Here is a 72,089-nt window from a genome sequence, read left to right as displayed (position 1 = left end):
CTCCGTAGCCTCTGGAAGATAAGTACAGACATCTTCGCACGGATCCTCCAGACTCTACTAAGTTTTCTCATCACTCGTGAGACTTAGGTTACCTAGTGCTCAGATACCAATTTGTCACGACTCGGAATTCCCACCCTCGGGATTGTGATGACGCCTAACATTTCACTTGCTAGGCAAGACAATGTTAGATATATCTATTAACCATTTTTAACGATTTCCAAATCAAATGACAATAATAAAGCTGAATAGTCTAAAATAGAGTAAATAAACTAATACACCACGATAATCAATACAAATCCCGGAACTGGTATCACGAATACATGAGCGTCTAGAATACTACATATAATTGTCTGAAATAAACATAACTTTCTGAATCAAAATAAACAACTAAAATGAAGTACAAGGGGACTTCAGGTCTGCGAACGTCGTGCAGCTATACCTCAAGTCTCCACTGATAGCTAGATCCGAGCAAGTCTACTAAACGCAACTGGGACCAACTCTGGTATCTACACAAGAAGTGCAGCATGTGGTAGGAGTACAACCGACCCCATGTACTCTGTAAGTGCCGAGCCTAACCTTGACAGAGTAGTGATGAGGGTAAGGCGGGTGACCTACAACCTGTATGCAATAATAATAATAATAGAAAAGATAGGAGCGGAAGTGAAACAATTACTCCATAACAACAAACTCAAAATCCAACTACTATAGAGCCCAGAAACGAGTCACATAAACTTATCTCAAATGCCAAGGCCAATCCAACAGTCATAAACAAATATAAGTTTAAACAATCTGTTGTGGCGTGCAACCCGATCCCACAATATCAACTTTCAATAATTTGTTATGGCGCGCAACCTAATCCCACCATATCATCATCCGTCAATATCTTAATCCGTCCTTATTCCATCATTTCAATTAATTACCTTTTAATTTCCGTTGCAGCGTGCAACCCGCTCCCCAAACAATTTCGATCAACAATATCAAGTCAACAACCAAAATTTACAAGAAATTCCACATCAATACAGTAAATGTTCGAAACCATGAAGAATGACATGCTAATAAAAGAATCTCGGGTATGATAATCATGTAGCAATTAAGGCATGTAACAAGATATGCTACGAAGTAACAAAACATGGAAGCAAGTAACACAAAGGTGCATATACACTTGTCACCTCGCATATACGCCGTTTCATACGTAATTCACATAATATGTAGTTCAAGGGTTCCTAATTCCCTCAAATCAAGGTTAGACCCAATACTTACCTCGATTCGCAACTCCAGCAATCAATCAATCACGGCCTTACCTTTTGAACAAGCCTCCAAACCAACTAAATCTAGCAAATTGTTAACCAAATGATTCAAAATAAGCTTTAGAAACTAGCCACAAATGAATGAGGTTCAATTTATGTCATTTTTGAATAAGTTAACAAATGTCAACCCCGGGCCCGCTTGGTCAAAATCGAGATTCGGACAAAAACCTTATTACCCATTCAGCCCGAGCCTAGTTATGTGATTTATCTCAAAATCCGACCCCAATTTGAGGTCTAAATCTTAATTTTACAAAAATCCCCAAATTCTACCCAAATCCCTAATTTCTACCATGGAAATCCTAAATTTGATGTTGAAATCTCATGAAATATAATGGGTAATTGAAAAGAAATGGATTAAAGTTATTTACCAATGAATTTAGGAAGAAAAGTCTCTTGGAAATCGCCTCTAGGGTGTTTAGGGTTGAGAGATTGTGAGAAATGAGCTAAGTCTTATTTTCCCCATTTTTTTTATCCAGATGCAGATATCGCAATTGCGAATATCGCAAATGCGAGACAAGGGTCGTAAATGAAAACCCTCTCTCAGAGCCACAGAGAGCCCTACTGAGGTCTGCTACTCAACAATCTAGGGCAATACCTCCTGATGTGACCTATGCCATCATACTCAAAGCACTCTCTCGACTACTGAGGATGCTGAAATGGAGATTGACCCTAACAACTTGAATAGCCGTTATAGTAAATCTGAAGTGGTGTTGCATTGATATGAGTTGAATGTGCAATGAATGTTGGTTGCTCAGGAGGAGACCCATAAGAACAACGGCTACCCGAAGCACCGTGGGCTACCTGAAGAGCTGAATGAATCGGACTAAGAGGATGGCCTCTACCAAAAGAACCCATGCCTCCAGATGAGGCACCACTGAAACCACCGAAATGACGAGGCCTTTTATCAGACACTGGCCCCCTCTCCTGACTACGAACCATCTCAATCCGTCTAGAAATATTTACGGCCCTCTAGAAAGAAATGTCATCCCCAGTCTCCTTGGCAATCTGTAGCTTGGTACCGAAGGTGAGTCCATCAATGAATCTTCTCACTCTCCCTCTTAGAAGGGAGTAAAACTATGGCATGGCGAGCTAGGTCCCCAAATCGAGTCTCATACTAGGTGACGGTCATGCTATCCTGCTGAAGATGCTCAAACTGCCTGCGGTAATCCTCTCTCAGAGTGAAAGGAATCAACTTCTCTAGAAATAGCTATGAGAACTCATCACAGGTAAGTGTAGGCGAACCAACTAGCTTGGCCAACATATAAACTCTCCACTATCTCTTGGCAAAACCGGTCATCTAGAACACTACAAAGCCGACCCCATTGGTCTCAACAATACCCATGTTGCGCAACACCTCGTGACAACGGTCCAAGTAATAATGTGGGTCCTTAGAAGTTGCACCACTGAAATGAACAGGAAAGAGCTTGGTTAACTTATCTAGCCCTAATAAGGCCTCAGAAGACATAGCGGGCCTAACCCCGGCCTATGCCGCAATAACTGGCTGAACTACCCCAACTAGCTGGGCTATTGGAGTCTGATATAAGGGAGCCACCTGCTCCGAGGTGTGAGTAGCGGGGGTCTGTGCTCCTCCCCCGGCTTGAGAGATGGTTGGTGCCACTAAAAATGTGTCGGTCTAGGCCACACTCTCCGTAAGGTCCACCAAGAGGACTAGACCACCCTGAAGCACTAGAGTGGCTATGAATCCCTCCGGAACCTAAGCTGGTCCGATGGGTACGGTCTGAGTCGGGGCCTCCTCCTCATGACCAATTTGAGGATCCACTGCGGGTGTTGCTTCTCGAGCTCTAGGCTGAGCTCTACCTCATCCTCCACCTCTAGCTTGACCTCAACCTCGACCTCTGCCCCTGATAGTAGTTGCCACAAGGAGCTCCGACTCCTATCCAGCTGCTGATGTTGTGCGTGTTCTTGCCATCTATGAGAGAACATGAATAGAATGGTTTAATCATCAATGATAGAATAAAACACACGATAGAGAAAGAAAGAAAACATATTTTCCCCTAAAACTCCATAGCCTCTAGAAGATAAGTACAGACATCTCTGTACCGATCCTCAAGACTGTACTAAGTTTGCTCATGACTCGTGAGACCTAGGAAACCTAGTGCTTTGATACCAATTTGTCACAACCCGTGATGGTGCCTAATATTTCACTTGCTAGGCAAGCCAATGTTAGATATATCTATTAACAATTTTTAACGATTTCTAAATTAAATGACAATAATAAAGCTGAATAGTCTGAAATAGAGTAAATAAACTAATACACCACGATAATCAATACAAATCCCGGAACTGGTGTCACAATTACATGAGCGTCTAGAATACTACAGATAATTGTCTGAAATAAACATAACTTTCTGAATCAAAATAAACAGCTAAAATGAAGTACAAGGGGACTTCAGGGCTGCAGACGTCGTGCAGCTATACCTCAAGTCTCCACTGATAGCTAGATCCGAGCAAGTCTACTGAACGCAGTTGGGACCAACTCTGATATCTACACAGGAAGTGCAGAGTGTAGTATGAGTACAACCAACCACATGTACTCTGTAAGTGCCAAGCCAAAACTCGATGAAGTAGTGATAAGGCTAAGGCGGGTTACCTACAATAACATGTGCGCGACAATAATAACAGCATAAAAGACATGAGCAGAAGTGAAACCGTTACTCCATAACAACAAACTCAAAATCCAACTACCAGAGAGCCGAGAATAACAAGTCACATAAACTCATCTCGAATACCAAGGTCAATCCAACAGTCACAAACAAATATAAGTTTAAACAATTAGTTGCGGCGTGATACCCGATCCCACAATATCAACTTTAAACAATTTGTTGTGGCATACAACTTGATGCCACCATATCATCATCCGTCAATATCATAATCCGTCCTTATTTCGCTATTTTAATTTATTACCTTTCAATTTCTGTTACGGCGTGCAACTCGCTCCCGAAACAATTTCGATCAACAATAGCAAGTCAACCACCAAAATTTATATGTAATTCTACATCAAGAGAGTAAATGTTCGAAACCATGGAGAATGACATGATAATAAAAGAATCTCGAACAATTCAAATGTCTCATCTTTACAAACTCCACGATATCTACCCATCTAAAAAATCATACTAATGAAACTACATAATTGTAGGCGATAAATATTACGAAATTATAAGACAAGCAAGACATAGTACAATTTAGATATGCAAGAAAAGCAATAAGAGATAAGTAGCAGATAAGCATGGAATTATAGAATGGACGAACAATTTAATACAAGAAGTAGCTAAATGACAAGTAACAATTATGGCATGGAAGTCAAACAAGCATGTAGAAATTAAGGTATGTAACAAGATATGCTACGAAACAACGAAAACATGGAAGAAAGTAACACAACGACACAGATATACTCGTCACCTCGCATATACTCTGTTTCACACATAATTCACATACCATGTAGTTCAAGGGTTCCTAATTCCCTCAAATCAAGGTTAGACCCAACACTTACCTCACTCTACAACTCAATCAATCAATCAATCACGACCTTGCCTTTTGACCAAGCCTCCAAACTAACCAAATCTAGCAAATTGTTAACGAAATGATTCAAAATAAACTTTAGAAACTATCTACAAATGAAAAAGGTTCAATTTAGGTCATTTTTGAAAAAATCAACAAAAGTTAACCCCGGGCCCACTTGGTCAAAATTAAGATTCGGATCAAAACCTGATTACCCATTCACCCTTAAACCATGTTATGTGATTTGTTTCGAAATTGAACCCCAATTCGAAGTCTAAATCATAATTTTGTAAAATTCCCAAATTCTACTTAAATCCCTAATTTCTACCATGGAAATCCTAAGTTCGATGTGAAAATCTCATGAAATGTAATGGGTAATTGAAAATAAATAGCTTAAAGTCACTTATCAATGAATTTAGGAAGAAAAGTCTCTTGGAAAATCACCTCTGGGGTGTTTAGGGTTGAGAGATTGTGAGAAATGAGATAAGTCTCGTTTTCCCCCTCTTTTACCCAGTTGCAGATATCACAATTGCGATGTTTTGTTAGCAATTGCGAACACTGCAAATGCGAGACAAAGGTCGCAAATGCGAACCCTATCTTAGAGCCAGAAAAATCGCAAATGCAAACTCCCAGCTTTTGCAAATGCGAACCAGTCCTTCGCAAATATGAAGGTTACCTAGGAACACACTGGAATCGCAAATGCGACTCTGTCTCGCAAAAGCGACCATTGTTTATTCGCAATTGCGAACATTTTTCTTGCAAATGCGAGGACACCCATTCCATCCCATGCTCGCAAATGCAAACACTTGTTCGCAAACGCAAGGCTCACTATTATGAGCCATGCCTTACAAATGTGAGATCTGCAGCAGAGCACCAACACCAGCTATTCCAACATTAACAAAACTCATCAGAAACGCGTTTGAAACTCACCTAAGTCCCTCAAGTAGAAGGGGACTTCAGGGTTACGGACGTCGTGCAGCTATACCTCAAGTCTCCACTGATAGCTAGATCCGATCAAGTCTACTCAACGCAACTGGGACCAACTCTGCTATCTGCACAAGAAATGCAACATGTAGTAGGAGCACAACCGTCCCCATGTACTCTGTAAGTGGCGAGCCTAGCCTTGACGGAGTAGTGATGAGGCTAAGGAGGGTCACCTACAATAACATATATGCAACAAAAATAATAACATAAAAGATAAGAGTGGAAGTGAAACAGTTACTCCATAACAACAAACTCAAAATCCAACTACTAGAGAGCCCAGAAACAAGTCACATAAACTCATCTCGAATACCAAGGTCAATCCAACAGTCACAAACAAATATAAGTTTAAACAATCCGTTACGACGTGCAACCCGATCCCCCAATATCAAATTTATACAATCCGTTGTGGCACGCAACCCAATCCCACCATATCATCATCTGTCACTATCTTAATCCGTCATTATTCTGCCATTTCAATTCATTACCTTTTAATTTTTGTTGCGGCGTGCAACCCGCTCCCCAAACAATTTTGATCAACAATATCAAGTCAACAACCAAAATTTACAAGAAATTCCACATCAAGACAGTAAATATTCGAAACCATGGAGAATGACATGTTAATAAAAGAATCTCGGATATGATACGCATGTAACAACTAAGGCATGTAGCAAGATATGCTACGAAGCAACGAAAACATGAAAGCAAGTAGCACAACGGTGCATATACATTTGTCACCTCGCATATTTTCTGTTTTACATGTAATTCACATAACATGTAGTTCAAGGGTTCCTAATTCCCTCAAATCAAGGTTAGACTCAACACTTACCTCACTCTACAACTCAAGCATTAAATCAATCATGGCCTTGCCTTTTGAACAAGCCTCCAAACCAACCAAATCTAGCAAATTGTTAACCAAATGATTCAAAATAAGCTTTAGAAACTACCCACAAATGAATGAGGTTCAATTTCGGTCATTTTTTAAAAAGTCAACAAAAGTTAACCCCGGGCCCTCTTGGTCAAAATCGAGATTCCAACCAAAACCCGATTACCCATTCACCCCCGAGCCCAGTTATGTGATTTGTTTCGAAATCCGACCCCAATTCGAGGTCTAAATCACAATTTTACATAAATCCCCAAATTCTACCCAAATCCCTAATTTCTACCATGTAAATCCTAAGTTTGATGTTGAAATCTCATGAATCATAATGGGTAATTGAAAAGAAATGGATTAAAGTCACTTACCAATGAATTTAGGAAGAAAAGTCTCTTGGAAAATCGCCTCTAGGGTGTTTAGGGTTGAGAGATTGTGAGAAATAAGCTATGTCTCGTTTCCCCCATCTTTTACCCAGCTGCAGATATCACAATTACGAACATCGCAAATGCGAGACAAGGGTCGTAAATGCGAACCCTGTCTCAGAGCCATATAAGTCGCAAATGCGAACTCCCAGCCTTTGCAAATGCGGACCAATCCTTCGCAAATGTGAAGGTTACCCTGCAACACACTGAGACAAAAATTCGAACACATGTTCCCAAAAGCGAGGCCCGTAATTGCGAGCCAGACCTCGCAAATGCGAGATCTGCAGCAGAGCACCAACACCAGCTATTCCAACCTTAACCAAACTCATCTGAAACACGTCTGAAACTCACCCGAGCCCCTCGGGATCCAAACCAAACACGCACACAAGTGTTATAGCATCATACGAACTTGCGCGCGCAATTAAATTACCAAAATAACATCCGAATCTACAAATCAATCCTCAAAAAGAATGAACTTTTAAAGTGAAACTCAAGAACACTAGAATCAAGTTTAAGCGTCCGAATCATGTCAAGTGAATTCCGAATTGAACCAAATTTTGCAGACAAGTGTCAAATAGCAATACAGAAATATTTCAAGTTTTAACATCAAAATTTGAACCCGTTAGCTAAGAAGTCAACTTACGGTCAAACTTAGTAATTCTTCAATTTTCAAAAAATGCTAGTTTTCGGCAAAATGAGTCAAAACAAGTTAGGGACTTCCGAAATAAATTCCGGGCATACGTCCAAGTCCCAAATCATGATACAGACCCACCGAAACCGTCAAAATACTGATCTGGGTCCGTTTACACAAAATGTTGACCTTAGTCAACTCAAGTCATTTTAAAGACAAAAATTCACATTTCTTCAATTTTGCACATAAAAATTTTGTGGAACAAAACACGAAATATGCACGCAAATCGAGGAACTCTAAACAAAGTAAATCGGGGTCTCAGAACATGGGAATAGAGGCTAAATCTCTAAATGACCTATCGGGTCATCACATTCTCCCCATATAAAACAAACGTTCATCCTCGAACAGACATAGAAAAGTACCTGAACTGGTGAAAAGGTGGGGGTGCATATTGGACTCGGAGTTCCACATAGCTTCCTCCATCGGCTGACCTCTCCACTGCACTCGAACTGAAGGATAAATTTTTGACATCAACTTCCGGACTTGCCAGGCTAGAATAGCCACCGGCGCCTCCTCATAAGTTAAATTCTTGTCTAATTGGATTGAGCTGAAATCTAACAAATGGGACGGATCGCCATGATACTTCAGGAGCATGGACACATGGAACACCGGATGGACTATGGATAAACAAGGTGGCAAGGCAAGCATGTAGGCCACCTCACCCACTCTCTCAAGAATTTGAAAAGGTCTGATGTACCTAGGGCTTAACTAACCCTTTTTCTGAACCTCATCACACCCTTCATGGGTGAAACCCAGAGCAATACCCTCTCTCCAACCATGAATGCAACATCACAAACTCTATGACTGGCATAACTCTTCTACCTAGACTGAGCTGTACGAAGTAGCTCCTGAATCATCTTGACCTTTTCCAAGGCATCTTAAACTAAATCGGTGCCCAACAACCGAGCCTCTCCCGACTCAAACCAACCAACTGGCGAATGACACTACCTCCCATATAATGCCTCATATGGAGATATTTGAATACTCGATTGGTAGCTGTTGTTGTAGGCAAACTCCGCAAGCGGCAAGAACTGATCTCAAGAACCCCCGAAGTCTATGACACAGGCACAAAGCATATCCTCCAATATCTGAATGTTGTGCTCGGACTGTACGTCCGTCTGGGGTTGAAATGTTTTACACAACTCAACCCATGTGCCTAACTTACGTTGTATGACCATCCAAAAGTGCGATGTGAACGGTGTGCCCCTATCAAAAATGATAGATATCGGCACACCATGTAGTCGAACAATCTCGCGGATATAGATTTTAGCCAACCGCTCTAAAGAATAGGTAACTACAGGAATGAAATGCGCCAACTTTGTCAACCTATCCACAATCACCCATGCAATATCGAATTTTTTCTGAGTCTGTGAGAGCCCAACAACAAAATCCATGGTAATACGCTCCCCACTTTCACTCAGGAATGTCCAGCCTCTGAAGCAAACCACCAGGCCTCTGATGCTCATACTATACCTGCTGGAAATTCAAACACCGAGCTACATATGCAACTATATCCTTTTCCATCCTTATCCACCAATAGTGCTGCATAAAATCCTGGTACATCTTAGCGGCACCCAGATGAATGGATTACCGCAAATTGTGGGCCTCCTCAAGAATCAACTCACAAAGCCCATCCACATTGGGCACACAAACCCGACCCTGTATTCGCAAATCCCTATCATCTCTGATGGTAACCTTCCTGGCATCGCCATGCCACACTGTGTCCTTAAGGACAAAAAAATATGGGTCATCATACTGACGCTCTCTGATGTGTTCATACAAGGAAGACTGAGAAACCGTGTAAGGAAGAACCCGACTAGGCTCTGAAATATCTAACCACACGAACTAGTTGGCCAAAGCTTGAACATCTGATGCTAGCGGCCTCTCACCAACAGGAATATACGCAAGCTACACATACTCACAGCCTTTATACTCAAGGCATCGACCACCAGATTGGCCTTCCCAAGATGATACAAAATGGTGATATTATAGTCTTTTAGCAACTCCAAACACCTCCGTACCCCGATGATCCATGAATACCTCACACGACACGTCGTAGAGGTAATGACTCTAAATCTTTAGTGCATGAACAATGGATGCTTACTCTAAGTCATGAACATGGTAACTCTTTTCATGAACCTTCAATTGTCGTGATACATATGCAATCACCATGTCGTCCTGCATCAATACTGCAACGATCCCGATACGTGATGCATCACAATACACCATGTAGGATCCTGATCTTGTAGGTAACACTAACACTGGCGTCATGATCAAAGCATTCTTGAGCTTCTGAAAGCTCATCTCACAAACATCCGACCACCTGAATGGAGCACCCTTCTAGGTCAAGCTAGTTAATAGGGCTGCTATGGATGAAAATTCCTCTACGAACCGGCAATAATAACCCGCCAAACCCAGGAAGCTCTGTAGCTAAAGTAGATTTAGGCCAGTTTTGAACTGCCTCAATCTTCTTAGGATCCACTTTAATGCCCTATGTAGATACAACATGCCCCAAAAAGGTGACTGAGTCCAACCAAAACTCACACTTTGAAAACTTGGCATATAACTGACTATCTTTTAGAGTATGAAGTACAACTCTAAGATGCTTCTCATGCTCCTCCCGACTGCAGGAGTAGATCAAGATATCATAAATGAATACGATCACAAAAGAATCCAAGTAGGGGCTGAATACCCGGTTCACCAAATCCATGAATGTTGATGGGGCATTTGTCAACCCAAATGACATCACTAGGAACTCATAATGCCCATACCGAGTCCAAAAAGCTGTCATAAGGACATCTGATGCCCTAATTCAACTAACGGTAGCCAGATCGCAAATCAATCTTTGCAAATACTTTGGCACCCTGAAGCTAATCAAATAAGTCATCAATCCTCGACAACGGATACATGTTCTTGATAGTGGCTTTGCTGATAATCTATACACATCCTCATCGAACAATCCTTCTTCTTCACGAAAAACACGGGCGCAACTTCTCCTCCTTCTAATAAATCCCTTATCAAGCAAATCCTGCAACTTCTCCTTCAGTTCCTTCAACTCAGATGGTACCATACAGTATGATGGAATAGAAATGGGCTGAGTGCCCAGGGCCAAATCAATACAGAAGTCAATATCCATGTCGATTGGCATCCCCGACAGATCTACGGGGAACACCTCCAGAAACTCACGCACAATAGGTACTGAATACATGGAAGGAACCTCTGCACTCGAATCATGAACATAGGCCAAATATGCTAGACACCTCTTCTCAACCATATGTCTAGCCTTCACATAAGAAATGACCTTGCTAGTAGAACGGCCATGAGTCCCCCTCTACTCTAATCGGGGCAATCCCGGCATGGACAAGGTCACCGTCTTGGCGTGACAGTCCAATATAGTATGGTAAGATGACAACCAATCCATACCCAAGATAACATCAAAGTCCACCATATCAAAAAGGAGGAGATCTAGACTAGTCTCAAGGCTCCCGATAAAAACCACACACGAGCGATAAACGCGATCTACAATAATAGAATCTCCCACAGACGTGGACACATATACATGAGCACTCAAAGAATCATGAGGCACAATCAAATATGAAGCAAAATAGGATGATGACAAGTAGGAATAAATAGAGCTCGGATAAAATAGAACTGAAGCATCTCTATGGAAAACTAGAACAATACCTATGATAATAGCGTCATATGACTAAACCTCAAGCCTAGTTGGGAATGCATAAAAATAGGGCTGGGCCCTACCACTCTGACCTCCACCCCTCGAGCAACCTCTAGCTGGCTGGCCTCCACCTCTAACGATCTGACCCCCGCCTCTAGCTGACTGTGCTGGCAGTGGAGCAACTGGTGCCGGCATGATGGCACGAGAACTTTGCTGAGGTCTGCTACTTGACAATCTAGGGCAATACCTCCTGATGTGACCTATGCCCCTACACTCAAAGCACTCTCTCGACTGGTGAGGCTGCTGAAATGGAGACTGACCCTAACAGACTGAATAGCCGATGTAGTAACTCGGAAGCGGTGGTGCATGGATAGGAGCTGAATGTGCATTGAATGTTGGTTGCTCAAGACGAGACCCATAAGAACCACGACCGTCAAATCATTGTGGGCTACTTGAAGAGCTGATTGAATCGGACTAAGAGGATAGCCTCTACCTAAAGAAACCATTCCTCCATATGAGGTACCACAGAAACCACCAAAATTACGAGGCCTCTTATCAGACACTGGCCCCCTCTCCTGACCACGAACCATCTCGATCTGTCTAGTAATATTTATGGCCCTCTAGAAAGAAATGTAGTCCCAAGTCTCTTTGGCCATCTGTAGCCTAATACTGAAGGTGATTCCATCAATGAATCTCCTCACTCTCCCTCTCAGTAGGGAGTAAAACAATGGCATGGCGAGCTAGGTCCACAAATCGAGTCTCATACTAGGTGACGGTCATGCTATCCTGCTGAAGACGCTCAAACTGCCTGTGGTAATTCTCTCTCATAGTGAAAGGAATGAACTTCTCTAGAAATAACTGTGAGAACTGATCCCAGGTAAGTGTAGGCGAATCAACTGGCTTGGCCAACATGTAAAATCTCTACTATCTCTTGGTAGAACCGGTAATCTGGAACACTACAAAGTCGACCCCATTAGTCTCAACAATACCCATGTTGTGCAACACCTCGTGACAACAGTCCAAGTAATAATGTGGGTCCTTAGAAGGTGCACCACTGAAATGAACAAGAAAGAGCTTGGTTAACTTATCCAACCTCAACAAGGCCTCAAAAGACATAGTGGCCCTAGCCCCGTCCTGTGCCACAACAACCGGCTGAACTACCCCAACTGGTTGGGATGTTGGAGTCTTATATAGGGGAGCCACCTGCTCCGGGGTGTGAGTAGCGAGAGTCTGTGCTCCTTCCCCAGCTTAAGAGATGATTGGTGCCACTGGAAGTGCGTCGGTCTGGGCCACACTCTCCATAAGGCCCACCAAGCGGACTAGACCACCTTGAAGCACTAGAGTGGCTATGAATATCTTCGGGACCTGAGCTGGTCCGATGGATACAGTCTAAGCCGGGGCCTCCTCCTTATGATAAATTTGAGGCTCCACTACGGGTGTTGCTTCTAGAGCTCTAGACTGAGCTCTACATCTGTCGCGACCTCTGGCTCGACCTCTGCCCCTGATAGTAGTTGCCACAAGGGGCTCCGGCCTCTATCCGGCTGCTGATGTTGTGTGTGTTCTCACCATCTCCGAGAGAACATGAATAGAATAGTTTAATCATCAATGATAGAATAAAATCGCAAAAATAAATTTTTCCCTAAAACTCCATAGCCTTTGGAAGATAAGTACATACATCTCTGTACCGATCCTCCAGACTCTATTAAGTTTGCTCATGACTCGTGAGACCTAGGAAACCTAGTGCTCTGATACCAATTTGTCACGACTCATAATTCCCACCCTCGGGAAGGTGATGGTGCCTAACATTTCACTTGCTAGCCAAGCCAATGTTAGATATATCTATTAACCATTTTTAACGATTTTCAAATTAAATAATAATAATAAAGCTGAATAGTCTGAAATACAGTAAATAAACTAATACACCGCGATATCCAATACAAATTCTGAAACTGGTGTCACGAATACATGAGCGTCTAGAACACTACAGATAATGGTATGAAATAAACATAACTGTCTAAATCAAAATAAACAACTAAAATAAAATAAAATGGGACTTCAGGACTGCGGACGTCGTGCATCTATACCTTCTCCACTGATAGTTAGATCTGAGCAAGTCTACTGAACGCAGTTGGGACCAACTCTGGTATCTACACAAGAAGTGCAGAGTGTAGTATGAGTACAACCGACCCCATGTACTATGTAAGTGACGAGCCTAACGTCGACGAAGTAGTGATAAAGCTAAGGCAGGTCACCTGCAATAACATGTACGCAACAATAATAACAAGAGAAAGACAGGAACAGAAGTGAAACAGTTACTCCATAACAACAAATTCAAAATCCAACTACCAAAGAGCTGAGAATAACAAGTCACATAAACTCATCTCAAATACCAAGGCCAATCCAACAATCACAAACAAATATAAGTTTAAAAAATTAATTGCGGCGTGCAACCCGGTCCTACAATTTTAACTTTAAACAATTTGTTGTGGCGCGCAACCCGATCCCACCATATCATCATTCGTCAATATCATAATCCGTCCTTATTCCGCCATTTTAATTTATTACCTTTCAATTTCTGTTATGGCGTGCAACTCGCTCCCGAAATAATTTCGATCAACAATAGCAAGTCAACAACCAAAATTTACAAGAAATTCTACATCAAGAGAGTAAATGTTCGAAACTATGGAGAATGACATGATAATCAAAGAATCTCGAACAACTCAAATGTCTCAACTTTACAAACTCCACGATATCTACCCATCTAACAAATCATACTAGTGAAACTACATAATTGGAGGCAATAAATATTATGAAATTACAAGACAAACAAGATATAGGACAATTTAGATAGGCAAGAAAAGCAATAAGAGACAAGTAGCAAATAAGCATGGAATTATAGAGCGGACGGACAATTTAATACAAGAATTAGCTAAATGACAAGTTATAATTATGGCATGGAATAAGCATGTCGTTTAACTCATAATAACATTGTCTTGTATATTGATTGTTAAAAATAATCGTTTAGTTGTAAAAATTATATATTTCTTGCTGGTAATTTTGGATGCTCCATTTTGTAAATACAAGACAGAAGTACAAGTAGCAGCAAATGTTGTTTTGATGCCTTTGTAATTTCAGGCACAAATCTTATGTAATATGTATCACTTCCCCCGTTTCAATTTATTAGGCCTTTAGATAATATTCAATCAAAGTCGGAAATAAATATTCTGTATTAAAGTTGGGAGTATAAAAAAATATTTGGAACATGTCAACAAAAATTTACTAAGAGAAATTAAAATACAGGACCCATCTCTCTCTCTCTCTCTCTCTCTCTCTCTCTTCCACCTAACGGAAATTAACGGATCAAATCGCAAGCTTCATTTTCTGATTATGATCTTCTTTGCATGTCTTCATCTTTAATCTTCATTGATGCTTTGTGTAATTGCATTCATTAACATGCATGACGTTTGATCCCTATCTATCCTTTTTTTTGGGATCAATAAGACTTACATTGTGCAAATCTTGTGCATAAGATGGGAATTCTTCGTTTAGATTCAACGTGAAATTCCATCATCAGTTGTGATTTTTACTGTTGCAAATTGTTTGACACATTCCATTTTATACAATTTTTACCAATTTCAAGAATTTAAATTCCTCATATTATTAAAAGATTTTAAACGTTAATGTGATATTTCAAGAATTTTTAGCCTTGCCTTTATGACTGAATTAACAAGATAATGCCAAATAGACCATTGAAAAAACATGTTATATAGAGATGGTGGAGAGTGATTTGAGTAAAGAGAATATTGAGGAGAGTAGTAGAAGTGACAACTTATGGAGTAAAGATTCAGCTTCAGGTTGTCATAGGGACCCTTCTTTTTCAGGTTGGTTTGATGAAAATGGCACTCTTCATTCAGCTCAATTAGTCAATAGACATAATCTTGGTGTAGAGGACTTTGATTTTGTATCTATAGGCACTGAGACAAACCAATGTAGTAGTAATTTTAAGCATAGAATGAGGGGTGGTGGTGATTTTGGTAGTAACTCTGTAGGGAGTGGAGAAGATAGGTATGTTCCATTTGAGGTAGAGAATGGTTCCTCGAGTCATCGAGGATCTGTCGATGATGTTGATGGTGATGATGGCGATGATGATGGCGATCACTCAGTGTTCTCGGATTACCATGATACGCCACAGTCAATTTCAAAGAATGCTGCTAGTTCAGAAGTTGATATGTTGAAGACATTTTTCTTCATACTTGTATGGTATAGTGTCAGTTTGTTCTTGACATTGTAAGTACTGAATTTCATTGTATTCTTGTATTTTTCCAATTGATGTGTATTCAAATGTCAAATATTTTAGTCATGTTTATATGTTTACTTTAGGTCCTATGCATTCTAGGAGTCTCTTAGTCCTATTAGAAATTCTTATGCCAGTAGGAAATATAGAGAACTTCTAGTACTTTTCATTTTTAGATGGGAAACATGGTCAGTGAGGATTCATATCGCCGACCCCAACTTTGTTTGGAAAGCATAGTTATTGTTGTCTTTGTGTATTGAAGCTTCAAGGATCAATACTAAAAATAACTGGAATTAGCTACGAACTCCGTCGCTAATATGTCACTAAATCGCTCTTAGCTAACAAATTTTTTTGATAATTCGTCGCTAAATAGGATTAGTGGCGGATGATATTGTTTAGCTACAGAATTTGTCGCTAATTTCTTTTGTTTTTAGTAGTGGATGTTTTTGTTCGTCTCATATATTGACCTGTGGGATAGGTACAATAAAACTCTTCTCGGCGATCATCTAGGGAAGTTCCCTGCTCCTTTACTGATGAACACTGTCCACTTTGCAATGCAAGCAATTTTGTCCAAGGCCATTACTGGCTTCTGGTCCCATAGATTTCAACCTACAGTAATGATGTCTTGGAGAGACTATTCTTTGAGAGGTAACTTTATGATAGCAATGCCCTTTTACTTTAAAGTATATTACCGCATGATTTGTTGAAGGAAGGCATTATATACATGTTATTCATTATCATGGATTCAGAGGCAGATCCAGAATTGAAATTTAATGAGTTCAACTTTTAAGATTTTCAGTATTGAACTCATTATACTGCTAAAATTATGGGTTCAGATTTATAGGTTCAAATGAACCCGTAGCCAGTAGGCTACCTTCGCCCCTTCATGGATTAGTATAGCCTTTTTAACATAACTGTTGCTGTGTAATACGATGTGGTTATAACTATCTGCTATTGTATGCAATGACTTTTCTGACACTGAATTCCTTTAGAACAAAATCAGAAGAGAGAAAGAAAAGGGAGAACAGGGTAGAGTGGAAGGGTTAAAGTATTTGAAAGGCGTATAATATAATAGAGCAGAAGATGTGTAAAATAGGTTTATATACTTTGCCAGTAGGGCTATTTATAAAATGTAACAAAGACGATAGTAGGATTCATTAATGGGCTAGAAATGATCCTTCCATAATTCTCTATGTCTAGTTTGTGCCTCTTTGAGTTTACAGCTTCAATAAGCTAAAAGCTAATTGGCTTGCCGCAACTTGTGACTTAGTTGATCCATATGTTACACTTACTATTTATAACTGATATATCGACAATGCTTTCTAATGAACTGATTCTGTATATAAAATGAGATGGTATGCCTTTCGCAGTTGTACCGACAGCTCTCACAACGGCAATGGATGTCAACCTCAGCAATGCATCCCTTGTTTTCATCTCTGTCACATTTGCCACTATGGTGTGTAACTCTTTCTCCTTAATTTGTTTTTCCCGATATTTTCTGTTAATAGTGATGAACTGCAAAAATTGAGCTCTCAGAAAGCATGGTAGTGAAACTCACAACCATAACATTCATTGAGATCTCTAGAAATTTGCATGTATGTACCTTGAAATTTTAATAATCCACTAAAGTAATTGTGTTTGTCAAGGACTTCAAGGGCCAGTGAAATAATTGTCTACTACCAATTAGGATAATTCTTTTCTTACTTTTGTTTCCTCCTTCCCTTACTCTGGTAAAATTTTCTGGACTCCTAAAGGCAATTTATGTCATTGCAGTGTAAATCTGCATCTCCCATCTTTCTCCTGTTCTTCGCGTTTGCTTTCAGGTACTAATTTTAATCACTGGTCTCTTTTTTTTTATGCTGCTTTTTATTTTTTATTTTGTTGGTGGGGGGAGGGGGGAAGCATCCGTGTTTCTGGTTGATTTTTTACATTGTGTTATAGATGTATATCCAAGGATGTTATTTGTCAATGAACAGAATTATTGATTTTTTTGGCATTTGAAGACTTTGCAATCTTTGGGCCGACCTTTTCGCATATAGGTAGAATAAGTGCCACAAATTGGGTGAGGAACAATATTCTGTAGTGATCTGAAATGATGAAATGAGGGGAAATCTAATCGCTTTCCATTTACTATTTTTTTCTTGAAGCATCATATTCATATGAGTAAGTCCTGTTTCAGGGTAGATACTATATACTTGCCTTTCATACAGATAAACATTTCATGCAGATCATATATTTGTGCTTTTTTGTCTCTCCAAAGAACTATATTTGATGAATATGATATATTTGACTGGCCTCCTATCTAACCTGTATGTCTGCATAGCGTCTAACCTCAACTTCTTGTGGAAGGTTGGAGTCTCTGAGTTTAAAGCTGCTGGGGATAATCTTGATCATTTCTGTTGGAATACTATTAACAGGTATGTCGACACTTACTTGCATGTAGTTATCTGGGTTTTTTTTCCCTTTTTGTAGTATCTATTCTCTTGACTGCATAAGTATTAAAGGTCTTCATCTTCATCCGTCATTCTTAAATCGCACCAATAACCTTCACTCAGTGGCGAAGCCACATGGTCATAAGAGCGTCGAAAAATTACACTGTGTACAAAGGTAAAATATTATATTTTAGAGGTATATAACACATATTGAACATCCTTTGTCAGGAATTTTGTTCACTTCTTTTAAATTTGAACACCCTTGGGGAAATTTCTAACTTTGCCACTGCCTTCACTTGTGAATAGGCAAAAAGGTTTACTTTTTAGTACGATATTTCTTGTTTCTAATCTTGTGATGAACATTATAATTGTTTATCTCCTAAGAGATTGACTAGCATGCTTTGTCTCTCCCATGAACTGTTAATTGTTTCAAAGACGATCTCAGAATTTTAGTCTATAATGATCAGATTTTTGGTTAAATTGTTGCTTTGTCTTAAAAAGAGTATGATGGGGCTCTGGAGACTCGAGAAAACTATTGGTCATTCTTATTATCTGTTTGGCTACTCTCATTTTTCCCTTTTCCTTCTTTCCGGGGTACATTTTATCAAAGTATGTCGACTCAAAAATAGTAGCTAACATAAGAAAGTTAAGATGGATACTTGATTTAAGAAGAAAGGACAAAGAAATATAAATAAAGGAACTGGAACTGATGCGGGTACCTCCTACAGAAGATAGGACGCAAGAGATGGATTAAGTAATTTTCCATTTTTTTCCAAACTGCCTCAAGTGTGCAGCCTATTGGAAGGAAAAATACTATACTCACTAGTACAAAGAGTAGACAGAACCATGACAAATGAGATTGAAAGAGGTTATTTTGAGAGATGTAGCAACTTAAGGTTTTAACCATGAGTAGTATCTACATCTAGAAAAAGTAGTAGTTTTAGTTGAACTCAACTGATTGCATAAGGTGTTGTTCTTTTGACAACTATCATTATCAATTTTAATCGACTTAGGTAATTTCCTTACGCGAGTGTTTCACTTTTTCTATCACCTTGTGGATAATGTGTTGTCTGTTAATTGGATCTGTTCGATAGACAAGTCTGACCTTTATATGTCTGACAATGCAGTTGCAAAGGAGACAGAATTTCAATTTTGGGGATTCGTCTTTGTTATGCTTGCTGCAGTTATGTCTGGGTTTCGCTGGACTATGACTCAGATTCTTCTGCAGGTAGGATTTTGTGACATCCGTTGCATTGTTATCAGTGATTTCTCTTTCATTATTTTCTCAATTGTATATCTGCTTACTTTCTCTATTTTGTGTTTGTTCTCCAAAATCCCATATCCAACTGGTCGTGCTGGCATAAAACTGGCATAAAGAAAGAAGTCTATGGTAAGGGCAATCAATAACTTCTACATATTGAAGTGTTTGACGATCTCATCTAAAATCTTAAGCTGTTAGAGAGAACACACGGTTATTTATTTAATTATATCTTCAACATGCTCCCTCACATGCGAGCTTGATTCTTTTTTATGAGCCAAGCACGTGAAAATTCTTTTTGTGATATCGGGTGGTGGTGAGACTCAAACCTAGGACCCCTGCATGCTCTGATAGCATGTTGAAGTGTGTGACTAATTCATCTAAAACTTAAGATATTAGAGAGAACACACTTTTATTTACTTAAGTATGTCTTCAACACTTTAGTATTCTGAATAAATTGATAGTTGTTAATTCAGTATTTGCTTTATAGTTTTTGAATAAATTGTGCATGACATACATGATTTCCAGGTTTAAAAAATCCGCTCACACTAATGAGCTATGTTACGCCAGTAATGGCTCTTTCAACTGCTGTGCTGTCCCTTATTTTTGATCCGTGGTATGAATTCGGAAGCACCAAATACTTTGACAGCTCATGGCATATAGCTAGAAGTTGTTTGTTGATGCTCTTTGGTGGAACTTTGGCTTTCTTTATGGTATGTATTTGTCTAAGGTGACCGGTGTCAGTTCAATTTACTGCGGATTTCCTGTTTGATTTTTAATCTTTTTTCTGGAGAGAATGATGCCTTCTAATAGGTTAGATGATTTAGAAGCGATTATCAATTCTTACAGAACTTGGATGTACACAGCGATAGCTATTTTTCATGCTTACCTGGCAATGTTTTGTTAACTGCAGGTGCTAACGGAATATATTCTTGTGTCTATCACAAGCGCAGTAACAGTAACAATAGCGGGAGTTGTAAAGGAGGCGGTCACTATCTTGGTATGAACTGTAAACCAAGTTATTTTAATGAATACAATTAATGTAACTGATTGACCTTTGAAAAAAGAGAATATAAGTAATGTACTGACGATGGAACTTACTTGTATTTTAAATACCTTATCTCGAGCAGATTGTACTGTTCGAATACATTAGACTGAGATACAATGTGGGTTGCTTCAATCATGAGTAGTTTTCAAAATTTGCAAAGTTTTTGTGGTTTTGGAGTCTGTGTTTTCTACGATTTCTGAAATAGCTGGTAATTATTATGTCCGCTGCCCGTTCAGGTTGCTGTCTTTTATTTCCACGATGAGTTTACTTGGATGAAAGGGCTAGGTCTCATGACGATAATGTTTGGTGTCAGTTTGTTTAACTGGTACAAGTAAGTGACTGAATCCTTCATATTTTAGCAATAAGATATTTTCGTGATTACTGGCTCTTTGCTGACGTTAAAATTAGATTAGTATTTAGTCCTTTCTTAGACTACCAAACACAGCATATATATGTGTACCTTTTGTTTAATATTGTCAATGCTTGATCCTCAGTTATTATATGTCTGCCGGTAACAATGACTCTTTCATTTCTGCAAGTTTCTCCCCTGTTTGATATTTTAAATGATATGATGCCGATAATTGTATGCCTTTGCTAAGCTAAGATACAGAGTCTGTTAGAAATTTTGGGGGAGCAAAACAATACAAAAGAACACTCAAAACTCAGAAATAAGAAAGTGGAGTAAATGATGATTTCTATTCAACTTGACTTGCTCTATATGACTAGGAATACATGGCTATTTATAGGAGAAATATTTTATGTATCTAGCCTATACTATATGTAAACATAATAATTAAGTCCACACCTCACATCTTTCAAGATACATGGATGACACTACTAGACATTGTATCTTCCGTAGTACATCAATATGTTCATACTCTAATACATGTACTAAATTAATATTCTAGTTCATGAACTAACGTAAACAAATGGAAAACAAGTTTTTTATTCACATTTCAACAGAGTCCACATTATGCCACACGCTGCATGTGTGCCAAAATTAGAAAACAAACAGAAAGCCTGTAACTTATATATAATGAAAACTGACACTCTGCTATGTGTGGTAATTTTAGATTATTTTTTTCCCTATCCATAGAAAGGTTTTAGGTAGTTTTCTGGATTGCAAGTCTAATTTTGTGTCATTTTAATGGCTTTGATCCTTCTTCCCTTGCTTAAATTCATTAGCTTTTTGTTTTTCATTGTCATTTGGGAACTAAAGTCTGACTGTGACGGGTTTGTAAATATTACATCCTTGCTCACCATTCATAATAATATTAATATTCTTATCTAGATGTAGATTTCATGCTAATTTAGTCATGAAGGTCACAAAAAGGATATAATAAAATTGCTGTAGTAATCTTTCTCTTTTGTACCTGCTGCATCTTCTTGATGCCATTAAAGAAACTACTTACAAAAACAAAATTGCTGAAGTAATATCTCTCTTTTCTTCTAATAGCCTTTAGGACTGCTTTTGACAATTCTAACACTTTAATCATTAATCATGTATACGGTCAAAATCGAGTTTGCACTTCATGTAATTAGTCAAGATTGGAACATCATGGACCGAGGGCCGTCATTATAATATCGAGATGAGATGTGAAGTTGGGTTACCGAGCTCAAGATTCAGGGACCGATCAATACCGAGCTCGAGTTAATATCGAGCTATAATGTGAAGTGGTGTTATCGAGCTCAAGATCCAGAGACCGATCAATACCGAGCTCGAGTCAATATCGAGCTCGAGACTCAGAGACCGACCAATACCAAGACCGACTAAGATCGAGCCAAGAGACAAAGAGCCGTTGTAGTCGTACTAGGGGAGAGAATCTCGGCGGGAATTAAGGAAAAGCTAATTAACTAATCTATCATAAGATCCTCACTATGTATTTTTAATTGTATCCAAAATAGGATTCTTCCACTCTATTAAGAGTGGCTATCATTTCTGTAAAGGAGGACATCCATACATTCATACACTCTCATATTTCAGAGATTATTGAGATTTACATAACATCTAGCTAATATTATCCTTTTCTGGGCTTTGGACATTGGTTCATCTTGTTCATTTATCAATCATTCTTTACTCAAATTTGGTTTCTATTCATTCCCTTTTTACAGTCAATATTCGATATAATTTTACTTATTTTTTCGATTTGTACCAATTTATAACACATATCCTTAGAACCGCTTATAAATTTAACTCTATCCGTTTTTCGGGTAAACAGTTTGGCTCTCACCATGGGGCTAAGGATAACAATGGTTATTTGATACGAATCTCTGCAAAACACACCATTTTACACTTTCTCTTGGAAGTGTCTTTGATTTCAGGTTAAAAACAACGAACTCTCAATTAATGGCCCTACCTATCGACAACGAAGCCGGCCTTCAAGATGAGAACAACAACCTGACGACCGGAAATGAAATGCCACTCGTCGATCCCGTTGGAACTCGGGCCGCAGATCCAATTGACGTTAATTCACATGTGGCCATCGAGGCGAACCAATTTCAACCCCGAAAACAACATTCATGGTGGAACTCGATCTGCAGTTCGAAATACCCAAAATGTTGGAAAAGACGGGATCAACCTGCGTATGATTTTTGAAATGTTTTAAGCTCAATAGGTAGCAATAGCTCAGTTGCAGAGCCAAACCCAGGCACCGAGCAGGGCCGAGCCCGGTCCACCCCGAGAAGTCACCCACGAAACGGGGCAAGTTGTAGTTAGATCAAATGAACAAGAATCGGGGACTAATTCCAAAATTATTAAGATGCTCAAGGAACTGACAAAACGAATTGAGTCAGGAGAAAAAAGGATTAAAGCAAACGACAAAAAAGTAGAAACATATAACTCTAGGGTCGATCAGATCTCGGGGGCACCACCGGTATTGAAGGGCTTGGATTCCAAAAAATTCATACAAAAGTCTTTCCCCCCGAGCGCGGCTCCCAAACCCATCCCCAAGAAGTTCTGCATGCCCGAAATTCCTAAATATAATGGGACGAACGACCCCAACGAATGTCCCCTCTTACACATGTGTCATTAAAGGGAACGATCTAGAAGACAACGAGATCGAATCCGTATTATTAAAGAAGTTCGAGGAAACTCTGTCAAAGGGGGCAATGGTATGGTATCATAATTTACCGCCTAACTCTATCGATTCTTTTACTATGCTTGCAGATTCTTTCGTAAAAGCACATGCCAGAGCCATAAAGGTCGAGACCAGGAAATCAGACCTTTTCAAGGTAAGGCAAAAGGATAACGAGATGCTAAGAGAGTTCGTATCTCGTTTCCAAATGGAACGAATGCATCTACCACCGGTCCCAGACGATTGGGTTGTTCAAGCTTTCACTCAAGGACTGAACGAACGAAGCTCGATGGCTTCACGACAGTTGAAGCAGAGCTTGATCGAATACCCTGCCACTACATGGGCCGATGTGCACAATCGGTATCAATCGAAAATTAGAGTCGAAGATGGTCTATTCGGAGTCCCTTCGGAGTCTATTTATCCAGCCAGGAACCTCGAAAGAATCAAGAGAGACACTGATCGCGGGCCAGGGTCAAGCAAGGATTGATATCAGCCATATAATGAAGATCGGAATAGCAGCAGACCCGATCGGAACCATGTGAGAAACGAGAGAAGAAATGATCAATGTTGAAATCATCAGGGGCTATGACCAAAAACGACTTCGACAGGCCTAAATAAGCACCGAGGCTATCGGGCCTAACAATTGGAATGTAACTCACCTAAAAGTGATACTACTGTTGAGGTATGACCCCCGTTCGTTTTTCTTTTTTATGCTTTAAAACTAACAATTGTAGGTAACTTAGAACAATTCAACAGTATTCGAGGCCTCTTTGCAATCAACCTCAAATACTGGGGGGCATTGCCCTCGAATATATCAAGTTCGATGCAAGGAAGTTACTTCATGGAAACAGGGTCTCGATAGGAAAAGTTTGTAAGGGCCAAATTGTCAAATGAACCATGCCTGCATGGTTTACTCGAGCCCTGGCATAAAACATGAACGCATGCATGTAATATGACTTATAAAGAAAAATTTCCTCTTTACCAATATCTCTTATCTCATAAAGATTCTTCTACTTCATGTTCCCTATCTATTGTGTAAATAGGCTTGAGGGCCGACCATGACCGGAGTTTGAATAATTACCCCATAAATTAGGGACTGCCATCCAAAATATCAACGAGCCTAAGGGCTACCTTACTTTGAGTTCGAGCAAATACTCACTCGACCATAAATCCTAAGGGCTACATTGCTTCGAATTCGAGCAAACCCTCACTTGACTACAAAGCCTAAGGGCTACCTTAACTCGAGTTTGAGCAAATACTCACTCGACCATAAAGCCTAAAGGCTGTTTTTTACTTCGAGTTTGAGCAAGTACTCACTCGATCACAAAGCCTAAGGGCTACCTTACTTCGAGTTCGAGCAAACCCTCACTCGACTACAAAGCCTAAAGGTTACCTTAACTCGAGTTCGAGCAAACACTCACTCGACCATAAAGCCTAAGGGCTATTTTTTACTTCTATTTCGAGTAAACACTCACTCGACCACAAAGTCTAAGGGTTACATTGCTTCGAGTTCGAGCAAACCCTCACTCGACTACAAAACCTAAGGGCTACCTTAACTCGAGTTCGAGCAAACACTCACTCGACCACAAATCCTAAGGGCTACATTGCTTTGAGTTCGAGGAAACACTCACTTGACTACAAAGCCTAAAGGCTGCCTTAACTCGAGTTCGAGTAAACACTCACTCGACCATAAAGCCTAAGGACTGTTTTTTACTTCGAGTTCGAGCAAGCACTCACTCGATCACAAAGCTTAAGGGCTACCTTACTTCGAGTTCGAGCAAATCCTCACTCGACTATAAAGCCTAAGGGCTATCTTAACTCGAGTTCGAGCAAACACTCACTCGACCACAAAGCCTAAGGGCTACATTGCTTCAAGTTCGAGCAAACCCTCACTCGACCATAAAAGCCTAAGGGTTGTTTTCATTTCGAGTTCGAGTAAACACTCACTCGGCCATTAAGCCTAAGGGCTACTCTTACTTCGAGTTCGAGAAAACACTCACTCGACCATAAAAGCCTAAGGGCTATTTTCATTTTGAGTTCGAGCAAACACTCACTCGACCATTAAGCCTAAGGGATACTCTTACTTCGAGCTCGAACAAACGCTCACTCGACCATAAATCCTAAAGGCTGTTTTTTTCTTCGATTTAGAGCAAACACTCACTCGATCATAAAAGCCTAAGGGCTGTTTTCATTTCAAGTTCGAGCAAACACTCGCTCGACTATGAAGTCTAAGGGCTACTCTTACTTCGAGTTCGAGAAAACGCTCGCTCGACCATAAAGCCTAAGGGTTATTTTTTACTTCGAGCTCGAGCAAACACTCACTCAACTGCAAAACCCAAGGGCTACATTGATTCAAGTTCGAACTATTGCCCCGAATCGGGGACTACGTATCAAGTTTAAAGGCTACTCTTCAAGTTTGAGCAAATTATTTCATTTGGAATCTATCTTGCCTAAAAGCCACCTCAGTTCGAGTTCGAACATTTACTCGGGGACCACCTATAAGAAATGGTCGAGTACAGTACCTGCTATCGGTCCTCACTATCTTAATCTCGGACCTTCAAATAATGATTCCATGCTAAGGAACTTTTGACCTTTGTGTAAATTAACAAAAAAAGTGAAAGAGAAGCTATAGAAGGAAGAAAGTTTTATATATATGTATCAAAAATCATTTATAAGGGCACCATGGCCCGATCAAATTTTTCCACAAAAGACCAAAACGGTCCTAAAAGAAAACACAAAAAATACTAAAGGACTTAGTCCTCTCCAGGAGAATCATCTTCACCCTCGAGGCCTCCTTCGCTTTAAGATCATGTCATACTCACGGTATCATCATCATTGGGAAAATCTAACACTCTAGTTTCATCTTCAAGCTCCTTAGCTTTCTCGATCTTGACTGTAAGATCGAAGCCACGAGCATGAATCTTTTCGAGAGTCTCCCTTCAAGAATGGCATTTATCATGCTTGGCAACCCAGTTTGCTCGAGCCTGAGCAGCCTCAGCAACTTCCTTTGCTCTAACCTGAGCAGTTTCGGCATTAGATCGATAAGCGGCCACCATTGCATCAGCATTAGCCATGGTTTTCTCGACCTCTGATTTGGTCGCTGCAAGTTCTGTGACTAGTCTCTCTCGATCAGAATTTGCTGAGCTCAACCGAGACTGGAACTCCTCGATTTTCTTGGCTTGCACCAAGGCTTTTTCTTTTAAGTTTCGGAGTTGGGCCTCAGTCGACGCCAGTTGAGCTCGGGCGGCCTCATTTTCTGAGGCAAGGCGATCCATGTTCTTTTTTCACTCTTCGGCCTCCGCCCTCACTACGTCCACTTCAACACAAAGTTGCCTAATCACATCAAACTTTTTCTCGACCTGCGGGACCGAACTGTTAGCCATCACTCCCGAGTCAATATCATTAAATTCAAAGATTTCTTTTTACCTGCTCGGCCAGCTCACCTTGTTCTTTCCGAGATGCTTCCAGCTCAGCCTAAAGTCCTTTTACTTCTCCTTCTCTCTTCTCACTGAGAAGCTTTAAGGTATCTCTCTCCTCAGTAAGCCTTCAAACTTTGGCTTCGTACTGGTTCAGCTCCCCTCGAGATTAGAAAAATGCCTCGTGATGAAGCACAGAAGCCTACAAAAATAAAAAGAAGATATTATACAAGGAAAGAAAAACACAAGTATGAAAAGTGGCAAAGAAAGTATGAACTTACCCGATTCAGGGCCTGTTGGGCTTCGTTGAAAAGGCAAGGCGCACCCACCTCACTCGAGCTCTTCTTCGGAGCCTCCAAGTCACTCGGGCCGGTGACATTATCTACCCCAATAAAATAACCACGGAAAGGGTCCTCCTCTCCATGGGCTCCCTCCCCGTGACAAGTCTCCACAGCTTGAGCGTCACGTATTATCGACTGGGAAAAAGAAGGGAAAGAGGGAAAATCCCCGATCTCTACTTCCCCGAGTAGGTCTTTGGGCGCTGCTTCCGTCTTGGGGAGCCTCAAGCTCGGTTTGCACACCGGCATCCGTAGCTTCTTCGACGGTCTCTTTGCCCCAAGGTAAAATATCCCTCGTCCCCCTCAGCTCGGGAACTTGGGTCGAAGTCCCCTCCTCGACCTCATCAAGCCTGGTCGGAGTAGTATCAACTCCCACCGATATCGAAGCATTCTGACTATCGGTGCTAGTCCGTACACGGGCCAACAGCCTAGAATCACTTTCTTATTCTTCTTATTCTTTATCCCTTAGACTCAGGACCGACTCCATAGTCAAAGGGATTATGTTCACCTTGGGTTTATGAGCCGCTCTCTTTTTGGGTTTTTGACCCTCGGAGTCCAGGGCCCTTTTTCTCTTAATCACCTTCTTCGGTTTTGAGATAGGCGGTAAAACTTCTTCATCACATGATTGGGATCTCATAACCGCATCTTTACCGAGACCTACAAAGAAAGAAAAGTAAGTAAAACTTATGCCTGAAAAAATACTTGAACAGATCGGTGAGCAAAGAGGAAGGTTTACTATGAGTACGAGCTTCCCACCGGCCTTTTTGACAAATCGCGCCATGCACGCTCGGCATATGTTGACGTCGAAACCAGACTCCCGACCTAGTTCTCAAGATGGGGAACCGCACTCAGCATCCAAGCAATGGTTGTGTCAAGAAATACACTGATAAGAAAAGATGAAGTAAAAACAACAAAAACTAAAAACGGAATCACACGTACGGTTCATATTCCATTTCTCGGAAAATGGCACACTCTCAGGTGGGATTAGGTCTGAGGTCTTCATTCGAACGAACCGGCTCATCCAACCCTGATCTTTATCTTCATCTATGCTCAAGGTGAACGCCTTGGTGTCCTGGCGTTGAAGATTTATCAGCCCACCTCGGTAAAAACGAGGGCTATATAATCTTACGAGGTTGTCGAGGGTGAAAGGAAGCCCGTCGATTTTGCTCACAAAGAAACGGAGCAGTATTACAATCCTCCCGAAAGAAGGGTGTATTTGGCCGAGGGTCACCTGGTACTTCTTGCAGAAGTAGATGATGACCGGATCGAGGGGACCCAGCGTAAAAGGATAACTGTAAACACTCAAGTACCCTTCCACGTGGGTAATGATCGCTTCCACCGGTGCTGGTATCACAACTTCTTTGTTTTCCCAACCACAATCGTTCTTCACCAAATCAATAAGGCTTTGGGGTATCGAGCATATATATCTCGATACCGGCTCACATCGACCAGCAACCGATGAGGGTTTCTCGACCATAAAGTCGGAATCGATAACACATCCCCCAGGAACGAGTTCTTCGAGACGTGGCTCCACCACCGGTTTCTCACCGACCGGCCGAGAAGAGGAAGCAACCTCTTTCTGAGGAACGGTTTTAGATATCTTGGCCATCTAAATTTTCAAGAACAAAGAAGATGGGAAATTGGAATATTTTGGTGTTTGGTGAAGAACAAGCAAAGAAATTTCTAAAATTGGAAATAGAGAACTGTGGAGAAGGAGAAGAACTGTGAAGGTTGGAATGAAAATATTTGAAGGTAAAGGTTTGAAATGATGAAAAAGGGGGCTATTTATAGATTTCACAGTGACAGTTAAAAATTGGCAGTGGTCGACCATCGTCTGACGCGCATTTAATATCTTGATAATTGGACCGGCGGGACATTTGTCACATACGTCATAATCGGGCTCGATGCAGACGTCAGTGTGTATCTAGTCAAAAGTTATAAAATCATATCGTTTCTCGCCACATTCTTTCCGAGAAACGAGGAGACTATCTGTATACGTTCAAAACTGAGTTTGCCCTTCGTGTAATTAGTCAAGATTGGAACATGATGGACCGAGGGTCGTCATTACAATATCGAAATAAGATGTGAAGCAGGGTTACCGAGCTCAAGATTCAGGGACCGATCAATACCGAGCTCGAGTCAATATCGAGCTATGATGTGAAGTGGTGTTATCGAGCTCAAGATCCAGAGACCGATCAATACCGAGCTCGAGACCCAGAGACCGACCAATACCAATACCGACTAAGATCAAGCCAAGAGACAAAGAGTCGTTGTAGCCGCACTAGGGGAGAGAATCTCGACGGGAATTAAGGAAAAGCTAATTAACTAAACTTATCTGGCATAGGTGCTAGTTTCTAAATAATTATTTCAGCCATGAGGCCATCATTTAAAAGAAACATATATATACTTTGTTAGTATTTTGCCTTGAATTTTTAATCTATTAGGATTATTTTTCTTGAAGGAAGGGAAAAAGACTCCTAGAAGAAATAAATCTCCTTTATATGTCAAACGTTTTAGTTTTTTGATTTCCTCGGTTATAAATGTCGATCCACTTTAAATAATAGTCTCTTTTGATATATTTTTGTTTATGTCTGATTTAGCATCATCAAAGTTGTCTTTATTAGCTTCTACATGCGCCATGTTATTTTGATCTCAACATACTTAAGCTATTGTAGTCCAATTAAAAATTGTTGATACGGCCCATTTTTAATCGCAAACGGGACTTTGGTAGCCATTTGAAGCATACTGATGTTAACTTGACAAAAGCGGTTGATCCTTGGCTATGTGTGGCTATGTGTTCATAGTTGGAAAATGGTTTTGATTAGATATTCCTTTGTTGAAAACATATAGTTACTTGACCAAATGATGATAATGTTGGAGACCCGAAGTACTTAGATGTCTATGACCTAAAGCTGCTAGGTAGCTCTCTCATTTTCACTAGATTTCTTTTGTGATCCAGAGAAATGTTTTTTTGCTTTCTGCTATACTGTGGAACTTTTGAATTGTTGAGATGGTGGTACGTACGCCATGTAATGAAGTCGTTTTACACTTTCGCTCCTCAGGTACGACAAATTACAAAGAGGTAGCTGCACAGGTGAAGATGAAATGCCTTTAGGAAATGGAGCTGCTAAGTATGTTATACTTGAAGAAATGGAAGATCAAGATCATGGTCGTCCTTGAAATTTTCATATGACATTATCTGCAATTTACGAGTGTAGCAAGCTTCTAATTACAAAAAAATGCTGTGATGAACTCTTGAAATAACTAACTATGGGCAATTGGAGGTTATCACTATCTTCCTCAAAGAGGAACAATGGCCATAGTTGCAAATGGGACTAAACTCTAAAGTGGAAGCATTCGCGGACGTGTCTTTCTTGGACTTAAAACTCATTAAATGGGCTTCCAATTATATGAACTGAAAGTCCCCATGACTATCTTGAATTGTTTAGGGATTTCATTTTTTTCTATTAGAAGATAGGTTGTTTCTTTGTTTAGTTTTGAGTTCGGAATGTAATGGGATTTTCCTTAAGGTTTCTTGTCATGCTTTCGGTCTTTTAGCATGTAAAATTTGAACTTGCAATGTCAGATTGCTTAGTTTTTTTTGTTTCTTTTCAATCAACTTCATATCAATTGTTATTCTGGCATGAGAATGACTGATCTTTTCAAATGTCTTTTGTTTCAAGGGAAGAGATAAATGTTTGGAAAAATTCACCCCACAGAAATAATATTCACGGTATACGACTGTAATAAATACGGATTACTAAAATACAATAACCGACGACAATAATAAGAGAAACAATGACACCAGATTTTACGTGGAAACCCCTTCTAAATAAAGGAAAAAAAAAATCACGGCCCGAAAGGAGCAACTGATTTCACTATAGCAAGGATTTTACAATTTGTGGTACCGAGTAAAATACTCCAAGACCACTAAACACTCAAAAGAAATAACCCTCTTTTAATTTTTCTACCTCACTATAATACCGCTCAAACTCTCTATATTTTTCCTCACAGAGTATTTTTCTTCTTACTCTGTGAACTCTCTCTTACTCTATCTGTTTTTGGTGTGTTTAACAATTGAGAGCAAAACACCTATTTATAGTGCTTAGGATTGCTTCAATGATGTCATGTTAATGGCAAAAGTCAAATATTATATTGTGAAACCAATGAATGATTTGCCATAAAATCTTCCTTACTATTCCTTTAGTTGGCTTAACATTTCAAAGCCAAAGGAAGTGTCTTCCTTTCACATGGAATGGACCCATCAAATCTCCCCCTCCAATCCCATGTACCTGGAGGAGGTATCTCTAGTTTCTCATATAGAGCTCATTTCGACAAGTTCTTTGCATCGCTCGAACTTGTCTCTTGGTATCGTCTTGGTCAACATATCCGCATGATTTTCACTCGTGTGAATCTTTTTGACCTATAAAGATTCGTTCTCCACCTGCTCACGAATCCAATGATATCTCACATCGATATGCTTTATTTTTGCATGGTACATGGAGTTCTTGCTCAAGTCTATTACACTTTGACTATCACAATAGATGACATACTCCTTTTGATGTAATTCCAGCTCTTGAAAAAACCGCTTGAACCATACCATCTTCTTGCCAGCTTCTATAGCGGCAATGTACTCTACTTCAGTTGTTAAAAGTGCAACGCACTTCTGCAATTTAGACTACCATGATATAGCTCCCCCTGAAAAAGTAAATAGATATGCAGTAGTGGATTTTTTATTATCAGTATTACCGGCCATATCAATATCGGTATAGTCTTTCAAGACTGGATCTGATCTCCCAAAACACAGGCATTCATCCGAGGTTCCTTTTAGATACCTAAGTATCCACTTCACAGTTTCCCAATTTTCTTTTTCGGGATTATCAAGAAACCTGCTAACAATACCGACAGCATGAGCAATATCAGGTCTGGTATATACTATTGCATACATCAGGCTCCCGATGGCAGAGGAATATGAAACTTTAGTCATACTTTCTTTATCTTTATTTGTTGTAGGACACATTGTCTTGTTCAACTTCATATGACCAGCAAGAGGCGTGCTAACTGGGTTAGCACTCATCATGTTGAAGCGTTTAAGCACACATTCAATGTACTTCGTTTGTGACAACAACAACTTTTGATTTGTCCTATCTCGGACAATCTCCATTCTTAGAATTTGTCGTTTGGACCCAAGTCTTTCATGTCAAATGACTAGAAAATAATCTTCCATCAACTTGGCAATCAACTTCTTATCTTTTCTTACAATTAGCATGTCATCCACATATACCAACAAAATGATAAAATTATTGTTAGATAATTTCTTATAGTATACACATAAATCTGAAAAAGCCTTTGTGTACGTTTGACTCCTCATGAATGAGTCAAACTTGTTGTACCACCCTTGGCGCTTGTTTCATCCTATAAAGACTCTTATTCAACTTGCACACCCTGTGTTTCTTTGCCTTTACTTCAAAATCTTCTGGATGCTCCATATAGATCTCTTCTTCCAAATTTCCATGCAGAAATACAGTTTTTACGTCCAACTGCTCCACTTCAAGATCTAGGCTAGCTGCCAAGCTCAAGATTGTTTGAATAGAAGTTATTTTGACAACAGTTGAGAAAATTTCATCAAAATAAATACATTTCTTCTGTTCGAAACCTTTTAACACCAATCAAGCTTTGTATCCGACCAACTTGCCTTTTCCATCTTTCTTGAGCTTAAAGACCCACTTGCACTTGAGCGGTATTTTGCCTTTTGAAAGTTCAACCAGTTCATACGCGCTATTTTTCTGTAGAGAATTCATCTCTTCTTGCATGGCTTCCATCCACTGGATTTGTTCCGGATGAGATAGCACCTCCTTAAAATTCTCTGGTTCCCCCTCATCAGTGACGAGGATATACTCTGAAGAAGGATACCTCGTGGACTCCACCTTCTCTCTTTCAGATCTTCTCAAAGGTTGTTGTCCTTCTTGTTGTTGTTGCTCTTCTTCTTCCTCTTGTGGAACATGATGTTCCCCTTGCTCATCAACCTCTTCATCTACACCTTCTATGTGCCATTGTTCATCTGTGAAAGAATTACGTACAGGTAAAGTAGGAGTAGTAACAAAGTTAGTAACTGTACCATTATCATTTTTGTTGATTGATCACTATCAATCCCGACCACATCTTCTCTGAAGATCATATCTCTACTTATGATGATCTTTTTTTTATGGGTCCCACAATCTGTACCCGACTTCTTCATCTCCATAATTGATGAAGATAAAAGGAATAGCTTTGTCATCCAGCTTCGTTCTCTGCTTCTTCAGCACGTGTGCAAAAGCTTTACATCCAAACACTTTCAGATAGGAGTAGGATACCTCTTTGTTGGTCCAGACTTTCTTTGGAATGTCAAACTCCAATGGAACTGATGGACTTCTATTAATCAACTAACATGATGTGCGAGCTGCTTCACCCCAAAATGACTTAGGTACTTTTGTCATTTTGAGCTTACTTCTCATTTTTTTCGACAATGGTGTGACTCATCCTTTCAGCTACACCATTGTGTTGTGGGTTTTCAGGAACTGTCTTCTCATGTCTGATTCCATGGCTTGAGCAGTAGTCTTAAAACTCATTGAAGTATACTAATCCTCCATTGTCTATCCTGAGAGCTTTAATTTTTGACATGTCTCCCTTTCCACTAGAGCATGGAATTTCTGAAAAACTTGAAATACACAATCTTTTGTTCTCAAGAAATAAACCCAATTTTCATTAAGCATCATCAATAAATGTGAGAAAATATTTGTTACCTATCACTGAATCTGCATCCATTGGACCACAAACATCAGAATATACTAAATCTAGTATATTCGATTTTCTTCCATGAGTTGCTTGAAACGATACCCTGCGTTGTTTTCCAAATAAACAATAATCACAAGAATTCACAATTGTACCTTTTGCAAATGAGATGAGTGACTTATTGGATAGGATCTATAGTCCCTTCTCACTCATATAGCCCAATCTCCGGTGCCATAAATCTGCAGGCGTATTATCTACAGCCGCATGTAATTCACCTTCACATATCTCAACGGTGTCTTGTACAACGTGTAAGGAGCAACTCCTTTAGCAATCACTAATGATCCCTTGGTGAGTCTCCACTTTCTATTGGCGAAGTGATTCTCGTACCCGTCTCACTCTAGAGCGATCAATGAAATCAAATTCATTCATAGATCTGGTAAGTGTCGCACATTTTAAAACTAATGTGCATCCAATATTTGTCTTGATACAAATGTCGCCAATCCCCACGATCTTTGAATGACTGGTATTTCCCATCTTGACCAGCCCAAAGTCTCCTACTTTGTACCTATAGAAGAATTCTCTTACCGGTGTAGTATGGTAAGATGCTATTGTGTCAACCACCCATTATGACTCTTGGCTTGCTAAGTGCATGCATTCCTCATCCTCGTGAACGAAGAGAATCACTGAATCATCGTTGTGCACTGCAGAAGTTGTGTTGTCATCATTCTTCTGACCACTGCTCTCGTCCCGACCTTTCTTTGGGTACTTTCTTTTGAAGTGACCGGGTTGACCGCAACTGTAGCAATTCCTACCCTTTGATGTGTTCCTGGACTTTCCATGAGCTTTGGATTTATCACGGCTACTCGATGCTCTATAAAAACTTCTTCCTCTGTTATCCATGATAAGAGCATGCCCCTGATTTTCGGGCTTCTTCTTCATCTTATCATTGAGTGGGATGCCTGATGTGACCACGAAGGACTTATTATCAACTATTAACTAGATTAGACTGTCCTAATTATCTAAACAAGAATTAAACCAAAAAGCAACGATGCTAAAGTAATTAAACTAAAAAATAATAATTAAACTAAAAAGAAAATAAATAATGAACTCTGAACAAAGGAAAAGTATATTTTTATGTTATCAATGTAATAAAAACAATCCAGGGTTATGGGCTATCTAACATTCCTATTATATTCTTCAATTGAATTAACAAATTAATTTATCTAGTTTATTGGTTGACAGGGTTAATGTTGCTCATAAGAATCTGTCGAGTTCTTACTCGCTTATTCAAGCTAACCTAATGCCTATATGTCTATGGAATTAGATCTAACAAGAACGCATTTGTAATTCCTATAAATCAACCAAGTAAGGCAATCAGGTATATGTCTATCCTAACCGCGAATCCGTTCCCCGATGCCCAGGTTCAAGAACTTGCTCTACTCAATCCTATGTGCAATCTAGAATTTCCACTTTCGAATTCAATTCTAGATTCATAGATAATATTTAATTGGTGATCAAGCAATCAAATAATTAAGCGTAAGATTGAATAAATAAACTAATATGATAAATCAAGAAACCAAAATTAATATTCGAATAACAATAGTAATGAAAGAACCACAACCCTACAACGTGAAGTTTAGCTCCACATAGACATGGTAGCCAAATAACAAATCATACAAATAAACATAAAAATTACTAAGTTTGGTGGAAGAAAAGATGAAACTCGGCCTCCACAGCGGCTCTATGCTCTACCTTCGCCAAACGTTACTCTAAAAACCATTCTCCCTTTTTCAAAATAGGTTTAGGACCCTTTTTATACGAGTTGGGAGTGTGTAGGGCCGAAATAACCAAGTCTCGGGGTGAAATACGACTAGTCCCTGCTTCAAGCGTCCTGGGTAGCGCTAGGCGCTAGCCCTGGCGCTGAATTCAGTGAGTTTTCATGCTCAACTTAGGCAATCATTCAATTTTTGGCTTCCTAACTCAATTCATTTTCCTTGTATATTTTTGTCTCTACTTGGGGTGGGGTGGGGTGGGGGGGGGGAAGGGACAAAGGGTGTCCCCCCTTTATCTTCTTTCTCTATTAGTTTATCTTTCATTTACTTATGTAATCAGTTACACTTTCCTTTACTTATTTCATTGTTAAAAAATATTCACAACAAAGACAACGTGCTCATAACAATTCTAGCCTCAAAACCAACTCAATGTCAAAATACATTCATGGCTTGAATAGTCAACATCGTAGAGACGCCTAATAACGTTACCTATCCTCGTGCAACCATGTGCATTGTGCCCTTACAACAAACTCAAAGAGAGTAAGTAGAATCCACACATTCGAATCTCATAATCAAATATACTTTAAGGACTCACATATATCAAAGAAAATCTCTCACTCTCACAAAGAAGTCACATGCATGCAGTCAGTACCATAAGCTTGCCCTTAATGTAAATCTCTACTAATGTAGGATCGGTCGATCTAAAATCAATTAGGACTTTTTAATGGTTGTAATGTGGGCTACGGGATGGGTAGGATATATTTTAGGAATAGTGACTCACCCTCCTAAGCACTTTAATATATCACAAAATTACTTTAAGCGTATTTTCTTCAACCTCACTTCAATTTCACAAACAATATCACCCCCAAAAACAATCCCTTCTTCTTTAAGCACTACTTTAATTCATACCCACTAGCAAGAACAAGACAACAATTTATTCATTTCTATTTTTCCTTCTTTTTTCCAGATTTTTCTCTTTTTTTCAACAATTCTTTATTTCTATTTTCAATTTTCGCTATTGTATTATTTTACAAAATAAATGCACATTTCTCCCTTTCATTGGTTCCGCTCAAAATTCACCTAACACTTAGTCCCTTCTTACTTCTTTTAGCGCTCATTTCACAATTAAAGTGCTTTAAGTGGTAAAAGGATCAAAAAGTATCAATTAAGAACAAAAGGGATATAGGCTTGTAATGTGGGTGCTAAATAAAAGGTCTACAGGCTCAAAAGGGTTAACTAGGGATATATTTTATTTTTGATAAGCAATTAAGCTCTAAAATATCAAAGAACACCTAAATTAATTTTTCAAATCGAGCATCACCTAAAATTTCGCTTCAACTCACATACTGGGCAAGTTCTAGACTCAATCACAAAAATATGGACTACTCAAAAACCTTACCACATATGGCACATGACTCACTAAGGGATGGTCTCATTCCGACTCTCAACTAATGCACGTATTCACAAAGTCACGAGATATTAAGCATTAAGCGCAAAGTGAACACAAGTCAAAAAAATAAGACATATGCGTCACAAAACATGCTATCCAACTAAGAAAGGCATCATCAATAATTTCAAATCACAAGGAAGATACTACACATGCCAAAACCTAAATATGCTACTATCAAACAAGTCAAGGTCGCCTAGGTTCATCATTCTTCCGCCTTTTATTCCCTAAATTCTTAATCTATTCTATAAGAAAAAAAATTATCCGGTTCAAACTACATCCCATGGAAAAGAACTGAGGCACAAAGAAAAATCACGGGGGATTATTACTACCTAAAGAAATTAAAAGACGTATTTTTGGACTTTTTCTATTTTCTAATTTTTTTTATGTGTTTTTGGTTAGATTTTAATCCCTCAAGAAAACTATCAAGGAGATCCATCGTCGGAAAAAGTCCAAATTTTCCTAATTAATTTTTTATTTAAAAAAAAAGTAAGTTACTAAAACAACTACTAAACTACTACACTACTACAAAAACAAAAATAAGAAACTAAAATACTAAAAAGCTAATTATCCAAAGGAATTCTCCCACCCCACACTTAAAAGAGTGTAATGTCCTTAATGCACATCATAAATAAAATCAAGAGGGTAAGAGAAACTCCCTGGAAGGCCAAAGGCCAAAGTATTGGCAACTCACGGGGTACTCATACTTCTCCCAAGGATGGTCCTTTGTATGGGTACCTCACACTAGTTCCAACCATCTGGCTCGCTTTTGTACACTTCCAGTGGCTTTTCTTCCTATGCTCATAATCCTACAAAATAAAAATAAATACTACAAAAATAATATAATAAAAACAAAATCAACAAAAATAAAAGAAAGCAGTAAAGCTGGGTTGCCTCCCAACAAGCGCCTAATTTAACGTCGCGGCACGATGTGAGCCACTTTTTTCTCCACCTTGAACTTATGAATTGTACCCCTAACATGGCATCCAGTCTACGGCTATGCTCCAGTGGTGGGGCTACAAAGATAACCAGGCCAAGTAATAAATTTTTTACTCTACACTTCTCGACCTTTAGATGAGGAATGTAATTTTTGCTTTTTAGCATGACAAATTCAAGAATATAGGCACTCTCATCCTCACTCTTTGACTCACCCATAGGCTCAGATAGCTCGATTACTATCTCAATATCTAAACACAATGTGAAAAATGATTGGACTGAGGTCTAATGCGCCCTAACTCATGAATTGTACTACTATTTACATCCCCGCATATACATACACTCAAGTCTCCCAAATTAATGTTATCTACTCCCTCATATGACTCTAGAACACTCTTCTCAACATTGGAATCCTCAAGAAAAATATGGTCTAATGATTTGTATTCTCGTTTTAGCTCCTCAATTTGGTCTAGAAGATTTTTTTCAGCTTCACACAACTCATCATTAAATTGTTGGGCGTTGAACGCATCAATCTTTGCACTCAAATTTTCATCCAAATTATGCACAACCAAGCCAAAATTATCAATTTTATGTGCAAGCTCATCTCTCTCCATAGACCAATCATTCACCAACATTCTTAGTAAACAACGTCGTTTCTCATATTCGCCTAATGGAGAATATCCATCCCAATACCAACCCTTAATCCCATATTTAAATTCAGACCTCCGAGAGTCTAGGTCATGACAAACCCAAAAAGACGGGACATAAAAGTCTTCCATCAACCAAGCGTCTTCATCAATAACCTTCCTCTGGATATTTCATCCCCATATGTCATGTTGAGAGAACTAGAAACACACTAAGAGAAAGATCAAATTGTTATAAAAATAAAAATATTTACAAAAAGGAAAAAAATAAAACCTGTAAAGATAAAAGTAAAAGTCTAAGCTAGAAAAATAGCTAATTCTAAGTCATCGGCAACGACGCCAAAAACTTATTACGGCCAAACGCACACGCAAATATACACGGTCTTCAAGTAATAAAGTGATAATATAGAGTGTCGATCCCAAGAGGACGTATTATCAGCTATTAACTAGATTATATTGTCCTAATTATCTAAACAAGGATTAAATCAAAAGGCAGTGATGCTAAAGTAATTAAACTAAAAATTAATAATTAAACTAAAAAGGAAATAAATAATGAACTCTGAACAAAGGAAGAGTATATTTTTATGTTATCAATATAATGAAAACGATCCATGGTTATGGGCTATCTAACATTCCTATTGTATTCTTCAATTGGATTAACAAATTAATATATCCATTTTATTGGTTGACAGTGTTAATGTTGCTCATAAGAATCTGTCGAGTTCTTACTCGCTTATTCAAGCTAACCTAACGCCCATATGTCTATGGAATTAGAACTAACAAGAACACATTTGTAATTCCTATAAATAACCAAGTAAGGAAATTAGGTATAGGTCTATCCTAACCGCGAATCCGTTCCCCAATGCCCAGGTTCAAAAACTTTCTCTACTCAATCCTATGTGCAATTTAGAATTCCCACTTTCGAGTTCAATTCTAGATTCGTAGATAATATTCAATTGGTGATCAAGCAATCAAATAATTAAGCACAAGATTGAATAAATAAACTAATATGATAAATCAAGAAACCAAAATCAATATTCGAATAACAATAGTAATGAAAGAACCACAACCCTAGAACGTGAAGCTTAGCTCCACATAGGCGTGGTATCCAAATAATAAATCATACAAATAAACATAAAAATTACTGAGTTTAGAAGAAGAAAAGATGAAACCCGGCCTCCACGTTGCTCTCCCTTCGCCAAACGTTACTCTAAAAAATATTCTCCCTTTCCAAAATAGGTTTAGGACCCCTTTTATACGAGTTGGGAGTGTGTAGGGCCGAAATAACCAAGTCTCGGGCGTTATTGGACTAGTCCCCGCTTCGAGCGTCCAGGGCAGCGCTAGGCGCTAGCCCTGGCGCTGAATCCAGTGAGTTTTCATGCTCAAATTAGGCGATCATTCAATTGTTGGCTTCCTAACTCAATTCCTTTTCCTTGTATATTTTTGTCTCCACTGGGGGGGGGGGACAAACACCAAAGGGTGTCCCTCATTTGTCCTCTTCCTCTATTAGTTCATCTCTTTTCTTTTTTTTCCGTATTTTATTCAATTTTTCTCCAAATCTCTTTATCTTCACATCGTTTTATTCCTACACAGTTAAAATATAATATTAAGCATAAAATAATATAACTAATACTCAAAAGACGATTAAAAGTACTAGAATGTGAGGCAATAATGGTTAAATATATGCATTTTTTGGCCGACCATCAGTATCTCTACCATACAGGATGGTTGTTGCCAAATTATCATACGAATATAGCAATGAGTTTAGAAGAATGATAGCCTTATCTACTTCAGTGATTGTTTCTCCAAGGTTTTCCAACTACGTGATTAATCCATTGAACATATTTAAATGGGACAAAAAAATTATACTTTCACTCATATGGATGGCATAAAGTTGCTTTCTTTAAAACAACTTGTTTGTTAAGGATTTGGACATGTATAGACTTTATAGTCTTTTCCAGATACCACATGCACTATTTTCATCCCTGACATTATTAAGTACTTCATTGGACAAGGGCAGTCTGATTGCACTTGCCACGACCCCAAATCCACTAGTCGTGATGGCACCTAACCCAACCCGCTAGGTAAGCCAATTAACCTCTAACCAATTCCAATAACAATTTATAAAGCGATTAAGTAAAGAATATTTGAATCTTATACATTACCCAAGGACTGGTAGTACAAATCATGAGCTTCTAAGAATATAGTTTACAAAGCGAAAATGGAATAAATACATCGTCTCTTTGAAAAGTACATAAACAGAGTTTTACAGATTTAAAGCTACCACGAATAAGAGGCAGCTACAACTGAGACGCAGGTACATCTTCAATCCATCTCCCATCGAACACAACAACATCAGCAGCCAACATCTGCACGCAAGGTGCAGAAGTGTAGTATGAGTACAACCAACCTCATGTACTCAATAAGTAACAAATCTAACCTTAGGTTGAAAGTAGTGACGAGCTAACAAAAAGGGGTTGGGTCCAACACGAATATTCCACAACAGTTCATAACAGCATAGTACAAGTAACAAATGAGTATCTCGGAAATAAAAGGCTCAGTTCATTCACAGTTCCAGAAAAATAGGCATTTCTTTTCAAGTACCTCAGTGAAAATCCAAATCTTTTACCGAAAAGCCAATATACGAGTAAGTTTGAAAACTATGATTTTTCCCAAAACTCTTTTCAACAAATAGTAAGATGTTTCATTTTCAGATAACATGAGGAAGTTACTTCTCTATGCCAACATGTCAAGATACAGGTAAAATCATAAATGTCCCCAAATCTAGGTAGTAGAAGGAAATGCACCTCAATGCATGTATCTCAAGTACGCATGTCAAATGCAATGCATCTCGATGATGAGCTCATGTACTCACACTCTCAGAGTACTCAATCTCACTGTCTCGCATTCTCTCTCACTATGCTCAGCACGCTCAAACACTCAGCGTTGTACCATACCCGCTGCGGCGTGCAGCCCGATCCCTATTTATAGTCGATTGTGCTCACAGGGGGTGTGCAGACTCTGGAGGGGCTCCTTTCAGCCCAAGCGCTATAATCCGCACGGATAACTCACGTGTTGCACGGACAACTCACGTGCCATAATATCAATATTTGAAATCGCACGGACAACTCACGTGCCGCACGGACAACTCACGTGCTATAATATCAATATCTGGAATCGCACGGACAACTCACGTGCTATAGTGACAACATCCTCACAAACCGTCCCCCGGCCTCATTCAGTCATCAACCTCTCCAGTCTCACTAGCGGGCTTACAATGTCATGAAACTAGCCCGACAACAATGATATGATGTATCGATAAATAACTGAGTCTGAGATATGATATGAATGCATGAATATGACTGAGAACGAAATATCAATGAAATCAGTGAGATGACAGTAAGAAGCGACCACTATGGGTCCAAACAATATCGGCAAAATGCCTAAACATGATATCTAGTATGATTGACAGTTTAACTACTTTATCACATGATGAAAACACGGATAACTCACAAAGTAGGACCACTATACAGTGCCATAGAACAACAGAGTCCCAATTCACATGGTGCACGCCCACACGCCCGTCACCTAGCATGTGTGTCACCTCAATACCAATCACATAACACGTATTTTGGAGTTTCATACCCTCTGCACTAAGATTAGAAGAGTTACTTACCTCGAACAATCTAATACCACTGCCGAACAAGCCAAGCAGTGCTCTAAAGATGCCATCTCGCACGTTTCAACCTCCGAACGGCTCGAAACTACCCAAAAACAACTCAAGTGCATCAAACAATGCTAAAGGAACCAATCCCAATCGAAAAAGATCAAATCTTGAATCAAAAGCCCGAAATCGGCCAAAAGCCCAACCCGGGCCCGCACCTCGAAACCCGACAAAATTTATAAAATTCAACAACCCATTCAATTACGAGTCCAACCATACTAGTTTCACTCGAATCCGACTTCAATTCGATGTTCAAAACTCGAATATTCATATTATGAAACTTTAGGCCAAAACCCCCAATTTCCTCTTTAAAATTCATCCACCAAGAGCTAAAATCGAAGGTAGATTCATAGAATATAACCGAAACCGAGTAGTACACTTACCCCAATTCATATGGTAAAAATTGCTTCAAGAAGCGCCTCAATCCGAGCTCCATAGCTCCAAATATGTAAAAATGAAGCCAAAATCGCGTGCCCAGCACATTCGCATTTGCGAAAAATTCGTCGTACTTGCGACCACCGCTTTTGCGGAAACACCTCACATCTGCGCTTCCCGGCTTCCTCACCATTTCCACTTCTGCGACTCACTGCCCGCATTTGCGCCATCGCAGGTGCAGAAATCCCATCGCACCTGCGACCTCTGCTGACACCCTCCAACTCCGCACTTGCGCTCGAGCTGCCGCACCTGCAGCATCGCATATGCGCCCAAATCCCCGCCTTTGCGGTCTTCCTCACCCAGCACTATTCTCGCATCTGCGACGCCTTCATCGCTTCTGCGGCCATCGCACCTGCGCAAACTAACCGCATGTGCGATCATACCAAAACCAGCAGCCTCCAGTTTTTCACATTAAGTGAAAATGATTCGAACCTCGTCCAAAACTCATTCGGGCCACTCGGGACCCTTTCCGAATATACTAACAAGTCCAATAACATAACACGGACCTACTGGATGCCTCAAATCACGCATAACCACATCGAAATGGCGAATCGCACCTCAAATCGAAATTTATGAACTTTGAAACTTCAACTTCCACAACTGATGCCGAAACCAATCGAATTACGTCCGATTGATCTCAAATTTTGCACACAAGTCACATTTGACATTACGGACCTGCTCCAACTTCCGGAATCTGAATCCGACCCCGATATCAAAAAGTCCACTCCCGGTCAAACTTTTCAAAATTCCAACTTCCTCCATTTCAATCGAAAATCAACCACGGACCTCCAAATCGAAATCCGGACGCGCTCCTAAGTCCAAAATCACCCAACGGAGCTAACAGACCCATCAAAATTCCAATCCGAGGTAAAATGCTAAAAATTCAAATTTGATCAACTCTTTCGAATTTAAAGCTCCCTAGTTGAGAATCATTCTTCCAAATCAGTCCCGAATAACCTGAAAACCAAAACCGACAATTCACACAACTCAAAATACATCATACGGAGCTACTTACGCTCGTAAACTACCGAGCGAAGTGCAAATGCTCAAAACGACCGGTCGGGTCGTTACATCCTTCCCCACTTAAACATACGTTTGTCCTCGAACGTGTCCAGAGTTGTTCTCAAAGCCATCAAACCGCTGTATAACCTTGCCATGCACATACCCGGGGGTGATCTCACGTCACCCTATCCCATATAGGCCCGACAACACAACATAACTGTAGTTCTTAATTCAACCTAGCATATAAACCTTAGATTCCAATTTCCAATATCCACAATTTCTATAAGATCAGAATCTCGCATCTACATACTGTATAAGTCTGAACAAGCTGTATCAAGCTATATCTATAACCCAAGATGTAATCACATGATGTACCACATAAGTCAAATACTCATAGCAAAAATTTCAAATCACAGTAGCTGCTCAAAACAACCCAATACCGGTAATAGACCTCATATCAAACAAAGCCTCGCTCTAAAGCCTTTGTACACTACCGATGATGAAAGAAACATGCAGAACTCCTAACCATTCATCAGATCAACCAGTCATGGAACTCTCTCTCATTCGACAAGAGTTGTAGCAAATTTCTAAGCCGACTTTCGATATTATCCTTCCAACCATGCTATAATCTATTCCGATAGTATCCATCCTAGGTCCAATGACCTCATCACATCCAACACGACCACTCTAGTGACATGACACATCAATACAATCTGAAGCCACAACCCGTGCAATCCGTTCACCATATAGCAACATTCCAAATGTACTCAATCATGGAAAAATGACTCAAACGAGAGAACCGTACCGCACGCTCAACAAGTATCACCAACGAAATGGTTAAACCCATCACACACCATAGAACCATAACACACAACTCTAACACAAAGGATCATATTTCCACATAACTATGCTGCAATGAGCGACCCTATCCAAATATTGGTCCATATGAAATACCTCAGCCACCATACTCAAAATCAATAACCACGCGCAATCCGACATCAAGTACTCAAAGTGCATTACTATAGCCACGGAGAAGCCAATGATACAATGTCACCCAAAACTCGAAAGGACATAACCAATATGCAATCAATCATGCAATACCCAACTACTCATCTCGCTCAAATTCTGCTATAAGACCACAACAGAACCGCACCATGTGTGCCTAAAACTAACGAATCACAACTCCTCGTAGCATAGAAGAGTAAATCACAGAAAATTCCAGAACACGAATAAGCTCAACAATAACCGAATGGCACATCCCTCAACAATAGCAGTATGGAGCCAACCAATCCGGCTCGGTGTAGAATACACACCCTAATTGGGCCTACCAATGGACCCCCAAATCAACTCCGGGAACTCACACATAGATAAATAACCCTCCCAAAGCCCACAACAATTGAATCATAACACATACTATCGCCTAGCTAGCTTCGGCCATGACTTCACAGTCCACAACCATGAAATAACCTGCTCTTGAGAACTCCCAGTCTACAAATCCATAGAACACACGAATCACCATGTCTGATCCTAACTCCACCGCCAAAATATCTAACTCATCTCTCATATACATGATCATCCCATGAGGAATACTTCTAAAATTCTTCCGTGCCACATAGCGAAATTTGAATATCGGCAGTCGATCAACCAGAAGAGTGCCGCAATAACAGTGAAGTATCCAAAAATCAAAACACACTGCCCCTTCTGAAATGTATACTCTCATCAAGCCATGCCAAATAGTAATATCATTTGCCTAGTCATCTGAAACCGGCCATGCTTCCAAACAAAACTGTAATCCCGCTCACGTAAATCTCACTCCCACACAACACACCGCATATACCATGCCATCATATGAAAAATATGAGAACTTCATAGTCCGCTCCGAGCCACAAGCAACTACATACTCAATTAGCCAAGGACCTTCCATTTGATCTCATCCCGGAGAAAATCCCAATACGCAAAATATTCCTCATGCCGGTAGGAAATATACTCCTCAAACCGTGGTAAAAACCATTGAGAACTCTTCGAAACCCATTTGCACACAACCAAGCTATCAGAACCAAATCTCTGTAACTCAACCAGCCATGCAGGTTGCCAAGACCCAAAAGCATTGCCACGAAACACCTGGAGAGACTAGCCACGTCATAAGTACCCATAAAACTGATCATACCCATTACTGTGCTAACCCAACCTACTACCATGTTGTCCTATTTCTTCAAGTCCTTTCCAAATTTCCTTCAAATCGATACTTCTCCATGCTAGAACACCACAATCCCTAACCAAAATTCACCACACAAGAGACCCTAGTATAAAACTGTCATGACCTAAAATCCATCAAAGGTCGTGATGGTGCCGGACACCGCGGTCAGGCAAGCCAAAAATAAATACTTAATTTGGTTCTCATTTTTAATATTTCTGAAATCATATTTCCTTCAATTAAATCGTAAAAGATGAAGTTTACAAAATGAATAATAATATCTTTAAAAAAATTCCAATACATCGCCCAAAACCCGATGTCACAAGTGCATGAGCATCAACTAGGAATATAAAATAATATACAACCTCTGTCCAGAATACAAATTGGACAGGAAAATATAAATACTCTGAAGGAGACTCTGTTGGCCGCGGACTCGTAACGTGAAATGCAGCTCACCTAAGTCCCCGCAATAACCGCGCCTCTGCGCCCACAAGGCCACTAGACATATATGCACCTGCACAAAAACGTGCAGCAAGTGTAGCATGAGTACGTAAATCAACGCGTACCCAGTAAGTATCATGCATAACCTCGAAGAAGTAGTGACGAGGGATCGACTTCGATACTTACTAAGGGCTAATAGTATGATAATATGAAATTTTAATTAAGCATGATATATATATCGATAAAACTCAAATCAAGAAATAACTGAATAATTCATCACCCTATTTAAGGACCCAAATCACTTCCTTCATTTAAAACAAATAATCTTTTAAATAATGAATTTATACCAATTATAAAAGGAACTTCCAGTTCTATTATCACACACGAATACCACCGAGGACGTTCGGCCCGATCCAACATAAATGTAAATTGTGCACTACTGAGGGTCGAACGACGTGAACCATATATGCATCTATTATCCCGCTCGCGAATCAGACATGCGACGCGTTCAAATATAAATTTATCAATAAATCGTAACCCTTTCTTGATTCTTTTCAAAATATAGACAATTCGAATCGAAGCTTTTAAATCCTAAAAAATCCTCAACTCAGTTTCATTTGATACAGTTAACAAATATAATCAAATAACGGTGTCCACAATAATAGTATAACCCTAAAACTACCCGAACATAAACAAGAATAGTGGCTACGTACGGACTCTCGTCACTTCATGCATACATAGCCCCCCACAAATAACAACACATATTAATTAAGTTCACCTATGGGGTAAGTTCCCTCTTACAAGGTTAGAAAAGAGACTTACCTCGCTCCGAAGTTCCATAACCGGCTCCCAAGCCCTTCCAACAACTCAAACTGATGCCCAATGCTCCAAAACTAGTCAATAAATGTGTAAACCCATAAATATATACTCTAATTCTCCTTATAATTCAGTTTACAATAATTTCTAACTTCGCTTGAAAAGTCGATAAAAATCACCCTCGGGCCCACGTGCCCGGATTCTGAAAATTTTCGAAGATAAAATTTACCCATGACACCATGAAATCAAATATATAATTTATTCCAAATTTCATGTCCAATTTCGTGGTAAAAATCCAAAAATATCAATTTCTAGGTTTTGTACCAAAAATCTCAAATTTCTACAAATTTTCAAGTCTAAATCCATATAATCCAAGTATTAACTTGCAATAGGTGGGAATCACTTACCTTGTGTTGCTTGATGAAAATCCTTCCTTGAAGCTCTCCAAAATCTCCTCAACCAAGGGGAAAATGAGAGAAGAAGAGCCAAATCTCGCTCTTTAAAACAATCTGCCCAGCTAGGGCTGTTCATTTGGATCAGATATCCGAAATTCGAACCGATCCGTTCAATTTAGCATTTCGGATTGGATCGAATTTCGGATTGTGTTTATTAAAATTTTAGATTTCGGATTAGATTCAGATTGGTATAATTTTAATACGATCCGATCTGATCCGATCCGATCCGAAATCCGAAATTATTAGGGCATGTATAAATTATAAACTTTAATTCGGATAATTAGTACTTCCTTTATATTTTTCTCCAAGTTATTACCTTTAAAATTGATGGATTTAGCTCTATTGGCACCATAGTACTCTCATAATTGTATAAACATGAATTTTTCTTACTGTACTGCCTCTTTTACAAAGAAAATATACATATGAGTTTGCAACTTTGAGATTAATAATCCGATCCGAAATTCAAAAATTCGATCCGATCCAAACTTTAAAATTTGATCCGATCCGATATTAATTCGGATCGGATTCAGATTGCATTTTCTAGAATCCGAAATTCGAAAATCCGATACGAAATGTGCTAAATCCGATCTGATTCGATCCATGCATATCCCTATGCCCAGCGACCTCTCGCACCTGCGGTCCCTTGACCGCTTCTGCGGTCCTCCTTCATACCCCTCAACTCTGCATCTGCGGCCCACATCCGCTTCTGCGCCTTCGCTCCTGCGGCTCCACGTGCGCAGGTGCGATCCCGCTTCTGCGAAACTCGACCGCATCTGCGGTCCCAGCCTAAGCTGCTTCTGCGACCCTCATGGTTGCTTCTGCGGATCCGCACCTGCGGCCCTAACCTCGCAGGTGCGGTTACACCAGAATTGGTGCACTTCAGTCATTCCCTAAGTCCAAAACTTGCTCCGTTAACCATCTGGGACCCACCCGAGGCCCCCGAAACCTTAACCAAATATACTCACATGTCCCAAATCACATTACGAACTTAGTCGAGCCTCCAATTCACATCAAACAACGTTAAAAATATGAATCACCCTCCAATTCAAACTTAATGAACTTTAAAACTTCAAACTTCTACAATCGATGCCGAAACCTATCAAATCATGTCTGATTGACCTCAAATTTTGCACACAAGTCATAATTGACATTGCGGACCTACTCCAACTTTCGGAAATCAAAATCCGGCCCCGATATCAAAAGTCCACTCCCGGTCAAACTTCTCAAAATTATCCAAATTTCCAACTTTCGCCCAAATGACCCCAAAATGGCCTACGGACCTCCAAATCCACATCCGGACGCGCTTCTAAGACCGGAATCATCATACGGAGCTATTTCCAGACTCGAAATTCCAAAAGGACGTCGATATCATTGAAATACACTTCAACTCAAATTTATGAAATACTTCCAAAATGCCAACCTTCTACAATAGGCGCTGAAACGTTCCCGGGTCATTCAAAAACTGATTCGGACATACGCCTAAGTCCAAAATTATCATACGAACCTATTGGAACCTTTTAATCCTGATTCTGAGGTCGTTTAGTCAAAAATCAAACCTTAGTAAATTCTTTCAACTTAAAGCTTTCGAAATTAGAATTGTCTTCCAAATCAACTCCGAACATCCTGAAATTAAATTCCGACCACGCGTACAAGTCATAATACCTGAAGTGAAGCTGCTCAGGGTCTCAAATCGTAGTATGATGTGCTAGAGCTCAAAACGACCGGTCGAGTCGTTATAAAAACCATAACGCCCTAAGGCCCATAAGCCACTGACTCCCCTCTTAAGCACCCCAAGGCATCACAACCGAGACACCCACTCTAAAGAGACCTTATGTGAACCTAAAACTGTTTCCTTCACCTTCTTGATACTGAAATGCACAATCCACAATGATAAAAAATGCCACAAGTCTCGACACTATCCAATGCAACTCCTAGTTTCTAGCCATATATAAATCTTGAAAATTTCAAATCGCTACATATAAATCTTGAATCCATTAGAATCATTCTCGAGAGTCATCTACTCTACTCAAATCTCAATTAAATCGACCAAACGTACCGAACGACCTGTGCCCCATTAGCACACTAACACCCAAGGGAATAAAGAGTAACCCCCACTCCTAAGCAACCGAGCAAATTCCTACTCCATGTACACTACATCCTTTGTGAATAACCAATAAATTATTTTATGATTTCCATATACCCATAGAGTGTAATACAACCCGTATCCAGAAATTCCCTTACTCGAGTCATCATCAATCTCAACTCCTGCAGTCATAGCTGATTCATCAGTATACCTCGAACCGAAACTAATACAACACATAATCGTGCAATCAACTTGTCGATAGCAGACTCCCCCAGTTGGCTCAAAGCCATAGATCGAAACACACAACTCACAATTCCCATACTCTCTTACTGCCATAATACCGCAGTGAGATTCAACTAAATCCTTCCTGAGCTCCTGTAACGCAAACCATCTAATACTTCACATGATCTGCAAACCTCGCATTCACCCTTGTAATAGTCAAGCCAACTTCCATAAGCGATCCAAACTCAAATTGCAACATATATCATTCACTAGTAAAAGAGAACTCTCTACAAAACATCATAAGGACCACACAACCTCAGAACACCTCGCAGGAGATAACCTGCCTGCTCTGCCTCAAACTGACATCTTTCTATACCCTTCCACAGTCACGACTACTACGCAATCACTTAATCTTCTTAATTCTGAACTCATCGACAAGACATGAGAATCTACTTCACTCCACAACTAAACAACATAAGATATCCCTCAACACACCCATAACTCGAGACCATACGCTAAATCAAGATAGAAATCAGACACCCCATAGTCCTTGCTAAATCTCAAGTAAACTCTTCTCGCCACATTCGAACAATCTGAACAGATCTCGCAATCCCATCATACTCACCACATAGTTATCCAATCACAAATTCCACTAATAGGGACACCAACGGATCTATAAGTCCCAAAAGCACGTGCTCACACAATCGAAATCCCTGTGCTCAAGCTATAGTCGAAACCCGGCCTCAAGTCCTCCATACTAGCCCATCATCGACACGCCAAAATCACATCTCGCACCTCAACCATGGAATCACAAGCCGTCGGTGCACAGCCGATACCAAGCACTCACGTGCGCGTACGAATGCGTGGAAGAAATTCAAAGGGTTATGCTTCAAGATGAATCAATGTCGCACTATAAGGAAAGAAAGATGGGAAGTATATCCTAAATGTCCTTTAGCCTCTTGAAGATTGGTATGGATGTCATCATACCGATCCGCAAGACTCAACTAGACACTTGCTCATGACTTGTAGAACCTATGAACTTAGAGCTCTAATACCGCCTTGTCACGACCCCAAATCCACTAATCATGATGGCACCTAATCCAACCTGCTAGGTAAGTCAATTAATCTCTAACCAATTCCAATAACAATTTATAAAGCGATTAAGTAAAGAAATATCTGAATCTTATACATTCCCCAAGGACTGGTAGTACAAACTACGAACTTCTAAAAATAGAGTTTATAAAGCGGAAATGGAATAAATACATCGTCTTTTTGAAAAGTACATAAACAGATTTTTACATATCTAAAGCTACCACGAACAAGAGGCAGCTACAACCGGGACGCAGGTACATCTTCAATCCAGCTCCCATCGAACACAGCAATATCAGCAGCCAACATCTGCATGCAAGGTGCTGAAGTATAGTATGAGTACAACCGACCCCATGTACTCAATAAGTAACAAACCTAACCTTAGTTTGAAAGTAGTGACGAGCTAACAAAAAGGGGTCGGGTCCAACACCAATATTCCACAACAGTTCATAACAGCATAGTACAAGTAACAAACGAGTATCTCAGAAATAAAAGGCTCAGTTCGTTCATAGTTCCAGAAAAATAAGCATTTCTTTTCAAGTATCTCAATGAAAATCCAAATCTTTTACCGAAAAGCCAATATACGAGTAAGTTTGAAAACTGTGATTTTTCCCAAAACTCCTTTCAACAAATAGTAAGATATTTTATTTTTAGATAGCATGAGGAAGGTACTTCTCTATGCCTACATTTCAAGATACAGGTAAAATCATAAATGTCCCCAAATCTAGGTAGTAGAAGGAAATGCACCTCAATGCATGTATCTCAAGTACGCATGTCAAATGCAATGCATCTCGATGATGAGCTCATGTACTCACACTCTCAGAGTACTCAATCTCATTGTCTCGCATTCTCTCTTACTATGCTCAGCACGCTCAAACACTCAGCGTTGTACCATACCTGCTGCGGCGTGCAGCCCGATCCCTATTTATAGTCGACTACGCTCACAGGGGGTGTGCAGACTCCGGAGGGGATCCTTTCAGCCCAAGCGCTATAATCCGCACGGATAACTCACGTGTTGCACGAATAACTCATGTGCCATAATATCAATATCTGGAATCGCACGGACAACTCATGTGCCACATGGACAACTTACGTGCTATAATATCAACATCTAGAATCGCACGGACAACTCACGTGCTGCACGGATAACTCACGTGCGATAGTGACAACATCCTTACAAACCGGGCCCCGGCCTCACTCAGTCATCAATCTCTCCAGTCTCATTCACGGGATCACAATGTCATGAAACTAGCCCGATAACAATGATATGATGTATCGATAAATAACTGAGACTGAGATATGATATGAATGCATAAATATGACTGAGTACGAAACATCAATGAAATCAGTGATATGGCAGTAAGAAACGACCACTATGGGTCCAAACAATATCGGCAAAATGCCTAAACATGATATCTAGCATGATTGACAGCTTAACTACTTTATCACAAGATGAAAACACAGATATCAACAAAGTAGGACCACTATACAGTGCCATGGAAACAACAAAATCCCAATTCAAATGGTGCACGCCCACATGCATGTCACCTAGCATGTGCGTCACCTCAATACCAATCACGTAACACATATTTCGGGGTTTCATACCCTCAGCACTAAGATAAGAAGAGTTACTTACCTCGAACAAGCCAATACCACTGCCGAACAAGCCAAACGGTGCTCCAAAGATGCCATCTCGCACGTTCCGACCTCCGAATGGCTCGAAACTAACCAAAAACAACTCAAGTACATCAAACAATACTAACGGAACCAATCCCGATCGAAAAATATCAATCTTGAATCAAAAGCCTAAAATCGGCCAAAAGCCCAACCCATGCCCGCACCTCGAAACCCGAAAAAATTTATAAAATTCAACAACTCATTCAATTATGAGTCCAACCATACTAGTTTCACTCAAATCCGACTCTAATTCGATATTCAAAACTCGAATATTCATATTATGAAACTGTAGGCCAAAACCCCCAATTGCCTCTTTAAAATTCATCAACCAAAAGCTAAAATCGAACATAGATTTATGGAATATAACTAAAACCGAGTAGAGAACACTTACCCCAATTCATATGGTAAAAATTGCTTCAAGAATCGCCTCAATCCGAGCTCCATAGCTCCAAAAATGTAAAAATGAAGCCAAAATCGCGAACCCATGTATATAACATTCTACCCAGCACATCCGCATTTGCGAAAAATTCGTCGCACCTGCGACCACCGCTTTTGCGGAAACACCTCGCACATGCACTTCCCGGCTTTCTCACCATCTCCGCTTCTACGACTCGCTGCCCGTATCTGTACCATCGCAGGTGCGGAAATCCCATTGCACCTGCGACCTCTGTTGACACCCTCCAACTCCGCACCTGCGCTCGAGCTGCCGCACCTGCGGCATCGCATATGCGCCTAAATCCCCGCTTCTGCGGTCTTCCTCACCCAGCACTATTCTCGCATCTGCGACGCCTTTTTTTCTTCTGCGGCCATCGCACCTGCGCAAACCAACCGCAGGTGCGATCATACTAGAACCAGCAGCCTCCAGCTTTGCACATGAAGTGAAAATGATCCGAACCTCGTCCATAACTCATCCGGGCCACTCGGGACCCCGTCCGAATATACTAACAAGTCCAATAACATAACATGACCTACTCGAGACCTCAAATCACGCATAACCTCATCAAAACGATGAATCGCACCTCAAATCAAAATCTATAAATTTTGAAACTTCAACTTCCACAACTGATGCCGAAACCTATCGAATTACGTCCGATTGGCCTCAAAGTTTGCACACAAGTCACATTTGACATTACGGACCTGTTCCAACTTTCAGAATTGGAATTCGATCCCGGTATCAGAAAGTCCACTCCCGGTCAAACTTTTTAAAATTTTAACTTTCGCCATTTCAAGTCTAAATCAACCACGGACCTCCAAATCGAAATCCGGACGCGCTCCTAAGTCCAAAATCACCCGACGGAATTAATGGAACTATCAAAATTTCAATCCGAGGTCAAATACTAAAAGGTCAAACTTGGTCAACTCTTTCGAATTTAAAGCTCCCTAGTTGAGAATCTTTCTTCCAAATCAATCCCGAATAACTTGAAAACCAAAACCGACAATTCACACAAGTCAAAATATATCATACGGAGCTACTCATGCTTGTAAACTACCGAGCAAAGTGTAAATGCTCAAAACAACCGGTCGGGTCATTACAATACTATCCGCCTTCTTATCCATGTCTGCACATTCCTCAGTTTTCATGGTTTCCAGCTTTGCCTCTTTTTCATTTAATGTAATGTCTAACCCTTGTTGGATGAGTAGGTGCTTCATCCTTCTTGGCCATATGGAGAAACCGTCATTACCGTTGAATTTTGTTACTTCATACTTTACTCCTGACATTTATTTTTGTCAAAAGTTAAATTGACTATAAATAATATTTTTGTGAATGAGCAGAACCTGCGTTTTGATACCAGTTTTTTGGAAAATTCACCCCACAGAAATAATATTTACGGTATACGACTGTAATAAATGTGGATTACTAAAATACAGTAACCAACGATAATAATAAGAGAAACAAGAATACCAGATTTTACGTGAAAAACCTTTCTAAATAAGGGAAAGAACCATGACCCGAAAGGAACAACTGATTTCACTATAGCAAAAATTTTACAATTTGTGGTACCGAGTAAAATACTCCAAAACTATTAAACACTCAAAATAAATAACTCTCTTTTGATATTTTCACCTCACTATAATACCGCTCAAACTCTCTATGTTTTTCCTCACATAGTATTTTTCTTCTTATTTTGTGAACTCTCTCTTACTCTATCTGTTTTTGGTGTGTTTAACAATTGAGATCAAGACACTTATTTATAGTGCTTAGGATTGCTTCAATGATATCATGTTACTAGCAAAAATCAAATATAACATTGTGAAACCAAGTTATGATTTGTCATAAAATCTTTTTTACTATTCCTTTAGTTAGCTTGACATTTTAAAGCCAAAAAAAGTTGTCTTCCTTTCACGCAGGATGGACTCATCAAAGAACGATCAAAATGTGGTCCTTAATGTATTAGGGAAGTTTATCTTGACCCTTCATATCCTTACGTCCAGAGGGGAAAATATTTTAAGGAGATACATACGACCATATTGATTGACAGCAAAAATTGTACTCTATCAATGCAATTAAATTGGAAATAGTAGGTTAGTATTTTATTCTAAAGACCTTATTAGGCTTGTTATGAAAAAGTACATGTTATAGGTCAATTTAATTTGACGATACAAAAGATTTATAATTTGTCAGTATTGAACTTAAATTCGGAAAAGATTTAAGTTATATCCACTAAAAATATAAAAAACTATTACATTGTTATGGTAATTTAATATATTACAACAAGTTATGTATCATTTATTGCATGAAATGAATCGATGTTTATTATATAAAATTATCTGTAATTATTTTTTAATTAACTTGAATGTATAAATATTTTTATACTATCATTACATAGTACTTAACTGCAATGAGAAAAAAGTATTAAAAGAAATTAAACATTTCATGACAAGAGAGATAAAAGCAAAACTAAATATGTACCAAGTTTTCTTATACTCCGCTCTCGGTGCCTTCCCCGCTCCTTGAAGACTTAAGCTCAAGAATTGGCGCTTTAAATCTACAAATCCTTATGCGTATGATCCAAGAGAAAGAATCAAATCTCTACAAAAAAGAATTTGAGGAAGAAGCTTAGGGGAAGTCTTGGCGCAATAGTAAAAACTACCGTCATGTAACCAAGAGATTATAGGTTCAATTCGCAGAAATAACATCTGGTAGAAATACAAGGTAAGATTGTTGTATGGGGTAAAATTAACGAATGACGGGTGGACGTTCGTCGAGTTGACACGTAGTAGTAAAGACGGGTAGGAGATAAGTCAGCAAATAGCTGACACAGGGTACAAGCATGAGACCGGTGTTGTATGAGCTCCATAGACATTAAAACCGAGGAGGAGAATTTGAAAGCAAGGTACCGGTTGAAGAAGGCAGCATTAAAGGAGAAGCTGTTACAGAGATCCTAGCACTTATACTCAACCGTTATGCAGCTATCAAGATGAGTCTTTACTCACCTTAAAGAGGAGTTTGATTCGGGGATCTTGTCTCCCCTAATTTAGCTATAAATAGAGAATTTTGTACTCATTGAAAACTTGTATGAAGAAAGGCTAATATTACTCTCTTATTCTGCTAAACATTATCCTGCTAGTACTTAGTTCTTGGTATTGTTCTTGTTTCCGGAATAGTTCAATTCAAGGCCTAGCCTTGTCTTTTCTTCAATTATTCTTATTTTATTTAATTTTGTTTTTCATTACTTTATTTTCTCGGATCAATTTAATTCACGTGTCAATAAATCACATTATAAATTCAATTGTACCGTTTTACGGGTAAACAACTACGTACATAAAGCTAATGTGATACAACCTTTTTCCCAATCCCGCGGACAAAAACATAGTGTACCGGGCTGCCTTTTAGGAAGGAGGGAGGAATTTGGATGAAGTGGGAAGGTCGATGTTTTTTATTTGACTCCTTTTGCAGTCCACTTAATTAGTCTTTCCAAGTTTGCACTAATTTAAGCAGGTCCCTTTTTTTCCTCCAAACCATCCTGTAAGTTTAAAATGAAATAGTAGTGGTTAACCGAAGTCGAGATGTTATTGATAGGTCAATGCGCTGGGGTTAAGTCTTTCTGAGAATTTAAGTCCATGCATGTATATTAAATTAAATTGGTTTAACCAAGACCACTTCACAATCTTACAATTATCATCAAAAATTTCATTTTTATGGCTCTAAGCTGGATTTTCCCTTTCTTGTTCACTCTTTTTTGTTATTTTCATTCTCTAACCAGCCAACCTTTTGTTTATTCAACTGCAAATCTTTCTACAACTTGGATCAACAGTTATTCAGCACCTGATTCAGTGAACTTCACTGATGGTTCTATAGTAACGCCTATACTTGTCAAAGGAAGCTCTGGTCCAAGTTATGCTTGTGTATTCTACTGTAATGGCAATTGTGAGACTTACTTCTTTGCCATCTTCATTGTGTATACAAGTTTTGATTCCTATATTACAGATGTTAATGTAGGATTCCCACACGTTGTTTGGTCTGCTAATAGGAATAATCCAGTTAAGATCAATGCAACTTTGCAGCTCACATTAGGAGGAAATTTAGTACTTAGAGATGCTGATGGTACTTTGGCTTGGTCAACAAATACTACTGAGAAATCTGTTGTTGGCTTAAAGTTGACTCATTTGGGAAATCTTTGTTCTCTTTGATGTCAACAATGTTACTATTTGGCAATCTTTTGATCATCCAACTGATTCTTTGATGCCAGGACAGAATTTAGTATCAGGAAAGAAGCTAACAGCAAGTGTCTCAGCAACAAACTGGACTGAGGGAGGTTTGTTTTCTTTCTCTGCCACAATTAATGGTTTGATTGCTTTCGTTGAGTCAAGTCCACCACAAACATATTTTGAGAGTTCTATAGATGGACTAACTTCCAGTAAAGAATCCAACTATGTCATGTATTTGAATGGAAGCTTAGCTTTAATCACAATTTCCAGTGACTCCAAGAATCCGCGGGGACTGGTTTATGTTGCTCCTGTATCTTCAGCTCAATTTTTGAAACTGGAATTTGATGGGCACTTGAAAGTGTATGAGTGGCAAGACCAGTGGAGAGAGGTCGGTCGATGACCTTTTAAGATCTTATGATGAGTGTGCTTACCCAATGGTATGTGGAAGATACGGCATTTGCTCAAATGGGCAGTGTAGTTGTCCTAAATCAAGTTCTGATTCAACAAACTATTTTAGACAGATAAATGATAGGCAGCCTAATCTTGGTTGTTCTGAGATCACAAAAATGACTTGTAATGACTCAAAAAACAAGAGATTTTTAGAGCTCAATGATGTGAATTATTTCGCATTTAGTGCAGATATTACTGATACAGACATGAGTACCTGTAAAAATGCATGTTTGAGGAATTGTTCTTGTAAAGCTGCTATTTTTCATTATGGTTCAAATTCTTCTAGTGGGGAGTGCTACCTGCCATCCGAGATCTTTTCGTTAATAAATAATGAGAATGAGAAGACAATGTATAATTCCTCTGTATTTGTGAAAGTACAGAATGAAACTCAAACAGCTGTTGTAAGACGGAAGAGGCGCGTGAATGGTGCTATAGTGGGATCTGTTACAGGAATTTCCATTCTTGGTATCGTAATCGGATGCATATTTTTCATATTCTGGAAGAAGAGAAAGGAAGATGAAGTGGAAGAGCATTATCTAGATAACATGCCAGGAATGCCTGTTAGATTTTCTTACGACAATCTAAAGTCTGCAACTGAGAACTTTAGCAAAAAGCTTGGTTAAGGAGGATTTGGATCAGTGTTCGGAGGGACCTTAAGAGACGGCAGAAAGATTGCAGTGAAATGCCTTGATGGAATATTAGGCAAAGCCAAGAAATCATTCCTAGCTGAGGTTGAAACCATTGGCAGCATACATCATCTCAGCTTGGTCCAATTAATTGGCTTCTGTGCTGAGAAATCTCACAGACTTCTAGTATATGAGTTTATGAGCAATGGATCGCTAGATAAATGGATCTACTCTGGAAATCAAGAAATCGTTCTAGATTGGAAATGCAGGAAGAAGATTATTCATGACATAGCCAAAGGATTAGCCTACCTCCACGACGAATGCAGGCAAAAAATTCTACATTTGGATATTAAGCCTCAAAACATTCTCCTAAATGAGAAGTATGATGCTAAGCTCTCTGACTTCGTACTTTCCAAGCTAATTGATCGGACTCAGAGCAAAGTTGTGACTACCATGAGAGGTACTCCTGGCTATCTAGCTCCTGAATGGCTTAGTACAGCTATAACAGAAAAGGTAGATGTCTATAGCTTTGGCGTTGTAGCCTTGGAGATCTTGTGTAGAAGGAAAAATTTCGAGCCATCTGAGCCCGAGGAGCAAAGGCTATTGTTTAGTCTTCTCAAGAGAAAGGCTGAGGAAGGGCGACTAGTGGATCTGATTGATAAGCGCAGTGAAGATATGCAGCTTTATAAGGAAGAAGTAGTACATACAATGCAAGTTGCAGCGTGGTGTCTACAACGCGATGACACCAAGAGACCATCAATGTCAATAGTTGTCATGGTCATCTAGGGCGCGGTGGATGTTGAAAAGAGTCTGGACTACAACTTCCTTGTGCCACAAACCGTATCAGATATCAATATGATAGATTCTGCTCCATTACTTCCCTCAATCCTATCAGGCCCAAGGTGAGAGAAATTTGTTCTTAAACATTGCTAATTTCAAGCTCTACTATAAAGTGCAGCATGCTGGCTGCTGTTTTAATTTCGAGTTTGTTTTCTTGCACTAGTCATGCAAATTTATTCAATATATATATCAAGTGTCAGGAAGAAGACTAAATTTGTACTTGCAACTTCCTCTCTGCTCTCGCTCAAAATGATAGGAAATTTTTTCTTTGCTGAGCGAGAAATCCATGAGGGCTAGTAGCGCATGGTTCAAACTCGGTGGATCATGGGTAGACTTTACCCCTTAAATACAAGGCTATTGTCTGCGGCAAGGTTCAAACACTTGATGTGCGCCTAACCCACACATCACCTACTGCGCTCTTAATATTAAGACGAGGTGATCCAATCCATCAACATTCGCACCCTGTTGCCAAGGGCACTTCTCTTTTCATCTACTTTCTAACTTGCAAACCAGAGTCATTGTTTCTTAGTAGTTTTCACCTAGCTACAGTACTTCCATAGACTTTCTACTTGCATTAATCACCATCAAACAATTATTCCAGTTTGAAATACAGGAACCATCCATTTGTCTCATGATACAAGTTTCAGCACGTTCTCCAGCCTTCCCTGATGAATTTTTTTTATATAGCAAGTCAAAATCCTGGTGATCCTTCAAGATTTGTGACAAGGCAAGTTTTGTTAACCAATTTGAAATCCGTGGCCAAATTGCATTCGTTAGGATTAGGATTTGGTCAGAAATTCTGGGATTTTTGTGACAAGGCAAGTTTTGCTCATTAATTTGAAATCTTTACTTAATGCTGGCTGAAATCTATGCTTGCAAAATGATATTTGGCATATTTCGATATGTGTTAATGTTACTTTACCCATGTTTTAACCGCTTTTTGATATTATTTGATCTTTAAAATGCCCAACATGGTTTAATTATTAGTTGTATGACTAATTGAGTTGTGTGTGATGATTTAGGGTGTTTGGAGTGCAAAATTATGAAGAAAAGGTGCTCTAGCTAGAGGAAGAGGGGTTGGATGCGTCGCATCCAATCTAGAAAAAAAAATTAGATTTCATGCACCCTTAGCAGTGAAGTCGGCCCATAGCATCCGCCTTAGCATCCGCACCTGAGCAAAGCTGAGATGGAGGAACAAAGGGTGGATGCTTCTAAAAAAATTAGATTTCATGCACCCTTAGCAGTGAAGTCGGCCCATAGCATCCGCACCTGAGCAAAGCTGAGATGGAGGAACAAAGGGTGGATGCGAAGCATCCACCCTAGCATGCGAAGCTGAGAAGTGGAGGACGAGGTGGATGCGACGCATCCACCCTAGCATCAATCCCTGAAGCTGATTTGGACTAGAAATAGGAGAACTTTGGCCCACGACTTTTGTACGCAATATATAAGCCAAAAAAGCCTCTTTTAGGTCATCTAACATATTGGAAAGGAGGAAAACACAAGCACAGAGCCGCCGTGGAGGCCGGAATTCATCAAGTTCTATCTTTCTCCCACCAAACTTTGTAATTTTTATGTTTCTTAGTATGATTTGTTGTTTGGGTACCATGTCTATGTGGAGCTAAACTTCACGTTCTAGGGTTGTGGTTCTTTCATAACTATTATTATTCGGATATTGATTTTGCCTTCTTGATTTATCATATTGGTTTATTTATTCAATCTTGCGCTTAATTATTTAATTGCTTGATCACCAATTGAATACTATTTACGAATCTAGAATTGAACTCGAAAGTGGGAATTCTAGATTGCATATAGGATTGAGTAGAGCAGGTTCTTGAACTTGGGCATCGGGGAACGGATTCGTGGTTAGGATAAACATATACCTAATTGCCTTATTTGGTTGATTTACAGGAATTATAAATGCGTTCTTATTGATTCTAACTCCATAGACATATAGGCGTTAGGTTAGCTTGAATAGGCGAGTAAGAACTCGACAGATTCTTATTAGCAATATAAACCCTGTCAACCAATAAGCTAGATAAATTAGTCGGTCAATTCAATTGAAGAATACAATAGGATTGTTAGATAGCTCATAACCCTAGATCGTTTTCATTACATTGATATCATAAAAATTCGCTCTTTCTATATTCAAAATTCATTATTTATAATTTTTTATTTTATTTTATTAGTTTAGAATCAAATATTTTTAGGTTTAATTCTTGTTTAGATAATTAGGATAGTCTAATTTAGTTAATAGTTAATCATAAGTCCTCGTGGGTTCGACATCCGACTTTTAGTCACTTTATTACTTGACGATCGCGTATACTTGCGTGTGCGTTTGGCCGCAACACAAAACTTATCTTAACGGGTTACAACTTTAATGGTCTCTCAAAAGGGTGATTTGCACAAATACCACACTTCCGTGACTCTCTTAATTTTTTTATCCCATCTGTCCCATGGACAGCACTTGAGGTTTAGTAAGTGTTGCCACTCGCTTGTGCTATGTGCACACTTTTAACTTTTGACCTTAAAGGTTTTTCTATGAGGCAAGCGGGAGCAAAAAAAAAATCAAATCATCAACTTTCAAGGTCATTGAATGTAATTTCCTACTCTCAAAATGTCTTCTTATGGTCCAATGCATCTAGGTCCTTTGGGTTAGTCTCATATCTAACGGTGGTAGCCCAGTTCACTAAGCCATGGTCAGTTGAAGTAAATTCTAAGCCCGCCCAAATTTCTCAATCTGAAAGCATATCCAAATTCTAATAGGGGAACTTTCAGAAATGAGTATTGTTTGGAGACTTATTGCTGGGTGTAACTATAATTTAGCTATTGTTTGTCATGGGATATATATCGTTGTATTCAATTCGATCGTATACACAATATTCAATTCGGATGTATTCGTTCTTATATAGTTTACATTGTATTTAATTTCACTGTATTGAAGTCTTGTATTCAAACACAAAAAATCAAGAAATAGGATGTATACCGCTCTATTTAATTTGGCTGTATATACTGTATTCAATTCGGCCTTCCAAAAGAAATGTAGTTTCTCCCCAAAAGCCGGAACAGTTTTAACTTTTCTTCCTACCAATAATACCCTTAGCAAAATATTATATACTAGATGGTATGTGCCGTCTGCCCCACATTATTATTTGTCTATGTCGTGTGGTTTGGTAGAATGTACAGATGGGAGGAGCGAACCTCACAAAATTTTTAAAACTTTGCTGAAACACGTCAACCAAGTCCTAATACAACAGTTGCTAAACCATGAAATATGATACTTAGTAACTCAGCTTACAGAAGAGTAATAAAAGACTCCGGTCTAAATTAAGTGAACACATATACAATAACAACAACAACAATAACAACAACTCAGTATAATCTCACTAGTAGGGTCTGGGGAGGGTAGTGTGTACGCAGACCTTACCCCTACCCCAGAGTAGATATGTTGTTTCCGATAGACCCTCGGCTCCCTCCCTCTAAGAACTCCCCACCTTGCTCTTGGGGTGACTCGAACTCACAACCTCTTGGTTGGAAGTGAAGGGTGCTAATCACTAGAACAACCCACTATCAGTGTAACCATGCTTCTATAATAGTGAGATGAAACAGTGGCAGTGTGTTCACCTTCTTCCACAGAAGAGCACTCAACTATAGAAAACTCATTATCTTCCTTCTAATTTTTTTCTCTATAACTTACCCCATCAATAATATTCTCAAACAAAGTTTTCTTTGTCAATCTCAAAAGCTCTAATACTCCTTCCGATCTATTTCTTACCTCTTTGACTTGAAAATTATAAACTAATAAATGTTATTAAGTAGTGAGACCGAAAGTATAACAATCATTGTTACAAAAAGAGGAAACATTTTCGGCTTAAAATACCTTATAATAGTCAAGCAGCTATGACTCTTTTAGTTTGAGCGCAGACATAGCCAAATCTCTTGCAATGTCAGAGGTATTAGCTCCATATCATCATACTTATAATATTATCTACTAGTAGTAATTTTTGTTGCGGAAGCCGAATATATAGAGAGAGATTAAATCACAACTACTATATCTAAATGTAGTTAATAAATAGTAAATGAGACAATAATAAAAAGAACACCAGAAATTAACGAGATTCGGCAAAATTTGATTTTTGCCTAGTCCTCGGACACAATCAACTCAAACTTTATTTTATTCCAAAAATACAGGTGAAATACACTACAAAAAAATGGGTAAATTGCGGAGGTTAAAATTGCAGTTTGCGGAGGTTAGAAACCTCTGCTATTTGCTGTCACGGCGGTTGAGCAGACCCCCGTAGTAAGCATCGCCACTATTACTTTGCTGCAGATAAATGCAGAGGTTTCCCGAACCGCCATGACAGCAAATAGCGGAGGTTTCTAACCTCCGCAAATTGCAATTTTAGCCTCCACAATTTCATGCCGAAAATAGATTTTTATTTTTAAAATTTAACCTTTTTTTTCAGTGTAGGGGTTGTAAACCCCGCAATTTCTTATGTGTACATCATCATAATCTGTTCAATTTCTTTTTGGGGGTTTTAACCTCATCTATTTTTAAATATATTATAGAATTGATTTTTTATCATTAATATGCCATACTTTTACCCTAATATCAATTGAAATATTTATACTTAAACCAAAACATTAAAATTAAGAAACATCAACATTTCATTAATCGTGAAAAATATTGTGACAGAGTAGTATCATATGTCATCAACTAAGTTAGAACATAGTTAATCGTCTATATTAGTCAGGTATTACATTGTCCTAATACATCTACTTCAATTAAAATGAATCTCAATGGATGTCAATGAGATTACTAGCGCCAGAAGATCTTCTTGCATCCGTCTGTGAAACGGGTCTACTAACTGCATCACTTGGCTGCAGCAAAAAGTAAAAAAAAAATACAACTATTAAGAGGAATATCAGGAAACAAGTTATTGAGTTGAAATATATGTTGTCTACTTAAACCAAAAAAAAAAATGAAGAAAAAAAGTTAAAGCATCCTTCTACTATTACTCTTGCAAGTTCAGCAGCCTTCTTCTCTCTATAATGCCCCCTCTTAATGCTATAAACAGGAACTGAATCAAAGGCTCATATACATTGATCCAATGCAATAGAAACTAAAATCACAAGTCTTGTAAAGATTGTTGAAAATAATGGAGCCGACGTCCCATGCTAATATTACAGATATGCAACTTTCAATGCAGTAAAATTTTTCATGTCAAAACTTCTTTCACTTTTCCCCTTCTTCAGTAAACATGCAGAAGAAAGGTTTCCAACCAAACAAATGAACCCTTTTCTTAACAAATAATTTGGCACAAAGAGGATGCCCATTAACAGAAACTCTCTCAAGGATGGAAGAGGAGCACTGTTGAAAGGAAAACAGAATTCCTTGATTTATATTGGGTGGTGAAAAATAAATATACCACTTTCTAGTTTATATACCTACATCTAATCATCTTAGTATTAGTATACACTGCAGTTTGAGTACTAAGGATAAAATTGTTGTGGTAGGGAGTGACAAATGATACTAAATGTTGTCTTTTCTAGCTGCTACAGAAACAAATGAGCACTACTGCGTTTATTTATACTAAATGGTTGTGACTTAAGTAAAATAATGTCTTTTGTAAAATAAGGTATTAGCAAAACCATTTGGCCCATTTAATTTAATTAAAGGCTGGAAATGACATGAAGCTATATATGCTGAATTTTGTTGCTTACGGACAGTTTTCTTCTATCAAAAAAGATTGATGCTACTGTGAATAGAAATGAAATCATATGCCAAAACATGTAGAGATCTTCAGAATATAAATCACTCCATGGAAATCATTTGTAGTTATAACAATCATGAATGTAACTTACACATATTTCTTTTGTCTCCTCATTTACATATGATCTATCTTTTTTCGTATGTGTAGCAAGATAAAGTTGTGCTCGTCCAGGTTTTCTCCCTGTCTCAGTCATCTATGTATGAAAACAAAAATAAGTCAGAATAGTTTAATTAAAGAAAAAGAAATAGATACAATATCTAAAATTTAAATAGTAAAGTAAAGTAAATAATGTAACATCTTTCACCATTTCAGCCCTTCTTCTAGAATTAGGTTTGGAGTCACCGGTGTAGGAGGGTCTGTTTGGGAAGTAAGAAGCCCCTTTGACATCTCTTCATCTGCAAATAATTCTCGATGTGAAAACACAGAGCCAGGGGGCTGATCTTTGAATAGGAAAAAGAGTGGATCTGCAGGGTCCCAAATGAATTGGCTTATTCGAAAAAGGCCTTGTTCTTTGGAAGATCTATCTCGTGTACCATGCTGCGTCTAGACTTCAAACAGTTTGTTGTGTGGAACTGTTTGTTTCTTCCGATTTTCAGCATTTCTTTTACACATGTTCTAACAATAAGATACATTTCAGTTAATTATATAAATGAATAATCATATTTTTATGCATTTCAATGTGACGTTTCAGAAAAATACCTGAGAAAAAATATCATCTACCAAACATGAAGCAACAATAATCATCTACCAAACTTGAAAATCCCATAAGCCATAAACTTGAAAATATCAGTTCTCTATTATTAGAATACAGAATATTAACTATGAAGCAATAAATACATACAACAAAAGCCATATATAATCATCTACCAAACTTGAAAATCCCATAAGAAAGAATGCATTTGCATAGTCATAGTCATATCTCCCAACAATAATAAGTAGATTCAAAGACAAGTGAGTCAATAAACTATAAGCATCATGATAGAAAATATATTCACTGTAAAACAAAAAGTATATTATTTATGTTGATATGCATTTTCAAGTGATTGGTCAATAATGGTGTATTTTGTTTCTTCTTTTATCATCATTCGACAGTATAAATATATATGTTTGCAATTATTTCGAAGCCGCTTGAAGTATGAGTGATCTATAGGTCAACAAAGTCTTCATCTGCCTCTTTATATATAAACTGGACAAATGAAGATCAGAAGCTATGATTTCCTTCTAACAGCATTCCTTTTTATCTTCTTCATCACCCCATGTAGATAATTGACAAAAATAATCATTAAGGCCTCATTTGAACTCAAGAAGAGCATCTCTCCTTTTCTATACACAGAGTCATTCCAAAATCTACTTGTAGGAGTAGTAAAGACAAAGTAACAAGGAAATGAGCTGAACTTGGATATTTTTGTCCCATATGTTGTTTCTTTCGCTTGGATTGTTCTATCATCTTATCTCCTTCTCTACTTGTTGTTTATGTATCTTTTTTATTTATTTTTTTGAGTCGGGGGTCTATCGGAAACATTCTCTCTACCTTCACAAAGGTAAAGATAAAGTTTGCGTACATTCTAATAACGGCAGTAGCAAGTTATCTCCTTCTGTGTATGACTCTTTGTTATTCTGTTTTTTAATGTCTCTTTTGGTGATTATCAGATTCCTTTTGTTTAGGATTGTTATTCACATATGTTAGGATCAGGAACCCGGGTAGTGCGGAATTTAGCCAAACAACGGTATAATGACAATAACAAAGACAATGGAAGGTGATAATAACGGCAATTAAAGAATATAAAGAAGACACAAATCTAACGTGGTTCAGTCAAAGTGACCTACGTCCACAAGCGGATAGGAGCAATTTACTATAACAATAAGAGTACAAAAGAGAGTACAAAATTAGAGTAAACACTCTAATTAATCCCAAATACACTAAGAGAATAACCTCACAAGATCACTCCAAAGAAAGGGTTCACACAAGTGCTTCCCAACACTAACTCTCATACAAAACACTTTTAATAAAGGAAGAAAGGAAGAAACAAGAATTGAAGACAAGTCTTGTTGGTGTGTCTAAAATGAACTAATGGCCTTCTCTTTTATAGGCAAAAAAGTCTTGACCTCTTAGGTGTAAAAGAAGAAATACAACTTGTGCAAATGATGTCCAACACACAATGCAATATTTTTGGGTCCCAAAGAATATTGCCAACAAAGTCTACACTTTGCAAAGATGCTTATACTTATGTGAGATGGACTCCATTTGACAAAATAATGGCCATATTACAAATCTCCACCTTGGCTTAATTTTGGATGATATAGTAAATTTGCTCCACCTTCTCCGCAAAAGCCCCAATGGGCATATGTCAAAATTTAATGCCATCAAAATCAGACAAATTGTCTGATACCGAAACTGTAGTAGGGCCTATAACAGTGGATCCCAATAAAGTATACAACGAACCAGATCTGTGTGCTTTCATGATCAAACGAGCACCTTGAAAAATTTTCAGAACTCCACCTTCACCAGTGAATTTGCACCCAAGGGATTCTAAAGTGCCTAGAGAGATGAGATTTTTCTTTAACTCAGGAATATATCTAACATCGGTGAGAGTTCTCACCACATCATCGTGCATTCTGACCCGAATTGTACCTTTGCCAATAACGTTACAAGTAACATTGTTACCCAATTGGACAACTCCACCTGCAACTGAATCATATGTAGAAAACAAGTCCCTTCTAGGACACATATGATATGAACAACCGAAATCTAAAATTCACTCATTGTCTAATCTGAAACTAGTTTCAGTTGCTAAAAATATAGTTCCCTCAATCTCATCAGTCGCTACACTAGCTTCGGCGGTGTCAGTATTTTTGTGCTCAGTTTTTCTTTCCTTATGCTTTTCTTTTTTTTCAGTTTATAGCATTCAGAAATATTGTGACCTTTCATATGACAATAGCGACACTCTAAATTATTGTATCTGGAATTGGAGTCGGATTTGCCCCTAACAAACAAGCCAACTTCCGCTTGAGTTCCACTAGCTTCCCCAATAATATCACTATCTATCTGTTCTTTTGATTTTAATATAGATTTAATATCCTTATAAGAGATATTATCCTTTGCATAAAGCATAGTATCTCTTATATGCTTAAAAGATGGGGGTAGAGAACAAAGTAGTAACACGGCTTGATCCTCATCTTTAATTTCAGCATCTATATTACTCAAATCCATAAGAATGGAATCAAAGGTGTCAATATAAGAGAGAATAGAGGTACCTTCACCCATACGAATTGTATAAAGCTTCTGCTTCAGGTAAAGTCTATTTTCTACCGTCCTCTTCATATATAAGGTTTTCAATTTTTCCCACATGCCCTTAGCTATGGTTTCTACAGAAACTTCACGTAAAACCTCATTTGAGAGATTTAAAATGATACATGCTTTTGTCTTTTTGTCTATGATAGTAAACTCCTCGTCCGTCATTTTATCCGGCTTCTTCTCCTTTCCTTGCAACGCCAAATCTAAGCCATCCTGAATTAGGATAGCTTCCATCTTTAATTGTCACATTCCGAAGTTTGCACTTCGGTCAAATTTCTCAACATAGGTCTTTGTTAGAGTCATTTTGGCTATTAAAACTAACCCGGTTAGATTCGGCTTTGATACCAATTTGTTAGAATTGGGAACCCGGGTAGTGCAGAATTTAGTCAAATAATGGTATAATGACAATAACAAAGACAATGAAAGGTGATAATAACGGCAATTAAAGAATATAAAGAAGACACAAATTTAACGTAGTTCAGTCAAAGTGACCTACGTCCACAAGCGGAGAGGAGCAATTTACTATAACAATAAGAGTACAAAAGAGAGTACAAAATTATAGTAAACACTCTAATTAATCCCAAATACCCTAAGAGAATAACCTCACAAGATCACTCCAAAGAAAGGGTTCACACAAGTGCTTCCCAACATTAACTCTCATACAAAATACTCTTAATAAAGGAAGAAAGGAAGAAACAAGAATTGAAGACAAGTCTTGTTGGTGTGTCTAAAATGAACTAATGGCCTTCCCTTTTATAGGCAAAAACGTCTTGACCTCTAAGGTGTAAAAGAAGAGATACATCTTGTGCAAATGATGTCCAACATACAATGCAATATTTTTGGGTCCCAAAGAATATTGCCAACAAAGTCTACAATTTGCAAAGATGCTTATGCTTATGTGAGATGGACTCCATTTGACAAAATAATGGCCATATTACAACATAGGTTTCTCCGTATCCTATATTCTCTCTTATTTGTTACATTTTTCTCAACTTTTATGTGCTACACTTGGCTATATAAAGCCAACCATATAATCAATACAATACAAGTTTTTCTTCTACCTTTAATATTCTTTATGGTATCAAGAGCTCTACTGCTTCAACGAACTTGATCCTAATTTTTTTTTCCTAACCCACCCACCGCACACACAAATGACTCCAAGTTCTCCAACTGTTGTCAATGCTGATAACACCTCTGGTTCAAAGACTGTTGTTCAGTTCAATCCAGTTGCTCAACATCCCATCAAACTTACTGGTAGCCATAACTTCTCACTAAGGGTGGCAAATGGGCCGGACCCGGTCCTAAGTGGGCTTCGCGGGCCCGGTCCTAAGTGGGTCGGTCCTATGCGGTCCGATCCTAAACGGTTCTGGGCTTTGCGGGCTTATTGCTGGAACCGGCTCGGGACCGGGACCACGAACTAACGGTCCCGGGTTAAGTGGGCCGGTTCCGGGCCTAAGTGGGCCTAAACGGGCCCAAACGGGTGTAAGCGGGCCCAACAGATACTTTCTATTTTTAATTTTTTTTTAATAGAAGTTAGAGAAAAAAATAGTAATAAAGATATATAAGCTATATTCGATTTATATACTATATATACATCTTAAAAAAAAAAAATATACATAGTATATAAGCCATATTCGATAGTATACATCTTAAAATATACTATATATACATCTTAAGATATACTATATATACATAGTATACTAGATATACTAGATATGTATATAGTATAGTATAGTAGATCTTAAGATATATATACATCTTAAGATATATAAGCTATATTCGATATATATATATATATATATATATATAAGCTTATATATATAATATAATTCGATTTACTATATATACATCTTAAGATATATAAGCTATATTCGATTTACTATATATGAATTTTTCTGCAAGTTGATAAATTTTCTCACCCTCTGAAAAATGATCAAACAAATTTGCAAGTTCTGCAATATAAACTAAACAGTTAGAAATAGTAGGATAATATTGCCCAGAAAATTCATTTATAGCAATATGGAATTTTTCTAAAAAATCAACAAGCATTTTAACATTAGCCCAATCCGCATTTGTAAGCTGCTCATCATCATCACTTACGTGAGCATTAAACGTTGAGTTTATGGGGTTTCTGTATTCATATGCAACAACTAAACTTCCATACATGTAATTCCATCTAGTTGGACAAGGTTTAGGAACATTTCTTTCTCTTAGGCCAAATTCATCGCATCTTTTAAAATATTCTCTAAGTCTACTTCTACGGTTTGAATAAAAAAGCTAATTAAGAGCCATTTATCCTTTTCAATTTCAACATTTAAAATCCGCATACCATCACCCACAATTAAATGGTAAATATGACAAATACATCTAACATGAAAAATATTACTAAATATAGGACTTAGTGTAGTGGTAAGCAAGGCTACAACATTTGTGTTACTAGTAGCATTATCCATTGAAACTGATATTATTTTATCACTAATGCAAAAATATCTATAAATATCCGCAATCGTGCTAGAAATAAACTGCCCTGTGTGACGTGAATTAATTATTCTATAAGCAATAATGCGCTTTTGTATTATCCAATGCTCATCAATCCAATGACTGGTAACAGTAAGGTAATCACAGTCATTACCACTTCTACCAATATCAGTTGTAATAGCAAGACGACAATTTATATGAGTAAATAAATAGCGCAAATATTGTTCATATTCATATTTATATTTATAAATATCACTCTTTACGGTTGTGCGAGAAAAACCTTTATAAGTAGGATTATAAACTTTTCTAATATAATGCACAAAGTGGGGGTTAGAAGGAAAACTATAGGGTAAGCACATAACATTAATCATTTTTGCCAATTCTTCCCGATCTTTTTTTGGATCATAATATAAAATACCACCGGTAACAGTATTAATTCCCGATTGAAATTGATTTGACCCGGTACTAAGGTCAGCCTGACTAGGTGCACTTGTCCCCTCAGCCAAAGCTTTCATACGAAAATATCTAGCTTTATCTTGAGGGTGTAGCAATATGTGTCTAGTCAAACTTCCCGTCCCCCCTCCCCCCGGACTTCCAACATATTGAAAAACTAACTCTTTGCCACAAGTTTTACACTTAGTCCTATTTTTTTCTCTTAGTTGAGTAAAAAATTGCCAAACAAGAGATGTTTCTGCCCGTTTAGAAGATTGTCTAGAAAAAGTAGGGGCACTAACAGGAGGGTCAGACGGGAGATCATCTTGATTATTATTAGTTGGGTTAACTTCAGGAGCAGGACTAGTGGGTGTATCGTCATCCGATTGCGTTTCATCAAAATCTATTTCTTCATCATCATTTTCATCAATAGTTGGATTACCATAAAGAGCATTCATATATTCATGGTTTAATTGTTCACCGGGTGCAATATTATGGTAAAATTGACT

The 72,089-nt window shown here is 38.7% G+C and overlaps 1 protein-coding gene and 1 pseudogene across 1 annotated transcript; both read left to right on the top strand.

Moving 5' to 3' along the window:
* Window positions 1-14,770: 14,770 nt before the first annotated feature.
* Window positions 14,771-30,915, top strand: LOC107796915 (putative sugar phosphate/phosphate translocator At1g06470). The gene is made up of 11 exons (XM_016619740.2): window positions 14,771-15,757; window positions 16,243-16,412; window positions 17,135-17,220; window positions 17,538-17,587; window positions 18,114-18,181; window positions 19,324-19,424; window positions 19,574-19,586; window positions 19,983-20,167; window positions 20,368-20,454; window positions 20,739-20,833; window positions 30,393-30,915. Exons 1-11 carry the CDS (start codon window positions 15,243-15,245, stop codon window positions 30,508-30,510), a joined length of 1,488 nt encoding a protein of 495 aa, XP_016475226.1. The 5' UTR covers window positions 14,771-15,242; the 3' UTR covers window positions 30,511-30,915.
* Window positions 30,916-57,178: 26,263 nt separating this feature from the next.
* On the top strand, window positions 57,179-59,670 carry LOC107796916 (G-type lectin S-receptor-like serine/threonine-protein kinase SD2-5; annotated as a pseudogene).
* The last annotated feature ends 12,419 nt before the right edge of the window (window positions 59,671-72,089 follow it).

This window comes from Nicotiana tabacum, chromosome 21 (genome assembly GCF_000715075.1).
Source record: "Nicotiana tabacum cultivar K326 chromosome 21, ASM71507v2, whole genome shotgun sequence".
Taxonomy (NCBI): domain Eukaryota; kingdom Viridiplantae; phylum Streptophyta; class Magnoliopsida; order Solanales; family Solanaceae; genus Nicotiana; species Nicotiana tabacum.
Note: the sequence above shows the minus strand (reverse complement) of the source record. Positions and strands in the feature narration are given on the sequence as shown.

Coding starts and splice junctions, on each gene's coding strand:
- LOC107796915 (XM_016619740.2), top strand. CDS start 15,243: ATGGTGGAGAGTGATTTGAGTAAAGAGAATATTGAGGAGAGTAGTAGA. Junction 16,413..17,134: donor GAGAGACTATTCTTTGAGAG/GTAACTTTATGA, acceptor TGCCTTTCGCAG/TTGTACCGACAGCTCTCACA. Junction 20,168..20,367: donor GAACTTTGGCTTTCTTTATG/GTATGTATTTGT, acceptor TGTTAACTGCAG/GTGCTAACGGAATATATTCT.